Consider the following 55,475-nt stretch of genomic DNA (forward strand, 5'->3'; position numbering starts at 1 on the left):
TAAAGCATTTTCACTCTTCATAGTTTTAGTATAAGATAAATTATGCTTAAACTAAAGCTGGGCCTCCAACTCCTGAGCCAAGTAGAGCAGTAGTAATTCCTGAATTAGTTTAATATTTCAAACATCTAATTATCCGAGTATATATGCAGTATAATTATGTGCTATATAATTAACTATAGAATAGGAGGAGGACAAGTAATACAAGTAAAATAATAGTTTGTAGTGATTCATTATCTGCATTTGTTACGACCCGGCTCGCTGAGCCGCAACAAAACCCAGGGAGACACAGACTCCATAATGATTACTCTTCATTGAGCACAAAACAGAAAAAGAAAACATGGATAAGCAGACTCTGTGGCCACGCCCATCACCCAGTAAAGGATGGTCCACACCAGTGGTGGAGAAAGTACTCAGAAAATGTACTTAAGTAAAAATACAAATACACAGACAAAAATGTACTCAAGTAAAAGTAAAACTACCACATTAACATTTTTTCTTAAGTAAAAGTAAAAAAGTACCGACTTTAAAAAATACTTAAGTATTAAAAGTAAAAGTACTTGCTGAATGGATTACCTAATCGCTAATATCATTAAGTTTACCGATTATATTTAATTTTAATACATTAGAAATGTCCCATTTTAATGAACAATGCCACAGATTAAACATGTTTTTATTGTTTACTCTAACATATTTTAGACTTAGATATGTGATTCTATGCATCATAATTTCAGGGATGGAAACATCTTGTCTCATGTCCTAACATAACATGAACTTCACTTTTTTTGCCACTAGTGGCTTTTATTTTGAAAGAAATCCAACAGAAAGGGGATGGAAAGAAGATGGGTGGGAGAGGACAGGCAACCAAGGAGCCAGTAGCCAGAGGGGGGGCCAATGCCCCCCCCGTCATCCAATTGCCCCCCCCCCGCCCCCTCCCCGATGATTGACATGTAACAGCACCAGGTTATTCCTGTACATTATTTGGAATCATTCTAAGTCAATCTAATATCTAAAAAAGAAAAACAATAATAAATATATGAAAAAAAAATGTATAAAACTTTATATAAGTCCATGTGATAACATAAATAAATAGATTTATATCAGGCGCGATACCAGCCTCCTTTATACTCATAAAAACAAGCTGAAATTGTTCTCCTGGATGTTTCAGTTGTGCTGCTGTGGTGCAACTCAAAGGCTAAAGCACTTCATACCTGGTGATGGTAAAACACCAATAAGTTATTTATTGATCCTCCGCAAAAAAGAGAAAAAACCGAAGAGGGGCCGACAATGTTCGTAGTTTGGAGCAGAGGTGGCGCTGGAGTTTTTTCGTTGTCCGTCAAAGAAAAAAATCATTTTATTTCCAATTTGTAGACATCAAACGAAACATTTAGTATTTCTCTGCTAGAACGTTTTTGAAATCAGGTAACATTTCGCGAAATGACGTGATTAGCAGACGGCAGAACTCTGATCGGTTCCTGATCCCGCATCACTTCCCTCAGCGGGAGAAAAACCAGCAGAAGCAGATCAGCTGCTGGACGCTCCAAAGCCTCTGGTCCGTTAAAGCGTCCAGATCAGAGATGATTCTCTGACAGATATTGTTCTTAGTCTGATTAATAATGAACTCCACGATGTTCTCTGTGCGTAAAGTTGAAACTGTCTGCGCACCAAGTGGTCAGCTGATCACAGTCTGGACAGAAACCAGCGAACTGCTCTCAGTATCAAGATGAGGGTGAGGAGGGAATCTGGCATATTAACTAGGTTAAGTTTTTACTGGTTTGGTTTTTAAAACACCATTAACATAAGCAGTGTAACTATATATTGTATATTTGGCGTTTGTCGTCTCATGTGTGATTAATTGGAGCATTTATTGCCCAGCGCTCTGCGCTTGTTTCTGCCTAACGGATCTGCACTTTAATTTCTTTCCTCTCTCAACATTCAGCTGTTATTCCTCTATTTAAACTACAATAAGTAGATCACATTCTCTTTAGGTTTTCTCTGTGTGCTCCAAGCTCATTAAATGTAAACTCATTAGAAGCCCGAACCTCGATCAGGCTAATAGTTCTGGTCCGACCCGAAATATTGTTACCTGTCAAATTACCTGTCACAACAGAGCTTCCTAACCAAGGTGTCCATAACTCTTCAACACGCTGTCAGCTCCCAGTCAGAAAGACGCATTTAGTTCAGTGTCCATGAGATGATATTCAGAAAGGATCTTTTATTTGATTGATTTTAGTTTCCTCTGCGATGAACTCTGCGTAAAGTCTATCATGTCTCCATGTGCACCAGTCAAAGCTGTTAATTATAACATGTCAAATGACAGAGGGGCTTAAACAATAACCAAATATTCAGTTTGGTTATTTTTTAAAATTATATATATATATATATATATATATATATATATATATATATATATATATATATATATATATATATATATATATATGCCTGTTTGTCTTCATGTGAAACAGTTAACTGTGTGTTTCCCAGGCCTTAAATTACGTTTCCACAGGTGCCTTCTTATCAACCGGAATACTCCTTACCTTAGAAACTGCCTGTGTGCAGTAATATATTATCTCTGCTATCTTTCTTACCTATCCTCCCTATTTTTGCTTGATGATAAAAGACGAGCTGTAACCAAAGGTCTTTAGAACGCTCTGTAGACGACTCGGAGGAGCAGTTTGGTGAGTTTTCTCCTTTTGAAAAGCTTGGTCATGAAATTCATGCGCGTTGTCTGTGGTTCTTTTAATGAAGGTTCGAGAAAAATACCCATCATTACCTATCAAAATTGCTTCTCAAATTGATCTGAAAGATCCACATTCCCAAAAACTAGTTATTAAATACTTGGAGCTGAAATAAATTTAATAAGTAAAGATCCATCCAGAAGAATCGGATCGTTCCTGAATGTCATATCACCATATTGCACTTTGGTCACAGCGTTGTCCCATATATGCGACACCGCAGTCAACACAACCACACAATGATTCAGCGCATGAGTGTCTTTTGTTCATCGCAGATCTTACCTTTCTTTAAGCTTTCCTTCCAAGTGACGCTAAAAGTTGGACGAAGTTCCCACCGTCACATTTTGACGGAAAAAAAGAGCAACGCGACTTGGATGTAACGAGTAACGCGACACCTTTCTAGAAATGTAGTGAAGTAGAAAGTACAGATACTTACTGTAAAATGTAGTGGAGTAAAAGTAGAAAGTATCCATTATTAAATCTACTTAAGTAAAGCACAGGTACACGAAAATTGTACTTAAGTACAGTAACGACTGGTCCACACAAGGGAATCCTGTATCAGAAAAGCAGAAAACGTCAGTCAGGGTGAGAAACGAGACAGACAAGAGACCATCTAACAAATGGAGGCGGGTGGATAAGGCAGCTCACCGCTCCACCAGCTTTCCTCGGAAAGCGAAACCCAGCTCTTATATAGCTCTTATACAGGTGTTAGTCAGTAAAAATAACTTGTTTCTTTGCTCAACTTTATTCCGCCATGTACATCAGCTGAACAGACAAGAACAGAAGAGAACCCCCTCCAATCACATATGCTCTTGGCATAACAGTGCCCCTAGCGGACGGACATGTAATACAAACAAAACAAAGAGTAACACCATAGACATAATATAAGAATAGACGCCTCATGGCCGCTCTCGCCTATAGTCGCTGACGAGATTTAGGGCGGCCATCTTGGAGCGGTCCACCACTCCACTCAGCGTTATGTGTTTAGCAGCACAATGACGTGGTATCAGGGCATTTAATCGATCATAACACACTTTTTTGTTACTGGAAACCGTATTTAAACATCTATCAAAGCTACATTTATAAACAATTGTATTATTTAAGTATGTTTTTAATACATAGTTCAGCATATTTAAATATCCATAACCCAGAAATTAGAATTTATTTACTTTGGATTCATCTTTAGATTACTATAATTAATTGTGGAGTACTCACTTTTAACCCAGAAAAGGAATTAGATTAGTCACTTTTTAGTTTATTTTTTCAGAAACTGTAGAGTACTCACTGTTTAGATGCAGAGACCAGAAACCCAGAGAGACTTTTGGATCAACATTATTAGATGACTTTTCAGACTCTTGTTCTCCCAACCCAGAAATGGAATTAGACCAGAGGATACTTAGCAACCCACACCAGGAGTACCTAGTTTACATACTTTAGATCAACATTAGGTTGATCATTCCTTTGGTTTGTTATTTTGTTTGTATTAACTTTTAATTCCTGTAAAGCACTTTGTATTGCCTTGTTGCTGAACATGTGCTGTATAAATAGTATAATAAAGAAAAGACAAAACAATATCTACTTTTCTTGACAAAAACGCATGTTTAAGGGAAATGAAAAAAAAAATATACATTTCTTGACGGAAACTCATAAGGACAAAGGAAAACGAAATATATATTTATGCTTTTATGTCAGTTTTGGTCCTCCATACACTATAGCATCATGCGATGCACATTTGAAAAAACAAGAAAAACTAAACAAGGCGAATCGGCACATGTGTTTGCAACAAGACGCAACATCAAAGTCAACAGATGTGTTGTACAACACCTGGGAGGAGACTCGTGGTAAGATGGTCTGTTCACACTTCGTCACGAACTCTCTTTTCCACTGTGGTGCACAACGATAACGACAAAACAAATGACCGGCAACATGATAAATCGGCACTTGGTTTCTTGACGCAGCTTCAGGAACATAGGGATGAAATCACAAAACAAAAATAAAATAAATGTTGGCTAAAGACATAACATGTAGGTTGAAGCAAGTTTGTTGACGGATGTCATAGACCTGTTGTGAGCCAACCATGTTGGGAATCCACCAGAGACTACTATGGGACTTTGTGAATAGAGCATGAATTACATTTTACTGTGGCAGTATGCCCTGTAGGCTCTGAACGCACCACACAAGTGCCTGAATCTAATTGGTTGTGGCACTGGCTGCCTGTGTATAAAGGGCCCTCCCTCACCTGGTTGACATCACGCTGTCTTCCTTCCCGTTCAGACCTCGGCGTATGTTGGCGCTGCACTCTATAGGTAAGGTGGGCTTAATCTCTATCAAGCTTATTACTAGTGGTTTATTTTAATTTTCTGTATGACAGCCGCATATTAATGCGCTCTCGAATGGTGTGCTTAACGATGCTCTGTAGTGATGGGTAGATGAGGCGTTGTGAAGCGATGGACTCATAGCGAAACTGTATTGATACTGTGTTGATACTGTGTCACTGAATACTGACACCTCCTGGACATTAAAAATCCCTACAGGCAATGTAGTGATTTGATGACCTAGTCCAGTGTTTTTCAACCACTGTGCCGTGGTTGAAATTATCTAATTTCACCTAATTGGTCTAAAAAAATTTTTTTTGAAAACGAATGAATTATCTTCAAATAATATGCCATTTTCAAGTGTCTGTGCTGTATTAGTGCAGGGGTGCTCAATACGTCGATCGTGATCTCGGCAGGTGACAAACTGAACGCCGTCTGAAGCTGCAGAACAATAGAGACATACATTAATTTACCTGAGACAAATGGAAAAGAAGAAGAAAGAAAGAAGACCAAAGACGTCTTTGGAGAAGAGCAAATCTGATTTGTTACTCCTGTGTACAAAGTTTTATAGTAAAAGCATATTCTTGTCTTTAATTTATTCAAATAAGACATATCTTTGCTCATCCAACCAGCAGCTGTCTCTGACCCTCTTTAAAGTTAGAAACTCCCTGCAATTTGTTTTCAAGATCTAACACCAATTGTCACCTTATCCACACACAGTGGAAGCAGAGTTTCTCCTCCATTGGCCTGAACTCCTGCTGTTTTATGGGTTTTCACAGATCAGTGTGAAGCTGGTACTTCTCCTGATTGTTTCCCACACAGACTAAGGGCAGTTCAAAAAGATCTTAGCAAACGATCTGCTGTAGCTACAGGTAACATAAAGGTCAATAAGGCAGAATAAGTTATTAATCTGAAAACTTGTGTTTAATTAGGCTATTTCAATCAAGACATGTTAAGTTTTAAAACTATATGAATATGAATATGTAGCAGGCTCCGACTCAGGATTGAGGACATCTGGCACTTAATTACCTCATAATGGGTGGAGAGTATAAAGGGAGACTCTCACCTATTTTTGTTATGCCTGCATTTGGTTGCGCTTCAGTAGGAAGGTCACTTGGTTAGCTCGCAGTGGCCATTACTCCAACATCAGTAAGTAATGTTTCTCCTCCTCTATAAGATCTGCAATCTGTTAACTCCAGTTAGAAACTGCCTGAAGTCTCCTGCTTGGTACTGGGGTGGGGTTGTAATTGACCTTCCCCAGTTCAGCTTAGCAACATAAAACGGGTATGTATTTTTTATTGCACCCATGCAATTCAATGCCACGGAAATGACAACTATTTATTTATAGAAAGTAGTGGCAAGCTGATTCTCCTGCTGTTGGGCCAGAAGAGGCCCTCAGGTCGGGGTGGAGTCATCCAGCTCTGACATAACGCTGCTGCAGCTCGCTGGAGATCCTGCTACTTTGTTTCTTTTATTTTCTGTTTTGTTTTCTCAATTTGTTGTTTGGTTTCTTAGTTTTGTGCTTTTTGTTTGTTTTTGGCTTATTCTATTGTTCTCTGTGACCCCCAGCCTTGCTGCGGGTAGCAGCCTATTTTTTTTATTTTTAATGACAGGTTGGGGGTAACCTCATTTTAGCACTTGTTCATGTCTACATTGTAGTGTCTTTCTTTGTTTTGATTTTGCTTCGTTTAATCCCACCCTTTTGTCTCCAGGCTGAAGGCAGTGGGGTTGTTCAGGGGTAAGGGACCTGTGTGCTGTGCAAGTGACTGGTGTTGGGATTTCGTCTCGAGCGAGTGTCTGTTCACAAGTGTCTGTTCACAAGTGCTTGGAGTGATTTATTTTGGTTTAGGAACCAGTTCCCCACATTTGGACTGCCCTTCCCCTGCTGGTAGGCCTCAGTACTGTTCACTTCCCTTCCCATTTGTGGTTCTTCAAATTTTCTCTTAAAACATGGAACTAAGTGTAACTATTTTGTTTGGTGGAATGTCTTGTTTTCATTGATCACGAACCTTAAGTGCCTAACTGGTGATCTATTTCCTTGGGTGCAATTCCCAACGTGGCGTTGTTGACACCTTCTGGTCACCCTGCTTTGGAGGGAAGAGTATTGGATTCATACCCTTGTGCTGCCACAATCAGACCTGTGAGGTTGTTGTTGGTGCACTAGTTGAGGTGCAATGACTGTCTGACAAGTGATCTTGTGGAGGTGCAATGCATTTTAATATTTCTGTTCTTCTCTTACCTGGATTTGATTATTTTGTGTATACTGTTAATCTTATACTAAAACTATGAAGAGTGAAAATGCTTTATTTGTAACAAACATGTGAAGGGAGGCAGGTATAATCTGAGGAGCTTCAGCCTGCACTTTCTTGATTTAAACATTATTTTTACTTGACCTTGTTTTGAATTTCTTTAATATCTAGAGTGTTAATTTTGACAACTAGTGGATGTGTCTGAGTATTTTAGATTGAATAAACTATAGTACTACTATTAATAAATGTATAGAATATTTCTCCTGGGCTACGTTCACACTGCAGCGTAAAGTGACCCAAATCAGATTTGTTGCCTCAATGCGACCTGCACCTGATCGTTTTGACAGTTTGAACAACACAGATCTGATGTTTACAAAGGCAATCCCGGCAACTTGGATATTTGGTTCCAAATCCAATTCGTATCTGATCTTTTCAAATGTGACCTGTGTCTGTTCGGGCAGGTCACATTCATACGACCTGAACGTCATTGATACTCAACAAACGTCACCATTCTGTGATCTGATACGTGGAAAACGTTACAAAAACATCCACCATGGCAGATGATAATGAGCATTAAGTTGTTAATGCGATGGCTCCGGTTGGACAGCAACTTTAAAATAACCACCATGAGCATCCATCTTTACTTCCACAAACACTGAGACGCTGTGACGTTACTGCTTCCTCTACTGCGCATGCAGGTCACTTTTATGACGTGTGTTTTTCACATGGAGGATCACAAACAAGTCGCATATATTTGTAATGTAAACAAACAAAATCTGATTTCATGACACTATTGGAAGTGAGCATTAAGGCCTGCAGTGAGAACGCAGCCCTAATGTGTCAAATACCTCTTAAGCACATAAAGTGCCTCAAATGATAAAAAGGATCAATAAGGCCCTAAATTTAATACAGTAAAAACTAAGTAGCTAAATGATGAGATATTAACTTTAACAGTTTGTTCAAATGAGCAAACAGGAAATGGAGGAAGTTTAAGAATCTTAAAAATTGCTTCAACAGTCCAACAGATGAAATTGTGGTTTTATTTGTGAGATTTTAAAGACAGTTGAGTATTCCTCATTGAAACCTTTGGAGAACGGTATTAGTCACGAAGAAGGTCACTTGTAAGCTCACAGACGTATCTGTGTTTTTCCAAAAGGTTTGATCCTTTCCAGCACTGTGTGAGTGGGTGCAATGGCAACTGTATCGCTGCTCCTGAACTCATGGGATGCCATTTCTTGCCGTCTTCCACAAAGTACCTTTAAGACAGAAACATGAACCATCTGAACATTAATAAAATAAAACATCTGCACACCTGTCGAGAGCTTTACTCCAGTGCCAATGCTGCACCCTAAATGTCCTTGATTCTACAGTTGGCTACAGCTCATCCCCCACTTGCAGAGTGGAAGGGGGTGAAGAAAAGGCTGACCAGCGTCGCCACACTAGGTTGTGACTGACAGCGCTAAGACCCGCCTCTGAGCTCTGATTGGTTGTTTCTAGTTAGCACTCAGAGAATTGGGAGAAGGCAGAATAGCCCAATTTTTCACATCTGTCTGATACCAGGTTAGGACCAGGAGTGAAAGTAAGGGGGTTTTCCCATTTCATATTGTTTCTGAACTGTTCGTGCTTTGCTAGAGCAAGGCTGTGACACGACGATCGTGGAAGGTTTTGAGTTGATCTCGGCATCAGGTGACAAACTGAACGCCGGCAGGTCGCTGAGAGCAGCACGTCCTCTGAGTCGCTTAAAACGTTTCTAACTCTATTAAAGAACAAAACAAACAAAACATGTTCATTTTATTATTATTAACAACAATAAAAATCTCAGTAATTATTGTTTCAACAAGGTGTTGCGCAATTCTGTGCGTTTCGGTTCCATTACCAAAATAACAAGCAGAGCAGGAGTTTAAAATGAACTAATCAACAACCGCTGTGTTCAGGCTAGCGCTTATTGATGATCGCAAAATAAATATCAAGCTTGAAAACCTGATACTGTCATAATGGTGTGGTTGGTGGTGGTGAGAGAACGCAGGAGACCCAGGATGTAGATGAAGTGATGAATTTAATGGTAATGTCGAGGTAAAGAACAATGGGGAGCACAAGGAACACACGGAAACAGACTGGTAAACACGACGAGGAACACAGACAACGGGTGAGACTAAATACACTGGGAGGGTAATCACAGGAACAAGACACAGCTGGGATCAATCATTGGGGAGGGCAGGACAGAGACTCACAGGGAAACAGGACTAAACACAGAAAATCTCAAAATAAACACACAAACACGGATCATGACAGATTTTAACGTAATCTCTGGTCGGCTTGTGGAGCGCAGGAGGTTGCCATGGCAACGGGTGTGCTTAAATGACAGAGGGAGAATAAAAAGGTGTGAGTGGTTTAGAGTTGATCACCTGTTCGGGTTGTTTTATCTTTATCTTTACTGTGGCTCTTTACAGCAGCTGTAGTTTCTGAACGTTCAATAAACGACAAACTTGGACTAATTACCTTGTTCTTTGTGAGTATACGTCAATAACAACAAACATCAAACACAGTAAATATGTTTCATTAAGTATTTAACAAACAAATGGCTTCTACCGCGATAATTATGTAAAATTAAATTGTCTAATATAAAAAATAGTTTGGTGCAGTCGAGCTCAGAGTCTGAGAGGCTTGTCCTTTATCAAACAATTTTGTTATTGGCCCCTTATTTAGTGCAAATATTGATGTTGAAATTTTCTCTAAAATGATGACCTTTTTCAACCTTTATAGCTCCACTGTTGAAAATGAGGCTTAACATTCACAGATGACATTGAAATAAAATCCAGTCCAACATCTGGTTTGAGGTGATTCCTCTGGAACCTGTTGGAGGAAAAATATCCCAACTTCAGAAGATGAGCTTTAACCTAACAGAGCTCTGTGGTTCCTCCTGTCAGTATGAGAGTCAGGGTGAGGAGGCGCCATGTTAGGAAGAGAAGTGGAAGCTGCAGGATCTTCAGAACAAACGGGTCATGATGCTAGGCTACTGATTGTAATCAGTAGCCTAGCTAAATTTTAAAAATATATATATATAGTTTATATTTTGACAACTGATTTATTACAAACATCCACTACTGAATCCAAAAATAACATCCATTTCTATCAATCAGGTCACGTTTTTATGCTAAGTTCATTTTTAAATCCGAGTTTTTTGTCTAAATGGATTATTATGGATAATTACATTTTTTTACATTATCGGTTGATTTTTAGTAATATTTCTCATCCGAATTAGATTTTTAAGATATCAATTGTTTTCTAACACAATTTATTGATGAAATGTTACAAACATCGGTTACTGTAAATGTAGCAGTCCACATTGATTAATTAATGTTATGGACATGTGAAGTGCATGTTACCGTCATCATTGTTCCAAATTTAGGGCTTGAATTCCGTTTTGTGGAAACCCGAGAATGTTCAGCGACAGAGATGTCTCTCTTCAGAGTCCAACAGTAATCAGCCATCATGACTGGATCCCAGCGTCCCTGATATCTGGTCTCCATTTCTTTTATGTACTGATGAAAGCTCTCGCCCTGCTCGTCGCTCATTGATCCCAGATTCCCCGGAAACCGATCCATATGTGAGAATAAGTAATGCATTTTGATGCTCATGTTGCATCCGAGGTTTCTGAAAGCAGTCAGCATATTGGTGACAACTTCTGCATAGTTCCTGGCCTTGGTATTGCCAAGAAAGTTCTTCACGACCAAAACAAAAGCCTTCCACGCTTCCAGTTCCATTCCATTCATTGATTTTTTGAAATCTGAGTCTCTGATAAACTGACGGATTTGAGGTACGTCAAAGATGCCAGCTTTCAACTTCTCTATGGTCAATCCTGGAAAAGCCTGGCACAAGTAAGTGAAGCAGCCACCATTCTTGTCCAGAGCTTTGGTGAACTGTTTGATCAAGCCGAGCTTGATGTGCAGTGGTGGAAAGAGTATCCTGTCTCTGTCCACCAGAGGGTTGTTGATGACGTTCTTTACTCTGCAAGGCACCAATTCCTCCCGCACAGGCCAGTTCCTCCTCGTGTAATGCTGATCTCTGTTCCTACTGTCCCACGTGCACAGAAAGCATGGGTACTTCGTGAACCCGGACTGCTGTCCTAACAAAAAATTAACCATTTTCAGGTCAACACAAATTAACCCAAAAGCCAGCTTCTGCAGCCGAGGATCAGACCGCCAAGGTCCCCTCTCTCGGCTGCCGCCCATAGCACAATGCACCTGACCCCTTTGGCCCCTCCGACAGGTGGTGAGCTCATTGGAAGGGGGATCAACGTCTCCTCTTCGGGCTGAGCCCGGCCACCAGGCGCTCGCCATCAGGCCTCCAGGCCTGGCTCCAGAGTGGGGCCCCGGTGACCCGTGTCCGGGCGAGGGATAACAAAGTCCAAAGTTTGTGTCCATCATAAGGGGTCTGGTTTTCTTCCTGGTCGTGGAACACTGGACCAGCTCTACACCCTCATCAGGGTCCTGGAGGGTGCATGGGAGTTCGCCCAACCAGTCTACATGTGTTTTGTGGACTTGGAGAAGGCGTTCGACCGTGTCCCTCGGGGGGCCTGTGGAGGGTACTCCGGGAGTATGGGGTACTGGACCCTTTGATTCGGGCTGTCAGGTCCCTGTATGACCGGTGTCAGAGTCTGGTCCACATTGCCGGCAGTAAGTCGGGCTCGTTAAGTCGGGATGAGGCTCAGTACCTCCAAATCCGAGGCCATGGTCTTGAGCCGGAAAAGGGTAGAGTGCCTTCTCCGGGTCAGGGGGGTCGTCCTGACTCAAGTGGAGGAGTTTAAGTATCTGGGGATCTTGTTCACGAATGAGGGAAGAAGTGAGCGGGAGATCGACAGGCGGATTGGGGCAGCGTCTGCCATGAAGCAGGCGCTGTACCGGTCCATCGTGGTGAAGAGAGAGCTGAGCCAAAAAGCGAAGCTCTCGATTTACCGGTCGATCTACGTTCCCACCCTCATCTATGGTCATGAGCTTTGGGTGATGACCGAAAGAACGAGATCACAGGTACAAGCGGCCGAAATGGGTTTCCTCCGCAGGGTGGCTGGATTCTCCCTTAGAGATAGGATGAGAAGCTCGGTCATCCGGGAGGGACTCAGAGTAGAACCGCTGCTCCTCCATGTCGAGAGGAGCCAGTTGAGGTGGCTCGGGCATCTGGTCAGGATGCCTCCTGGACGCCTCCCTGGTGAGGTGTTCCGGGCACATCCCACCAGGAGGAGGCCTCGGGGAAGATCCAGGACACACTGGAGGGATTATGTCTCTCGGCTGGCCTGGGAACGCCTTGGGATTCCCCCGGAGGAACTGGAGGAAGTGGCTGGGGAGAGGGAAGTCTGGGCCTCCCTTCTGAAGCTGCTGCTCCCGCGACCCGACCCCAGATAAGCGGAAGAAAATGGATGGATGGATGGACAAATGAACCACTCATGCTGATCATAACGAATTTTCTCCAGCACATACTTCACAGCTTCATACTTCTCCTTTAGTGTAGTCAAGTGAGCGAGGGGTACAGAGGCAAACAGGTTGCTGTTGTGCAGCAGAACACATTTCAGCGATCGCTTGGAGCTATCAATAAACAGTCTCCAATCTTTGGGTTCGTATTGTGTCACTCCAAGCGTATGCAGAAGCTGCGCAACATCTGTACAGTACACCAAGTCCTTCTCTTCAGAGAAAAAGCGGAGGTACTCTTAATGCCTGTTGCGATAGAAGGTGATGCGAGCACTGTCAGAGAGGAGGTTATTTTCCGTCAATCTGGATGCCAACAGTTCGGCTAAGGATTTTTGACAAGCCAAGATCGCGAACTAGATCGTTCAGCTCATTTTGGGATAAAGGATGTGGAGCATCACTGTCAGAAACCACTTTTTCTTCGTCTTCAACACTGGTGGAATCTTCATCACTATTATCAGGAAGTTCTCCAAAGACAGGTACTGGAATTTCATCACAATGAGCTACAGGACGACGTGCTGATCGAAGATCAGGATACTTTAGGCTGCTCCGGTTCTTTCTGCTGATCCCAGTAACATTAATGCCACAGAAGTAGCAGTCACTGCAGTGGTTTGTTGGCTCCCTCCAGACCATCGGAATTCCAAATTTCAGACAACTCTTGTTGCCCTTTGTCCACTGACGCAGATACTCGGTGCATGCTTTGCATACCATGTGTGGCGCCCAAGCTTTGTCCTGATCTCCAAGTTTCATACCAAAATAAGCATGGTAAGCACACTTTATGAAACTTGTGACTGGATTCCTGTTAGGCACAAGGGTGTATTCGCCGCAGATGTAACAGAATACGTCAGGTTTATTTTTGCAAGATCTTCTGGCTGAAGCCATTTTGTTTTTATGCAATATAGAGGCTTTTCATTTTACTCTTACTAAAATGTTATGACCGGAAGCGAATTAAGGAAATTACGTTTTGCAATTGATGACATCACCCATTAACTTGTAGTCTGAATAAGTAAGTCATTTCATTTCTAGAACGTGAAATAAATAAAATTGAAATTAAATAAAAAATGCATGCAAACAGAATCGTAAAAAAATCAAGATTTGCCTATTGCTCAAAAAGTTGACCTGATGGAGCAAAACAAATGTGAGTTTTGGATTCAGCTCATTGAAATACTACTAAGTCAGCTGAAAAAACTTAGACAATTTTTTTTTTGTGTTGATAATTATCAACATAACCAGTTTAAAAGCTAAACAAATGGTTATATTCCAAGCATGGAAAACTGGGATGCACTCCATTCCATGATGTTCAGGATTTAGGTTTCATGGCATCTCAAAGTGTCAACATTGTGGGCTGAGGGAGGAAATACAGCTTTATTTTGCAAGAGCTACCCAGCTTTAATTGCTTCACAAAAGAATTAATCAGCACAGAAACTCCAAAGCACACAAAGAAGCAATTATATATATATACTTATATTTAATAAATTTAATAAATATTAAATTACATACGATTAGTACCCCCAAGAATTTAAAACTACTTTCACCCCTGGTTAGGACATAACATTTTCAACAAATATATAAAAACAATATAACATTTACATACTGCAGCTTTAAATATGCATATGCTTAGATCATGGTTCTTACTCAGGAATGATCCGACTTCCATCCATCCATATCCATGTGGGTGGAATATAGTACAACCCTATCCAGTATCCTCCTTTAGGTTTGTAGTATTTGAGTCGAGCCATGATAAATTCCTGTGAACAGATTTTATTTTAGACTCTCTTACTTCTATCAATCAATCAAGTTTATTTTTAACACATTTCAGCATTTGAAGTGCCTTGTTTAAGGTCTTGAAAAACAAATCTATAAAGTCATAGAACACAGTTAACAACTGAAGCATTACATTTTGTCAAATACCATTATTACACATCAAAATGTTTGTTTCATTTATAATGTTTCAAAAGCCACTCTAAACAGGTGGGCCTGTAGTCTAGATTTAAAGGAACTCAGTGTTTCAGCTGTTTTACAATTTTCCAGCAGTTTGTTCCAGATTTGTGGTGCATAGAAGCTGAATGCTGCTTCTGCTCGTTTGGTTCTGGATGCAGAGCAGAACCAGAACCAGACGACCTGAGAGGTCTGGAAGGTTGATACAACAGCAGGTCTTTAATGTATTGTGGTGCTAAGCCGTTCAATGATTTATAAACTAACATCAGTATTTTAAAGTTTATTCTCTGAGCTACAGGGAGCCAGTGGAAGAACTGGTGTTATGTGCTCCATCATCCTGGTTCTAGTCAGAACCCGAGCAGCAGCGTTGTGGATCTGCTGCAGCTGGAGGATTGACTTTTTAGTCAAATTTGTAAAGCCACTGTTGCAGAAATCAGTGCAGATAAACGCATGGATGAGTTTCTCTAGACCCTGTTGGGACTTTAGCCCTTTAATCCTGAAATGTTCTTCAGGTGATAGAAGGCTGACTTTGTGACTGTCTTTATGTGGTTCTGAAGGTTCAGGTCAGAGTCCATCACTACTCCCAGGTTTTAGTCTGATTGCTGGTTTTCAGTTGTAATAACTGAAGCTGTGCATTGACTCTAGATCTGTAACTCTAGATCACTCCACTTTAGGTCCAAAAGTAATAACATCAGTTTTGTTTCTGTTCAGCTGGAGAAAGTTTTGGCTCATCCACACAATGATCTGATTGGATGGGTTCAGTCACCTGGTGACATTGTAACGCAGAACTGCATATCATCTGCGTAGTAATTTGAATATTTCTAGTGAATTTTCAGCAAAATAAATCCACTACCAATACATTAAAATCTAACCTATTTCTATTACATAGAAACAAAACCAAAAAACTCCCACAAATCTTAGTTGACTTAATGCTGAGTTTTTGTGAAACCTCTCAATATGGTACAAGAATGATTGTTATATTTTGTAGAATTTGTTGGCTGAACCATGCGTGACATGTCTTTGTTCGACTCTGAGGTATGAGAGCAAGTCTTCAACCCAACATTTGTTGTTAAAAAATGGCAACGTGCAAATAGTTCAATATTTGTGACTGCAAATTTTATAGTTATTTAAACTTTTGTTTAAATGAAAAAAAAACTATGATTGCTAATACACTATCTGACCATCTTCAGTCTTCATTACAAGTTTTGTGTTTTCTTGTAGATTTTTTTTTTTTTTGCTGCTACGATCTTGTTTCTTAAAGGTCTAGTGTTGACCACAGAAAGAGGCAGTGGTAGTAATTTCATTAGTGAAAAATATCTTTGTGCAACTGATGATTACAGTAAAATAGTTACATTTATTTGTATGCAAATTTAAAAATCGTAATATACACAATAAATATTACAATATTTATTGCGTATATAAATATATTTATATGATATATTATATTTTATATTGAATAAATATACCATACCATACCATACCATACCAACTTTATTTATAAAGCACTTTAAAACAACCACAGCTGATACAAAGTGCTGTACATTAAAACACAGCATAATAAAAAAAAAAATAATAAAAACTCTTACAGTTTAAAAACAAAAACATACACTCTAAAACTAGATTATATCGTATTTATCAATAATCAATAAATATTTACTCAACTACAATTTTATTTTACTTAACTGAGTTTTTTTTCATTGAATAATTGGGGAAAAAAATTTAACTTCATACTCTGCGAACCCCAGTATCCCAGTATAGTGGGATACTGAGTATCCTAGTATGAGGAAAATCCTAATACTGGGATATTAGATTTTCCTCATATTGCCAAGCCCTATCACAATGAAATCAATATCTGAAACTTTGGAATGGAAGTTATCTACCAACACATCTTTATGGTTACACCACAAAGACAAGGTGGAGAAGTATAACTGATTAAGGCAGTGGTTCTTAACCTTTTTTGAGGTACCGAACCCACCAGTTTCATATGCGCACTCAATGAACCCTTCTTTAGTGATGAATAAAATGATTTTTTTCTTCTTCTCCAAATTCTAGTTGGGTGACCCAACTAGAGCCTAGCTGGGTCACCCCAAGATCACCAAGTCTTCTTAAAAGGTAGGGTCTCTGAGAACAGTTCTAGTCAGTGTTTTCAGCAAAGTTGAGCTGACTGTCCAGGAACGACACAAGGCATTTAAAATTTGCCAGTTTCAACAGGTTGGGCATTGAGAGAAACTGGAACCACTGTAAGGTTTTGTTTAGATCATCTAATTAGCTCTACATTCTTAAGAGAATGAAAAACTAATAATAAATAATAAAGACGTTGCGATATTCTGATTTAGTAATGTAATTATATTAACTGTGTTACCACCCCCACGCCACTAGAGGCAGTAGCAGGTCCGAAAAGACACGACTAAGGAGCAGATTTAGAAGTTCACCGAAAGCTACAGGATTTGGTAAAAAACTGTGAGCTGCGGTGAAGTTAAAGACAAGTTGATATACATGCTGAAATATCAACTCAGCATGTATGTCTTGTGTAAAGACCAAACCAAACCAACTTTATTTATAAAGCACTTTAAAACAACCACAGTTGACACAAAGTGCTGTACATTAAAACACAACATAACATTAAAAAAAAAATTAAAACTCTTACAGTTTAAAAACAAACATACAATTTAAAATTAGATCCCACTGGAGTTGAAAACCAAGTAAAATAAATGGGTTTTAAGACGAGCGGTTTTAAGTGGACAGTGAAGGGGCCTCTCTGACCTGCAAAGGCAAGTCGTTCCATAACTTTGGGCCAATGACAGAGAAAGCCCTGTCCCCTCTGAACTTCCTTCTGGATCTTGGAACCTCCAAGAGCAGATTATCTGCTGACCTGAGAGACCGATGGGGTACGTAGGGGTGAAGAAGCTCAGAGAGATAAGCCGGAGCAAGATTATGTAGTGATTTAAAAACAAACATAAGAATTTTAAAATTAATCCAAAAATATACAGGCAGCCAGTGAAGTGAGGCCAGGACAGGGGTCACATGCTCCCTCTTTCGAGTTCCTGTCAAAAGTCGTGCAGCAGCATCTGAACCAGCTGCAGACGTGAGAGCAGCGACTGACTGACTCCCAGATAAAGGGAGTTACAGTAAACCAACAGAGTTGAAATAAAAGCCTGGATAACGGTTTCAAAATGCTGCCTGGAAAGAAAAGATTTCACTGACGCCAGTCGCCTTAAATGATAAAAGCTGGACTTAACCACGGCTCTGATTTGGCTGTTTAATTTAAAATCACTGTCCACCTTAAAACCAAGATCTGTAATAACAGGTTTAAAATAAACCTCCAAGGGTCCCAGGCCAACAGAGGAGGACTCACAGGAGCCACTGGGTCCAAACACCATCACCTCTGTTTTCCTTTCATTAAAATTTAAAAAGTTCAAGGCCAACCAAGCTTTAATATCACCTAGACAGGCCAGGAGATGCGCGCGCTCTGATTGAAGGTCCATTTGAGGCTTTCGATCAGGCTCTTCTGAAGTTTCTGTCTTTTAAAACTGCTCTGCTGTTGGCCCTCAAGTCTGCAAAGAGAGTGAACGATTTATCCGCTCTCTGTTGCTCCTCTTGCCTCAGAATACGAGCCGATGGCAGCTCGGCGTGATGCCTCCCAAACCTGCTTTTACTCCTCAAAGCATCACAAGCTCGTTCAGATCGAGGGAGATATCTTCAGAGGGTTTTTACCTTCCTCATAACTTTGAGAAGGAAGCTGCATCTCATGCACCATGCGCGCGCTTTCTTGTTATGAGGCACGCATGTCTGCACTGCGTTGCTCTCAGCGTCTGTTTGTGCATTACAGAGATAACTCAGTGGGGCGTCCCACTGAGCCCAGCGTCTTTCTCACTGCCTGTGTGAGGCCATCTCACAGGCTTACACTTCTTCTGGATTGGATCCTCCAGAGAATCTGAGAGCTCACTCCACCAGAGGCATTTCATCCTCCACAGCTCTGTGGAGGACATTTGCACGGCAGCTTCCTGGTCATCTCCATGCTCATTTATTCGGTTTAAATGTGTGACGTTTCCACGTTCTTTATTACCCATTCTGTTATTAGGGTTCTGACAGAATAATTATTTTTGTTACACGTTAATATTGTCTCACCCTTGCATGTAACGTAGGGTGACATGATGTTTTTCAGTCATGATTTGATATTCTGTTGTTTTTTTCCTGGGGAGTTCTTTGTTTATGAGAACAACATGGTTGTCCAAAGTGCTGTATAAGTTACCTGTTCTGTTCATCGTTACACTGTTACAGTTCATAACGTTCGTTGTTCCTGTTCACAGCACCAGGTCTGTTTGTCTCAACCTTTCTGACCAGATGTTATTCTCCTCTCTGGTCTTCTGCTGTATGGGAGGCCAGGAGTGCGTAATTACGCACTCTAGGCTGAGACTGTTTTTGTTATGTGTGAGCAGATGCTTCATGGTGGTGGTCTGGATGGACCCAGTTAGGCATAGACTACATCCTGCTTCGCCTTTAACCCACTAGCGATAGCCTTAAAGGGCGAAGCCTATATGAAATAGAAAGTTTTTTATGTATTGTAATCCCAGATTCTTTGAGTATAGGCGCAGCCCTTTAAGCTGTGGGCCTCACTGGTTCCTGAATAGCTGAAGAAAAAAGGCTGTTAGGGAGACGTTTGTCCGGTCTGACTGTTATTTATACGGTCCGGGGTGAGGCCCACCCAACAGGTGGACGTGGACTGCGAGGGATAAACCCACCAGCGCCAATACTCAGAATCTGGGGTTACAATATGAAACCAACGTTTTCTATTCTCTTTTTAAAATGTGTAATTAGGAGGTGCTGACTCAATTAGTGCGTGTGGTTAAGTATTGTTAAGCTATCAATCTTCCAGAAACTTCTGGATTAGCTATACATTTTAAGAGTAGAGGTGGCATTTTGTTTTACCTGCTCCGTCATATCATTTATCACAACGAAGTCTGAGCCATTGTTTCGACAGTCCGCTCGAGCTTTGAACCAGTTCTTCCCAATATTATCGGCATCATAAAAGTAGTAACACTTTCGGTTATAGGAAACCCAGCTTCTCCTGCAATCCCGACACTTTGGTCTCACTAGACAAGGGGAAAGAGCAGAATAAAGTGAAACTTTGGTAAAAAGGGAAAAACATATTTCTAAAAGCAATCCACGTTTACTTATTTAACATTTCAATCATTAACATTACTCAAGCAAAGCTTTTAAAGGTAGAGTGCAGATCAATATTGGAAGGTTATTAAATGATGATATCATTCTAGTCAGAAGTGGCGTACCACAGGGTTCACCAAAAGACAAAAACTTGGCTGTAAACCTGCTGCTAATGAATTACTTTTACTGGCTCACTTTGCTGTCAGGAAAGTGACCTTCAGCACTCTACCTGTGATAATAATGGTCAGCTATGTCTTCAAAAACTGTTTATAACAGAATATTTCAAAATTAAAATCAAGAGTTTCAAAGGTAATCTAGAAATATAATTACTATGTGTAGGACAGTATTCTTGAACTGGAAAGTTTTCATGGCTCAAGACGAAATAATAGGTTTTGTTTAGGACATCTCTCTCAATGCATCGTTTCTCTGCCTCCCATTTTAGATTTTTCAGCTCCTTTTCCTTTTCGACCAGCTCCTCTTTCTCTTTGACCAGCTTCCCGCTATTATTGATCAGCCCTTCTCTTTTGTTGCTCATCTCCTGTTTCTCTGTGGCCATGTCCATTTTCTTTTCGTCCAGCTCTTCGTTCTCTTTGGTCAGCTCCTCTTTTTCTTTGTTGAGCTCTTCTTTCTCTTTGGCCAGCTCCTCTGTCTCTTTGCTCAGCTTCTCTTGACTTTTCCCCAGCTCCTCTCTCTCTTTAATCAGCTCCTCTGCCTTTTTGCTCAGCTCCTCTGTCTTTTTGCTCAGCTCCTCTTCCTTTATCCTCATCTTCTCTGTCTCTTTGATCAATTCCTCTTTTGCTTTGCTCACCTCTTCTGTCTTTTTGCTCACCTCTTCTGTCTCTTTGCTCAGCTCCCCTGTCTCTTTGCTCAGCTCCTCTGTCTCTTTGCTCAGCTCCTCTGTCTCTTTGCTCAGCTCCTTTGTCACTATCCTCAGTTGTTCTTTTTCATTTAGAACCTCCTCTTCGTCTTTGTTCAACTCTTCTTTTTCTTTATTCAGCTGCTTTTTCTCTCCATTGAGCTCCTTTGTCCTATGTTTCAGATCCTTTTCTTTTTCCAAATCCTCTTGTAATTTTCCCAGCTTCTCTTGATCTTCTCTCAGCTTCTCTTGGTCACTTTTCAGCTCCTCTTGAGCTGAGCTCAGCTCCTTTTTCTCCTCATTCACTTTCTCTTTTTCTTCACTAACTTTCTGTTTCTCTTTGGCCAGCTCCTTTTTGTCTTTGTTCAGCTTCTCTGTCTTCTGAATCACCTGCTCTCTCTCTTTTCTCAGTTCCTCTTTGTCTTTGTCATACTCTATTCTCCTTTGATGCAGTTCCTTCTTTGCTTGTTCCAGCTCCTCTCTGTCTCGCTTCACCTCCTCCATGTCTTGAGTAACCTTTTCTCTGTCTTGGCTTAGCGTCTCTCTGTCTTCAGTAAGCTTTTCTCTGTCTTGTTTCAGCTCCTCTTCATCTTGTCTCAACACCTCTCTGTCTTGAATCAGCTTCTGTCTCTCTTGGGTTACGTCCATTATGTCTAGATTCAGTTGTTGTAAGTCTAGGTTCAGATCCTCAGTTTCTTGGTCAACTGCTATGTTTTGCATCAAGTCTTTCTCTTGCATCAGCTCCTTGATCTGGTTCTCTATCATCTTTTGTTTCTGAACCAGGTGACTTTTTTCAGTTGAAAGGTTGTTGATATCTTCATGCTGCTTGTTCGTCATCAAAGTCACTGTAGAAACACACAAATTAGTCAAAGTCATTCAAACTATCTTCAGTAACATTTTCCATTTCTCAGACCCTTTCAGGATTTCAGACAGTATTCTTATGCTGCGTTCACACCAAATGTGAGTTGAGCATCAGGGGCATCTAGTTTACATTCAAAGCCTATGTTGACGTGCGTTGTGGTGCATTTTGCACTCCTACTGCTCTGCGTTTGAAGCATTTCAGGCGCGAGAAGCACGTCCAATGCCAGAATTGGAAAATCAGAAATTTTGTCGCTGGACGTGGAGCGTCAACCAATCAGAAAGACTTTGCTATCTGGCATGGTGGCCTGCAGTTCATGTACTGTCAACACATGCAGACACCGATGTGGGTTGGCAGGTTGTCAAACGGCTCGGGTGAGACGAAAATAGAAGTGATAGCGACCATCGTTACTGCCCAGCTAGCCTGTGAAACATACCAAACAAACATCTCTGAATTATCTTGTGATTTAAAACACGTGGCTGACGTCAACTGTTGCTTTTAGTAAATAAAGCCAAGTCACTCTCTCAATATTTCATCTGCCATTTTTCAAAGTAACAGGGGGAAAACCGAGAGAAGGAGGAAGAAAAGCCAAGAGCCTCCTCCCAGCACGCATCCTGCTTTTATCAACTGTTGCTGCTGTTGTTAAATAAAAACTGAACACAAAATGTTCACCAAAGATATCTGAGCCTCCGCTATGAATGCAGAAGCTATCACTACGGAATATTTTGGTGCCACTCTCTCAATTTCATCAAACTGACACTGGAAAACAACGGCTCATTCCAACGCACATCTGGAACGAAGTGACTTTTCGTTAGGATAGAGCCAAAGCAAAGTTAACTGATTTAATATTTCATTAACTTGTTTATTTTGGGGGGTTGCCTAGTGATAGCACTGTTGCCTTGCAGCAATAAGGTCCATTGATTAGAACCCTTGAGTCCATAGGTGTTGAGTTTGCATGTCCTCCCCGTTCATGTGCAGGTTCTCTCTGGGTACTTCAGCTTCCTCTCAGAGCCCAAACACATGACTAATAGGCTATTTGGTCTCTCTAAGCTGCTCTTAGGAATGTGTACATGGATGCTAATATTTGTGTTGCCCTGTGATGGACTGGTGGCCTGTTACAGGTGTAGTCTGTCTCTTGCCCAGTGATCACTAAGAAAATGCACCAGCCTGCCTAGCCTTTCTGCATTTGTAACCGGTTAACTTAAACCTCATTAAATATGATCTGGTTCATAGAAATCACCATAAAAATATAGGACAAGTGATTCATAGAAAATAAAGACTATACAGGTCTTAAGACAGTCAAGAGAAACATACAGACCCTTTCCAAAAAATTAGAGTATCATAGAAAAGTTGTTTCTCATAATTACATTCAAAAAGTTACATTTCATAGGTTATAGATTCAGAGCTCACAGTTTAAATGATTTCAAGTATTTGTTTATTTTAACATAATTTGGGCTTCCAGCTCATAAAAGCCACAAAAACAGGAATTCAAAAAAATAGAATACTGGGAAGAAATAGGCCCAAACTATTTATTGGTTTCTGCAGAAGAAAATGAAAGAAATTAAAGTAATACATTTTGTCTTTAAATTACATGCTTAAAGACCATGTCAATCTTCAATACTTAGCTGGCGAATCCCTCTGCCTTAATCACTGCCTCTGTGTGATGTGGCATTGAAGCAATCAGTCTGTGGCATTGCCTGGGAGTCATGGAAGCCCAGATTTTCTTTGATGCTTGCTGTCAGCTCTTCTATGTTGTTGGGTCTGGTGCCCCTCACTTTCCTCTTAAGAATACCGCGTAGAAGCACAATGGGGTGTAGGTACGACAAGTTAGCTGGCCAGTCAAGCACTGTGATGGGCAACAAACCAGGTTTTGGTGCTTCTGGCGGCAGGTCCTGCTGGAAGATGAAATCTACATCTCCATGCAAATCCTCAACAGAAAGAATCATGAAATTCTCTAAAACTTTATGGTAGACTGTTGCGGTGACCTTGGGCTTAAGAAAGCAGTTTACCAACACCCGCAGCGGACATTACGCCCCAAATTATGACTAGGCAAGATTTTGAGAAGTTTTGTGACTAACAAGCTACAGCCATGGGTTTCATTTATTTAAAATCCTTTTATGCATGTGGGTATGACGTATGCAACATACATCAGGTGTATATTGAAAAGGTGTTGCTAGGTGCTGGAGTTTTGGCCTTGTGGGGAGTTGTTTTACTGTTTTTCCACCAGGAGGAGCCATGTGGTTGCTGTTTGATGGAGGGCGGTTCCCGCGCACCTGCACTTCATCAACGCAAGCATAAGAGTAATGGCCAGTAATGGTACTGTGAGCCTCTCTGTGCTTTGTTCTCTGAGCCTCTTTCTGTGTTCCCAGTAACCTGAACTTTCCTCTGACCTTCTCATAGGATTCCTCTCGTGGTGCCTTGGAAAATACCCATTGTGTTGCCCGAGTTCATCTGATCCTCATCCAAGAATCTCCGCTGTAAATTCATCTGGTTTCCCCATTTATGACTGCTGAAGATCCGCTCCTCTGCCTGCAGTTTGGTCGATTACCTGTCTGTCCTCTAACGTCTCCTCCATCAGCAACCTTAGAAACTCCTCCAATCATCAGAATCCGGACTGGACACCTCCCTCTCCTGCAAGCAACCTAGCCTCCAGTATCCCAACCACTCCCTGATCCCCAGCAGATTTCTTTCATCTCATCCAGTGAGCCTGTTCCAGTTTTCATTTTAATTTCTTTTCTACAGTTCACTTACCTCCCATTTCCCCCCGTCTTCAGATCTCAGATGGTCCGGAGCCAGAGAATCCAGGACAACAATCACACATTACATCCAATCATTGATCTGTTTAAAATAAACTTTATTTAATTTTCTCATCTCCTGTTTGTTAATCTGCATATGGGTGAAGCAAGTAACATCAAACATGAGAGGTGTGTTTCCACCTTTGAATGCTGCAAAGGTGTAGATTGGAATTGTGGTGCTTCAAAATGACATCCACCTCAAAGCTCATCAGGCTGCACCAAACTTTTGGTGCCTTGTGGACAGCAAAGGGTACTACAGTATCTGCAATGCAGCTATGAAAGTTGTCTGCCTTTTTAGCTGAACTTATCTCTGTGAATGTGCTTTTTCTGATATGAACTTTATTAAGAACAAACACAGAACACGTCTGATTCCCATCTACACGTCTGTCTCAGAGTTGCAGTGTCAAGTTGCACCCAAACTACAGTGCACTGGAGGACAACATGCAATGCAAAGCTTTCCACTGACAGACATTTACAAAGACAGGTGGTAGTTTTTGTTTGACTTTGTTCGATTTTTTTGTTGTGATTTTGGCCTGGTGGGGTCGGTTGTCCTGTTTTTGCTTCTTTCTTCTGCAGTAGGTTCTTCTCTCACTTTTCTTGCTTTAGTCCTGGTACCAGCAGAAGCTTCAACAGCCTTATATGAGGTTGGCCCCCTGCTGTACCTTTTTGACGTCATTCTTTGTTTCATTTATGAAGCTGAAGGCAGCAGCAGCAAAACACCAGCAGCTCCTACGGCCAACTCTATCCTCATCTGCCGTTGGGTTCTCCTCATCTTCATCACCTCTTGTGAGTCCTACATTCCTATCGACTTCAACGAGCTCCAGTTCAAAATAAAAAGCTTAAAGACGTTACTGATCACCGTTTTGGCTGGTCGGAGCAAGCGCAGTCGGACCAAGTAGATGTCATTTAACCCAGAATGCACTGCAGCGTGAACAATATGGCGTCGTCTGTGTGACAATATTTCATTAAAATTTATAAAAACTAAACTGCCTACAGTATTATTTCTGTACCATTTTTACATCTAAAATAGATATTTCTCAAATAAAGTCTATTATTACAACTAATCACGGATCCCTTTCAGTGAGTCAACTGATTGTTATTGTGTTTCTTTCTCTACCAATAATAAGCCAGCAGTTTAAACTTTTTTCTGGTATGTGGTCATTAAAACACCTACACAAAGCACTACTTGCTCTGTTCCTATTGGGTGATTTAGTTTATTCTAGTTACTATAATCACATCATAATTACAGTAATGTACTGACAACCAGGTATGTTAAATTTCATAATTTAACATCCATTCTTTATACCATCCATTAAACCCACTTGCACTTGCAAGGTTTCCAGTGGTAAATCGGAGAGCTGCAGGGTACGTCCTGCACAGGTCACCAGTTAATCACAGGGCAACACAGACACAGACGGGACAAACAATCATGCATACACCAGGGTTTCCCCCGGTGTATTTTGAGCCTGGCAGCCCGCCATGCAGCTCCTCTTTTAATACTAATTTAAAAAAAACATAAAAATAAAAAATTACTTACATTATTTTTTTTTTTAAAGCTGGATTGCAAGCGTCTCTGTTGCTCTGAGCGCTGCACTGGAGGCGCAGATTTATTCCTAAAGGATAGTGATACAGTTATGGGCTACGCAGCTAACTGCGGCTTCAAAAGCAGCATCAGAAGATGGTTCTTGAAGGGGACTGAGGTGTGAATGAAGACACAAGCAATGTTTTAGTTTTGGTGTTTATGTATTGGTGATTTGGGGGAAAAAAAACAACAACAAACAATTACAAATACACAATGAGGGACAAATTAATTCCAAATAAATCAATTCAAAGATCAGAGTTCTTGTCCCTTTTCTTAGATCGCCATCGGTTTCAAAGAGGATCTGAGGATGTGATCCATCATAAAAAAAACCCCGACCTTTGAGCAGAGAGTTGGCCGTATTAGACTGCGATCAGCTGTGATAATTCCGGTGACAACCGCCAAAAGTTCAATAGTTCAAATCAGTTGTTGCAGAGATTTGGGTAAATTTGCCAGGATGAAATTATCAGCAAGATGCCAAACAGCCAGTCACAACCACCTGTTGCGCAGTTACAACAGGTGGTGTTGTAACTGCGCTGGAGGCGGGGCTAAATAAGTTGCAGAGTTTGGGGCAAAACAGGAAGTGGGCCCGCAAAAATAAAAGTCTTGACTAATTGACTAATTGTGGGTTACAATAGGTTTATAATAGATAGGTTTATAGTTCATGCGCTTCTGCGCGTTGCCTCTCGCGCTGCCGCGGCTTGATGAAGTTTACCTCAGCACGGATCGCGCGAGCCTCCTTTCACTCAACCTGGACACAGGCTGACCTGTATGGATATTTACATCAACCCCCTGGGAGGAATTATGATTCTTTCTAGAACTCAAGGTAAGAGTCAAAAACCCACTGCGTTAGCTCTGGTTGCGCAGCTCAATGTGAACTACAGAAAAACTTGTAGTCACAAATTCAGAGGTGCATTGAGGGAGTGGTGAGAACGATTTATTATTGTGAACTAAGAATTATATGCGGCATGTATATCTCAACACGCTGCACAGCGTGTTGTTCTTTATTCCCTCTAAAGTTTATGTGCACCTAAGGGGCTTAAAAAAAAACACGTTCACATTGCGCAAAACTCTGAAACAGGAGAAGCGGGACATAAAACGGAGCGACGAACTAGATGTGAATTATGGCATAAAACCAGAGAATCCGACGCTGAACAGCGAAAAAATCAACACATGATGTGAAACATGACGATTAGGCGGCGCAGCAGGTGATGAGTGAAGATGACTGATGGTCAATAAACGATAAAATAAATGTAGCAACAGGAAAGAAACTAAAGTGGACATAGCAATAACCCACGAGAGGATAATAATGATCAAATGAAAGTAAATGGAAATTAATGAAGAATAAAATGCAAGAATAAACTAAGAAACTAAAGTAAATACAGAGGAATAAACTGGTATGGCAAGACCTTTCGAGCAATAATTAATACAGAGGACTGTATGGCAAGAATAAACACACTATTTCCAGATAAAAGGTAAAATAATATTGTTGAAATGTCAGGGGTTTGTTGAGACCACATCTAGTACTGAGAATAAATATATATTACAGACCATAACAGTAAAGAACTGATCACTTATTTATGTTTTTATTAGATTTGATATATTTATTTCTTCAATATTATTTTTCATGTCAGTGTTAATGTCATGAGGCTGATGACTCCATGACTCCATCCTAATGAGTCAACTTTCAATTTGACTCATTAGGATTTGATTGAGAACCAGATTTGTTCTTTGTAATTTCTGTCCAGTAAAACTATTAATCTATAATCAGTAGTCAGGTCTATATAAATATATAATCCATGTTTCTGTCTCATATTTGTATGGCTTTAAAATGACCTGGAACTTTTGTTTTTCCTCTAAAAGCTCTGGTTTGCACAGTCAATGACATGAGGGTGAAATTTTATGGTTGATACTCTGATGTCCCATTCTCCTGAAGGCAGCACAGAGCTGCACCACCAGAAACACTGAAGAGAAGAAGGTGGGGGGCGTTGAGGGACCTGGATAAAGGCTGGGGGGGCGCTGGCCCAAAAAAGGTTGAGAAACACTGTTTTAGAGCATACAATATTTGGTTGTATTTTTCAAAGCACTTTCTTATTTCTATGCCTTTACAGGTAAGTTTTTAATTATTGGCTCTCTAATTTTGTATATAGTTCTTTCCTCCTGTTGTTTTTCTAATCTGTATGCTAAGAATTTTGATGACTTTGGGCTTGTTTCATAGAAACTCTGTCTTAAGAATAAAAGTTTCTTCTGTATACTGGACTGTAATTCTTGATTAATTTCATCTCTGGTTTGTTTTATTTTCTGTAAAGTTTTTAGATCTACTTTGTTTTTATTTTTTCCCTCTAATTCAGCCAGTTCATGTTCCAAATTATTTAATTTTACTTGCCTAGTTTTTTTTTTTTATAAGGGTCGATTTTGCTATTATTTTTCCTCTCAAGACAGCTTTGCAGGCATCCCATAATATCACAGGGGAAACTTCTCCATTATCGTTGTCCTGCATATATGTCTGAATTCTTCTTTAATTTTGCCCTTGAGTATGTTAAGAGTTAAGTCTCCATAGAAACGGGGTTTTTGTTTTGTTAACATTTACTTTTATATGAAGAGGACATAATGAGGTCCATCAGCCCAATACGACATGTTTCTACTCGGTCTAAATTCTTGTTATACATGAAAACGTAATCTATACTTTTAATATGAGTGGTGAGCTGCTGAGTAGAATGTATAGTCTCTCTTTATGGGGTTGAATTCAAGCCAAACGTCACTTATCCCTAGCTCTTTAATCATCTTCCTGATCTTCCTACCTATGCTGCAGATAACTCTGGGTTGTTTAGAGGTCTCTTCAGAAGGATTTAGTCTTACATTAAAGTCTCCAAAAACAGACTACTATGTCACGTGATTTATTTATCATATCAAAGATATGTTTATAAATTGTCCACTCTGAACCTGGCGGGACATACAAATTGACAAAGGTAATTTCTTGTCCCTCGAGTCTACCCACTACTATATTATATCTTCCATCTTTGTCTTTATATTCATGGATCACCTCAAATGTGACCCTCTGGGATATTAAGGTTGCCACCCCACTTCTACGACCTGATTTATGTGATGCACTAAATACCTGATTAAAGCCCAATCTTTTAAGTTTACTACAGTCATGGCCAAAAGTTTTGAGAATGATTCAAATGTTAATTTTTACAAAGTCTACTGCTTCAGTTTTTATAATTGCAATTAGCATAAACTCCAGAATGTTATAAAGAGTGATCAGCTTAACAGCAATTAATTGCAAAGTCAATATTTGCCTAGAAAATGAACTTTATCCCCCAAAACACATATCAACTTCATTGCAGCCTTAAAAGGACCAGCTAACATCGTTTCAGTGATTGCTCCATTAACACAAGTGTGGGTGTTGATGAGGACAGGGCAGGAGATCAATCTGTCATGGTTAAGTAAGAATGACACCACTGGACACTTTAAAAAGAGGCTGGTGCTTGGCATCATTGTTTCTCTTCTGTGAACCATGGTTATCTCTAAAGAAACACGTGCAGTCATCATTGCACTGCACAAAAATGGCCTAACAGGGAAGAGCAGCTAGAAAGATTGCACCTCAGTCAACAATCTATGGCATCATCAAGAACTTCAAGGAGAGAGGTTCCATTGTTGTCCTAGGCACATTCGAACCCTCAAAACCAGGAATGCCCGACTTACCCAGCCTCGCAAGAACAATAGGCATCAGTGATCTTGTCCACGGCTAAATTTATGCTGAGGGTCTGAGGATCTGTTGTTTTCCTCATCGACTGGTAGCATTTAGCTGCAACTCGCACAATGTTAGAGGCATTGCGTGGCTAAAACATCTTGATGTCGTCCAAAAAAGATGACATGAACTTGTTGGTTCCCTTGTTGTGGCTGATATTTTGTGAAAATCCGGCAGAAATGCTAAACTAATCGACTCAGAAATACTCTGCAGAGTCAGTCAAAACAAAAAATCCCATAGAAGCTAAGCTCTGCGAGGAAGTTAATGTGAGACATGAAGTCACGTGGGACTTTTGAGGGGCGTTTCTGGGCAGAGCTTGGTATGGTCCATGCCATGGATCCTTAAGTTTTCCCGTCTCGATCTCCCCTCGAGCTCCACCAGCTTGGCCTCGAACTCGTCATGCACTTTACTTTGATTCATAGCCACCTCTTCGAGCTGCTGAATCCTCTTCTCCGCTTCCAAGATGCGCGTTTCTGCTTGGTCCAGTCTTCCATTTATGTTCTTTATTTTCTCTTTAACCTCTCGGAAGCCCTCACCGTTTTCTCGATGTGATTCTCTCATTTCTTGGAGAATAGTTTGTAGATTTGCTGGCTCGTTAGCTATATCGTTAGCTGCTAATGATTCTTCAAAGGCTAGCCATACCTTCTTCATTCGTCTCTTCTTCTTTTAACATCGACTCTTGAGACAGTAGAGTGCTCTTTGATTTGGACTTCGTCATTTTGACTCACTTTTCAGTTTATTTTATATAAAACCTGTGATTTTTAAATTATGTCGGGGAGCCACCGGGTTAAGCTGTCGCCATCTTGCTTGCTCACCCAGAAGTTGTTCTGTATGTTTTGATTTGATGTATTCGAGTTGTGGGTTTAAATAGTGTTTTGCAGGCAATGTTTTTCCGTAACATATAATTACACAGTAATACTTTTACATTTCCTGTCAACTTAACATCTTTTAATACAAAAACATGGTGGACCGCCTCGGCACCCCAACCACCGGGCTTAGCAGGTTTTCTGGGGGAAACCCTGCACACACATTCACCAAAGGAGAATTCAGAGAGACCAATTAACCTAAGAGTTGTGGTTTTGCGACTGTAGAAGGAAGCCGGAGAAAACACAGGGAGAACATGCAAACTCCATGCAGAAAAACCCCAGGATGAGATTCAAACTGCAAGACAACAATGCTGCCATTGTTGTCTTGGAGTTCAGAAACTCTGAGGAGTTTCTGAACTCCTCAGAGTTCAGAAACTCCTCAGACTTAACCAGTAAATAAATACAATTGATAGAAATTAGTGGAACGTTTTTAGACTTAGTGGTGCAGATGAAGATTTTTGTTTCTCCCAAAGCAATTCAAGCTTATTTTATCTTTTATTATGATTCTAAATTAAAAATATCTCTAAAACGTTATTAATACACACAATTTCTTTGATTATGAGTTTGACATCATTGGGAAGCTTAGAATCCACACTTTCAGACTCTGATAGTCAAAACAGGTAGACTGGTTAATTGTTTTATTGTGGCCGGTCGCATTTACAAAACAACACCACTCTTCTCATTAGAATGAACAGAGAAAATAATAAGTCTGTTATTCTTATAACAATAAAACACTAACATTTTCATTTCAGGTTGTGTTATTGTGGGTCATTTCCAAGTTTGGTGGTCCGTGAGTGTTACACTTAATGTGTAAAGTAGCCCTGAGCCTGAAAGTTTGCTCTAAATCATCTAAATCTGTAAAAACCAGACATAAAGGAAGCTACTTAAAATGTATTCTGTTGAAATGAAACTTACTGTGGACGATTTTTCCAACCAGAATGGCACAAAACACCCCCAAACACGTCAACAACAGAAAAGGGTGCCGGCTTGCTGCTGATTGAACTCCTTGATCTGAAAAAAAAAATGCAATCAACATCATTATTGATCAATCAATCAAGTTCATTTGTACAGCACATTTCAGCAACAAGGAAGTTCAAAGTGGTTTACATTGTGAAACCATCATAAACACATCATGCTGTCACCAATTGTGACACCAGTAACAGATATTACATTTTGTCAAGTTCCATCATTAAAATCATCAAAACACATCAAACATGTTGGCCAGTGATCCAGTTTGTTCCAGATTTGTGGTGCATAAAAGCTGAAAGCTGCTTCTTCGTGTTTGGTTCTGGTTCTGGGGATGCAGAGCAGAACCAGAACCAGAAGACCTGAGTGGTCTGGAAGGTTGATACAACAGGTTTTAATGTAGTGCGGTACAAAGCCGTTAAGATAGTCATAAACTAACAGCAGACTTCTGAAGTCTGAGCTACAGATGTGCTCTGTCTTCCTGTAAAATTGTATATATTTAGAAATAAACATGTTAAATGAAAAAAATTTTTTATTATAAAACAACACACACAAAAGTACCGAAAGTTGGTACCATTGAGTTGGATATTGGTACCGAATCGATTCAAGTGTCAAAAGGTATCCATCCCTAGTGTGATCAATCAGCCACTGATCGTAATCGGACGATTTCCGTGAAAAAGTATAAGATCGCCAATCACTGTCTCTTGTTGCCGATCACCTATATTTCGCAGCCTACATACACAGTGTTCAAAATTATTATGCAAGTGATATTTTCTCAGATGTTCCTACATGGTCAATGGAAAAGATGGTCAGTATAATTTTCAAGGCATGACTTTAATTAGAGTATAAATCAACTTTTGTTGAATCTCCCAATGATAACATTACTTTTTTTTTTTTCAAAAATAAACTCAAAATGCACTGTTCCAAATTATTATGCACAGATTTTCAAAACATTGTGTGGGTTATAAAGATCCACAAATGGTCAATCTTTGAAAGTGCAGCATTAAATAGTCACATTTACTAAAATTAAAAGCTATTTCAAAGAAAACATTTCAACAGACCAAGTTACATGTTAACATAAGAGCCCTGAGCACATCAGTAATTTTAGTCCACACTCCAAATTGTGTTAATTTTTCTTTTATTGTTGTCCTGGTGAACTGCCAGGTAGCCACTCCCCTTTGCAACACCTTTCTGCAGCTCCTCTCTGCCCATTAGTGATGAGGACCAGGTGGACTCAATCTCCTAGCAATCAGAGAGTGCAGGTATTTTTGATGCGACTGACCTGTCACCCCTGTTTGAGCCAACGTGGAGCAAGCAGTGCTGGTAGCACATGTAAATTCAGAACTGCGCAAAACTCTTCTACAAACTGTGAAGTAGTGATGGGCAAATGGAGCAATGAAGCTTTCCAACCCTTTGCTTTGCAAAAAGGTTCACTACTCGATGCTTCAGTCACTCACTAGTGACATCTGCTGGTGAAATTTTAACAGCCTTGTCACTCAGTTGGATCATATGTCCAAAAATTTGTAAATGCAATATTGTCACAAAGTTTTAATCACTGGAGAATCAATCAAATCATATTTAATTGTCATACGTTTTAATCATTAAAATGATTTGTAGCCAATCTAATCCTGGTTTATGTTGAACGTCAGTGGTTGTGTTGGGGTTTCTTTTATGTCAGACGGATTTGACAATTAAGACATTTGATGTTTTAGTGTCTTGGGAGTGCAGTGCTTGTTAGGGCATTTGCTTTTTGCTTTTTCTTGGATTTCTAATTGGCTCTGATCCCTTATATTTAGCTACATGCAGAATTTTATTTCTGCAACAGCATTAAATCTATTTCTGCTGTGCAAGACTGGTATATCTTTACTGATTATACTACAAATAATAGTGAAAATTTCCAGAAGGTGAGAAATTGGGAGGTGGAGGGGTTAATTAGTTTTATTTAAGAATAATTTTATTGTGTGCTGGCTCCATTTCAGACAATCAATCGAGTTTATTTGTGTAACACGTTTCAGCAACAACACAGTTCAAAGAGATTTACATCATAAAATCATGAAAATATAAAGTCATAAAAAAACAACATAATCGACAATAAACCAGTAACAAACATTACATTTTGATTAGTGCCATCATCAATACACATCAAATATATTGGTCAATGTTCCTTTTATTTTGGCCACTGATGACAAATATTCTCCTCTGATGCGCGACCAAATGAACAACAACCCATGAAGCAGCATGGCTCATCGCGCTTTTATTTTGAAAACTGACACGCAAAATGAAGCAGTCATGTGTCCGAGGTGATGCGAGGCCTCGTTTGTTGCCAGCCAGCAAGACGACACGAGCATCGAAGCGAGGCTTCATCTGACAAGCCCCCTTTTCGCTCGGTACACGCCTCGAAGCCTGGATTCAGATGGGCCATCTCTACTGCGAAGGACAGCCAGTAAGCCTCATAATGCTGTCGCTCATTTCCTGAAACTCATTGGAGCAGTACATTAACTCTGATTGATTGTTGTGCCAAGTAAGTAAAAAAAATAAAAAATAAAAATACACTTGATGTTTATTGGTTAAAGTAGAAAGTGAAAAAAATAAGACTAAAAAAGAAAAATAAATAAATGATGGTCAGAATGTTTGACTATTAAAATATATTTAACAAAATGTTGAAAAATATGCTAATTTATTTATTGGTGTTAAATTTTACTACAAATTGTTGGCTATTTATATTTCGGAGTATAACTGGTTTAAAGGCATGGAAGTTTGTTTGATTATTTCACAATGCATTTATCTTCATTTGAGAATGTAATAAGTGTGTTTCTGTTTCTTTTGAGGTTTTTCACCTATGTGGCTGAAAGGCTAAATCACTATGGAGACCATCATACAAAAATAAAGATGGATCAGCTAAATTGAAGGCTCTTTGAGTGAAATCCAGTTAAACGTTTCATTGTAGCGACTATCCCTTTCAAGTGGGGAATCGCACAGTAAAGCAAACCTGACAAGACTTGACAATTGTACCACTAAAATCTAGCCATTATCCGTTTTATGTTTTCATCATGTAAAGAACTTTGAATTGTTGCTGAATTGTGCTATACAACCAAACTTGGCTTGCAGAAAAATTTCTCAGATGATGCAAGAAAGATTAAGGCTCAAGGTTTACATGTGACATAAAAACAATTGTTGTTTTTATGTCACATGTAACAGCCCATGTTAAGAAACTATAACTTCCTACAGAGGGAATAAAAGTTTTAAATACGTATAGAGTCACTTACATATATTGGCCTTAGTGTCATTGACTGTAGAAGATCTGCCTTCATCCCTGCTGTTCTCCATCCTCTATGGGAAAAATAAAGATTTAGATGTTCACTCTATTCACTCCATAAGGGTTTACACCAGTGGTCCTGTGGGCCTGCCTCCACATTTGGTCCGGCACCCTAAACAATACCAGAGCATTCCGATTTTTTTTCATATATTGTACCACCAGGGGGCTTTTTAGCAGGAAGTGTGTCCTGTAAACTGTGGGTGTTTTGTTTTGCATGGCGCATTGCTGCCATCTGTTGGACGTTTAGGGAACTTCTTGACTTTTATGTTATTTAATCAGTACGGTTGTTTGCTAGCGGTAGAGCAGATGAACACGTGTTTGTTATGAACGCCGCATTCCAGGTCGAATTCTTCGAAGCAATGCCTGTAAGTAACAGCTTATACTTCAAAACGAGCCTTTATGTTAACATATGAGGAATTCATATGTTAAAGTTACTTTCCCTCAATGGAATATATACTAGTCAGTCCCAGTGACCGCTTCACTAACGGTTTTTGCCCATGTGCTTTCTGGGTAAAAATCAATCGAGAAACGCGCAAACCCCGTCAGCAATTTCCGCCAGCGCAGGTGATAGACGTGCAACACTTTTTCTGTTACAAACTGACTCCGGCCCCCCACCAGAGAAGGGAAAAGTTATGTGGCCCTCACAGGAAAAAGTTTGGGGACCACTGGTTTACACTCTGATGCATATGTTTCACAATCTTTGCTCTTGTAGAAGATACTTTAACAAATCGACCACAGTTACTCATTTGGTGATCAGACCAGCTGTAAAACATGAACTTTGTCCTGCCAGCATAGACACGGAAAACTATGGTCCTGTTTACATGACAACAAAATGGAAGCGTTTTGTTGTGTTTGTACTGTATATTTACACAAAAATACAGAATATTTTCTTTGACAATGTCAGTTTGAGAACGGGTTCCGGAGTGCAATGGTTCTAAAACATACAGGTGTCCATTATCTTGTAAACAGAATAAGTTGATCTTTTCTGAAAGCAGCTCATGAATACTATGACGCAAAACATATTATCTTTCTACAATCCACAGAAGAAACTACCGATAATGCCAGATACCAGAGTAATGTTTGTGCTTCTGACTTTTATGAGGCCTCATTGGGTGTTTGGCACATTTCCCAAACTGTGTCGACACTGTGTTGAAACTGTGTTGCTGTGTCACTTGCAGTGGCATCTTCTGGATTTAAAAAGTAATTGTAGGAAAATTCAATAAATACTGGAAACAGTCTGAACAAGATTCGTTCACATGTTTTTATTTAGAAACATCAGCTGCTGTAACAGCTTTGGGCTGAGACGAATGCCCCATTTACAAACCATTACGTAGAGTGATTTGCAAGAATATTAAAATACAAATAAACACAATTAGCAATCATGATAAACCTGAACTGGGTGCAGATGGTTGAGTTGAAGGTCCAGTTAAATCGCCTGCTTTCTGGAAACACCAATGTTTACCACAGGACTGTTTACCAGTTCATCCCCCTTATACTGGTGTTACGATAAGGCTTCAGCATTGTGGAATTGCTCAGGTTACAGTAAGACAAAACTTGGGAGCAAGTTTCACCGGCACATGTGCCGAGATTTCTGTGTCGTCTGGCCCATCCCTACAACTGGACGTGACCTGGGAGGACAACCCAGTGGTGGGATAACTTTGGAAACAATGTCGATGCATAGTCGATGTGAACAATACAGGCATAGTCGATGAGAAAGAATAGAGGGAGAACTTTCGTTTGTCGAAGTCGTCCCTTGTCGCTTTGAGTGAGGAACTTCGCCTCTACATCGAGGGGGAACGGACAACCATGAGATCGCTGGTTGATGTCTTAAAAACGGTGGCCTGTTGATTATTTAAGTAACAAGTGAAGAATCGAAAAACGGTGAACACTTTCGGCTTGTCACGAGCTGCTGTGTCCATTACCATCAGAAACCTGTTGAGCCATCTCTGTTAACCTAGGTCCAAAATACATCTTATTACCTTCCAGAGAGCCTGAAGTCCAAGCACTGGTTACTGGATTTGAAAATGCCCATAGTATGCAGCCCATGGAGAGACTCCTGTTCGCCCACCTGAATATGCCAATAAGAATAAGTCAAGCTCATATCAAGACACCCTGCAGTTTGCTTATCGCCATGGAGATGGACACGCCATCATACACCTGCTTCAACAAACCCACTGTTATCTGGACAAAGCAGCAACACTGTGAGGATCGTGTTCTTTGATTTCTCCAGTGCATTTAACACAATCCAGCCTGATTTGCTCTGTGAGAAACTCCAGGAGACACAGGTGGAAGCCTCAACAATCTCCTGGATTTATGACTACCTCACTAACAGACCACAGTTTCTGAGTTTGAAGGACTGTGTGACTTCTTGAAGAAGCTAAGATCCTTCAAGGTTTGCAGCAAGAAGCTGTAGACGTCAATAAGTCTGTTGTTGAGAGTGTCATCTCTTCTGCCGCCATCTGCTTGGGGAACAGCATCAGATTCAGAGACCTAAAAAGGCTCCACAGGCTGATAAAAAAAGGCTGGTTCCTTTCTGGGGACGACTGCGGAACCTCTGGAGATGATTATATAAAGAAGGATCTTCATTGGATAAAGGAAATTATGAACAATCCAGACCAGTCATGAGACTGTCTTGGGAAGGCAGAGCATCTTCAGTCAGAGGTTTCTTCAGAATCAGCATGGTACAGACTGCTGCAGAAGACCTTTCCTGCCAACAGCAATTACTATCTCTAATAATTCTTTGAAGAATCTAAATTAATGAGCTACAACATTAAATTTCCCTCTGGGATTAATAAAGTATTTTTGAATTTGAACTGAATTTGAAAATGCATCATGTCGTGCTTGAACATTTTATTATGATGTAATGCATGTCTATATTATTGAGTATGGGAGGGAGCAGTGAAAGGGAACCTCCATTTAGTGTCAAAGTGGCCCGTGGATCTCCTGCAACTTGTCCAAGAGGTGCATGTGATGGTTTCTGAGGCTGGGCCATCATTCTGGTAAGGAGACTGAAGCCCTTTTCAATTCAATTTATCATACTTTCCATTGTGTCTGTAAGCTTTCCAGTTTTTCTGTGTTGTGCCACTCTGACTCTTCCAGGGGGTCTACCATTCTTCTTTTTATTTGGAGGTCTTCCTGTAATACAGCTTCTGAGCATAGTCATTTCTTCAGTCTCTGTTGTCTGTAGGTTTGCAGCCAGGTCAGAAGAAAGAAGAAACAAATAACGAGAAAATCTGTTAGAATGGGAAAGCATAAGGAACAATTAGACACCACCACCCCCAGCAGCAACAATTCAGTGGTTTGTGGCACCTGATGAGAAAATGACTTATTTCCCTAAAGTCCATAAGTAATAATGTAGAATAGTGTTTTTTTGTTCTTTCAATGAAGTTAAAACAAATTTCACTGGTCAACTTGTATTCCGACAGGCGTAACGGTGTTAATCATTACTATTTTCAGGTTTCTTACTATAAATTATTACACCACGATTAATCCTTTTGAAATGCTTTCCACATATAGTTTAACATGTATCCTGCACAATAACAAATTCGATACAGAAGAAAACCTCCGAATGTAGCTGAGCAATTCAACCTCAATTTACAACACTGAGCATCTTCAATCTGCTGTAGTTAAAAAACTACAAGACATTTGCAAACTTGGACTGGACTATTCTGCACGGCTTTTTGACTTGCAACTTGAACCAGATGCAACCACCTAATGTCAGCCTTCATTGAACCTTCAATAATCAAATAAAGGTTTCACAGATCGCAAACAAAAATCCTTGTTGCTCATAAGTGTTGCATTGCTACTCCGAAATGTTACATTGCTGTCTGGACCAACATAGACTACTATAGGAATATAATAGACACCAAGATATTATTAATCTAGAATTTGTACTCACTTGAAGCATTCCCTTTGGGACTTCACAACTTCCTCGTTTGATTCACACACTGAATGTGGTGTTGAACTGTCCGAAAGGATGGTTTCCTCGGTGACCGGGTCACAATCAGCTGTTTCAGCAATGAATTCCGGTGCGCTGGTAGCCGGTTACCCACCCCATATTTCCACAGCGCCCCTGTATTTTCCCCAGGATGCTTTCAGTTTGGGCAGTACCTGGGCTTGTTATAGCGGTTTATATCTTTATATATGTCCACGTACTTCAGGGTTTCCCCCAATGTATTATAAGCCAGGGGGCCGCCGTGCTTTACTAGTAGCGCCGCCAGGCTAAGCATTGCTTGTTTACGTTTATAGGAAGAAAATAATAATAATAATAATAATAATAAAAATTTAAAAATCTTTTTTTTTTTAGCTGGGCTGCAAGCGTCTCTGTTGCTCTTAGCATTTCAATAGCAGAGCGTATTTATTCCTAAAGTATAGGTTTATAATAGATAGGTTTATAGTTTATGCATTTAAAGCCGACAGCGCGCGGACTAATCACACAGCTGGCGCCTCTGCGCTTTGCCTCGCGTGCTGCCACTGCTTTACCTCAGCGCGGATCACGTCTCCTTTCACTCACACAGGCTGACCTGTATGGATATTTACTAGAGATGTGCCGATCAGGTTTTTTCCTGCCGATATCGATACCGATCACCTATGAGGGCCGATCACCGATACCGATCACATAATTATTTATTTTATTTTTTTATCATAAACACTACCGGTTACATTATGTGGAAAAAGGAACCAAGAATTCACTTTAATTTAGACAAAAACTTGTTTTTAATAACTTTTTCAAAGAAGAAAACTAAACTAAACAGGCATTGTGCAAATTGTACCGCTATCGGTAATACCATCTTTAACAGACTGAAAACATATGAAGGCTCTGAAGAGACTAAATAATGCAAAAAGTCAAAATAAAAACTCTCAACATTGCCAAAAGATTCAAGTATAAAACTTAACATTCAAAGGCAAATACAGGATCCATTACAATAAACAATCCTGAGTTACTGAATGAAAACTTCCTGATAGCATGGCGGCTAGCTGATTACTGCTAGTTCCGATTGGCTGTTTCTGACTGAGCGGAGTAATTATGCAGAACAGGGAGGAGATCAATTATTTTTTTTAGAGATTATCTGTCTCATGTTAGGACGGCAGAAGTTTTAATGCATATGTAAAATGTATTTTTTTAAGTTAGATGCTGCAGCTTTAAGCTGAGGTTCGGTGTGAGGGTCACTACCAGGTGGAGCAGAAACGGCGCTCCGTCTGTGAAAGTAGCGTAGTAGCGGTTCAACAGCAACAACAGAACCAGCGTCTTACATCGCAGCTCGAAGACTTAAATAATTTTGCGGGTTATTTGTTTAGCTTTCCGACTGTCATGCTAATCCGGGTGAGTGTTTGTAGCTGTGCGCTGCTTTACCTGCTATCTGATCCTCCATATGTCTTTTTTACTGCAGTGAGCCTCGATGTAGCCAAACTCCGTCAAGTATGCCATTGTTTTCATGCCATATTAGATTCGTTGTGTTGATGCATTTTGACCTGCTTCACCCCACATGCTTCAATTTTCTGCCGCAACAGCAAACTTCCCCGTTCACTTAGTGCGTTATAGTTCCACATCACTTAGGATTTGTTGCTGCGCGTTTGCGCAGTATGAAGGAAAGAGGAGACCAGCTGCACAGGCAGGCTGAGAAATGAGATGCAGGTGATCGGTATCGGCAACAAGAGACAATGATCGGCGATCACCGATCACCTCGTCGTCTGTCCAAAGAAATACTTTATTCTTGCCATTTTTATGGTTATAACGGCTTTCAGGTAGAAGTGAGTTGTTTTACACATGCGCATGTAAGTTTCAAAGAACCGGTCCGTGGACCAATTGGTACCGGGCCGCGCAATAAATAATTAAATATTTCCGTTTTATGTATTATTTAAGGAGCTGCACAGTGCCGCAGTTGGTAGAGCTGTTGCCTTTCAGCAAGAAGGTTCTGGGTTCGATTCCCGGCCCCGGTCTTTCTGCATGGAGCTTGCATGTTCTCCCTGTGCATGCGTGGGTTTTCTCCGGGTACTCCGGTTTCCTCCCACAGTCCAAAAACATGACTGTCTGTTTAATTGGTCTCTCCAAATTGCCCCTAGGTGTGAGTGTGTGTGTGCATAGTTGTGTGTCCTGTGTGTCTCTGTGTTGCCCTGCGACAGACTGGCGACCTGTCCAGGGTGACCCCGCCTCTCGCCCGGTACGCCAGCTGGAGATGGGCACCAGCAACCCTCCCGACCCCACTGAGGGACAAGGGTGCAAGAAAATGGATGGATGGATGGATTATTTAAGTCTGGAGGATCTTTTATTTTGAAAATCCTTTAACCGGATTCTCTCGGTTACTTGCGCGCCAACATTGAGCCCACAAGCAGCAAAATGAGTAGGAAACAGATCAGATGTCTTTGGAAAGTTTCTTTGCAAAGGGGAAAAGGCCCAGAGAAGAGACAGGAGAATGGATTTATCCCGGACCGGTGGGTGAGTCCCACATTACAAGCCGCTCTGCGTAACATGCGGCGACCGGCTGCTAATGAGGCAATGAAGCTTCAAGCTGCTTCGCCACGTAGAGACCAAGCAGGCTGTGGATATAAGCAACACTTTGGGTGTTATTGTCTCTCATCACTCCCAGATGGGACCATCTTGTTGCAGAGAAACAAGCTCAGGGTTCCCGTTAGTCATTATCGTGAGTTAGTTTTCACAAAAGTAAAATGTTCATTTTTGCGGCGCATCTGTATCTTATTTTGAAGGGATATGTAAACGCTACCATAGCAACCAGAGTCAGAGCGTTTGGGTGGTGGTCGAGAGGAGATGAGTAGAGCTTGTGAGTCTTAAGTCTGGTTTAGAAGCAAAATGTAAGAATTGTCGGTCAATTCTCCAAACCTCTGTGACCACAGAGCTGATAAAACTCCAACAGGTTTGATCAGTTTGTGTCTCCAGCTACACGGCAGGAGCAACACGAACCGATTCCAGTCACGAACATTGCGATTCCAGAAGAAAATTCACAAAACCCCTAACATGGCATATGGGAATTTAGAATGAGAATGAGATGTAGAAGCAATAGTGATAGTTTGTGGACTCATTTTAAGAAAATAAAGACGTAACAAAAAGAAAAGGCGGTGGATAAAAGACGACGGGAGCAGCCCTCTATTTGCTGCACTACGATTTGGAGGCGAGTATGTTTTTTCATAGTTAATATTTTTAACTGAATAAACATAATAAACATATATAATAATAACCTTTACATATAATAATAAACATTTCCACACATCATCTCCGATATCCACCGGACTCTCAGTTGCGCGATATGTCAGCTGTTTGGGATTCCCCTCCGTTCTGACGTCACCGCGCTTTCTGATTGGCTACCTGTCACATTCAACTGGTTGTATTCTAGTTCCCAGTCAGGAAAAACCCCACAGGCTGCGATAAAAAGGCCAAGACAACCCAAATTGGGTATATTCAGAATTTAGCGGGAACACCAACATGACTACACACTACACACTAGACTAGATGTGCCCATCTAGTCGGATGTGCCCATCTTCTTATCTTGATCTTATTTAAATCTACTGATTACTGAAGGGCAATATAGTATACAGACTTCATAATCTGCACTCTTTTGGTTGAATGCAATATTTATTTCCACTTAGGCTTTATGTTGTTTAGTTTTTATTCAAGTACGTTTTTTTGTTAATGGAGACTGAGAATCCATTTTATTTTTGTTTTTGGTTGTTTTGTTTATTTAGTTTATCAATTCCAGTGTTATGTGCTCTTTTGAAAATAGAGCACATAACTATAGAGTATGTATAGCAGGAAATCGCATGCATTATTAGTCATTTCCATTAAATTAGTGTCAAAAGGTCTTGAAACAATATTATTGTTTATTGCAATAATTTTTTTAGACAATTAATCGTCCAGCAAAAATTGTTATTGTGACATGCCTACTAGCAACTGTAAATATCTCTTATCAATGTCAATATTTTACATTGGATTTGCCAGAAAGCCTAAACCAGTGGTCCAAACAATACCAGAGAGCATTTAGATTTTTTTTTCATATGTTGTATATGTTATGTACGGTTGTTTGCAGATGAACACCATTGAACACACATGAGCGCATTCGAAGCAATGCCTGCAAGTAGCAGCTTGTACTTCAAAACGAGCCTTTATGTTAACATATGAGGAATTCATATGTTAAAGTTAGTTTCTCTCAATGGAATATATACTAGTCAGTCCCAGTGACCGTTTCACTAACGGTTTTTGCCCATGTGCTTTCTGGGTAAAAATCAATCGAGAAACGCGTCCCCACCCCTCAACAATTTACAATTTCCGGCAGCGCAGGTGATAGACGTGTAACACTTTTTCTGTTACAAACTGACCTGACTCCGGCCCCCCACCAGAGAAGGGAAAAGTTTTGTGGCCCTCACAGGAAAAGGTTTGGGGATCACTGGCCTAAACTCTCATCTTTTCAGGAAGTCTATTTTGTGTCCTGCTTTCAGCTAGCTTTCACCCTTTTATATCAGCAATTAAAAATAATTACTGATATGAAAATCAATCATTTCTATGGCAACGGGTCTGCGTAGCAAAGCAAGCATAAGCAGCGAGAAAAATGAACGAGTGGTTTGGAGCTGTTCTTCAACGGTTTTTCTGCGTTATTTTCCCTTTGCTGTGGCGAACTGCACTACATTAATGATACCTACATCTTTAAGTTTAATTTCGTTAACGGAATTGTTTTGAAGCCGAAGCGGAAGGTAAACGGTTGTCTTTTTGCCCTCCAGGGTTGTGCGCATGCCCGAAATTAAACAATAACATGCAACGTGTTTACAGTAACGATAGTTAGCATTTTTGGCTAACGGCAGTAAACAATTACTTATAATGCACATACATACCTCAAAATAGAATCGATGTCAATGAAACACTTATAAACATGATACCTATCTATTACTTGTGCACTTAACCCACCTATGAAAACAGAAATCAGAATCTTCAGTAATAGCTTGCGACGCGGACTTCTTCTTCTTCTTCTTCTTCTTCTTCTTCTGTGGTGGTTATTGGCGGTTGGCCAAAAACGGAATTGGCGCATTACCGCCACCGGCTGGTATGAAATGTGGAACGTCACGAAAGGATTATATATCTTATATAATTAATAACAATATGTCTAAATATATATAATTACTATAATTATATATATTTAATTTAACGAAATATTACCCGATGAATTTTCCTTTGGTGCACCTCTCTCTGAATACACATTATTCAGGTGGATGCGAAAACATAGATCGCCGCCCCCTCCAGACGGGGTTTTGGCGCCCCCTCTGGTGCTGCGCCCCTCTGCGTTGCTGTTTGATAGAACGCTGTCTGGAGGCGGAGTGATCCGCTGGTCAGTACAGCGGTCCGCTGTTTGATAGAACGCTGTCTGGAGGCGGAATGATCCGCTGGTCAGTACAGCGGTCCGCTGTTTGATAGAACGCTGTCTGGAGGCGGAGTGATCCGCTGGTCAGTACAGCGGTCCGCTGTTTGATAGAACGCTGTCTGGAGGCGGAGTGATCCGCTGGTCAGTACAGCGGTCCGCTGATTTCTGTTTTCAAAGGTGGGTCAAGATCACAAGTCATAGATAGGCATCATTATTAGAAGTGTTTATAAATTTGGAGCAGTTTGTTTTTCTTTTGTTGACATCAATAATTATTTTGAGATTTTTCTGTGCTTTAGAAGTGACTGCTTACCGCCGCTAGCCTGAATGCTAACTACCGTTAGTGTAGGCTTGCCAACTCAGCATCTCCCCAAAATACAGGACAACTCAACTGTGACATCATACAAATTTTATTATTTCATCAACATTTTAGTTAGATCCACCTAAACAAATCTTGTTTCTGTGTTTTCCATGTCAATTGATGGATTAAAATGAAGGATTTACCGGTCACACTGTGTAGGGTTGCCAACTGTCCTGTATTAACCGTCATGTTAAGAAAGGTGAAGTCCCCCGTACGGGACGCGCTGTGTTTCGTATTTGACTGTAGCCTGAAATTTTTATTTACGAACGCTAGATGGCACTCCGCTCCTTACTTACCGAGACATAGAAAAAGTAATATCGAAGTAGAAAGCTTGGCGTTCATTTAATCTACAAAGGATTTTTCCAGTCAGAAGTTACAGCTAATTCGAAAACTTTATTTTAAACACTTATTTGGAAAAATCTGCAAAAAACAAACAAAACAAAAAAAAACCGACTCTACCTGAAAAAAGAATGGGAATAAAACAATTCGTGGGTTAAGCCTGTCAGTGGCGACATGATTAAAGGTTTATGCCATCTGGAGTTTTCAATTAGATATGGAGATGAGAACAATTTAGCTCAACTAATAAATAAGTAAATAATCTTGCTTAAAAGATGTAAGGAAGAAAATGAAAGCATTTTGTTAATATTAACTACCGCTAGCTTAAATGCTAACAGAAAATATTCTTTAGGTGATAGAAGGCCGACTTTGTTACCGTCTTTATATTCTCATGCTGCATCAAACCCTGATGTTGTCTTTTGAAAGTGGAAGAGGAACCCGCCTGCTTTCCAGAGAACTACTTACAGGTGAGATCATTCAAGGAGACGTTACACATTTTCTAAAATCAAAATCTTCTCCTGAATTTTCTCCTTAAAGGATGGAGAACATCGAGGACAATGACGTGTATTCCACAGACAGTGTCAACAATAACAAATATTCTCCTCAAAGTAAGTGACTTTATATATGTAAAAATACTACCAAAATGTACTTAATGCATTTTAATTTCCTCTGTAAGAAGTTTTGATTAACATAACATATAAACATTGAGTGTTTGTCTCATCTGTAAAATCTCTCTGCAAGGCAAGTTTATTTTTAGCGCACATTTCAACAACAAGACAACTTTGCATGATGAAAACATAAATATGGGAGTAGCTACGTTACAGTGGCGTATAATAAAGGAAAGTAAATACAATTTGGAGTACGGGCTCCAAATTGTATGTAGTGATCTTTATTATTAATAGAGAATTCAAAGACAACTCTAAACAATGTTGGGGGCAAAGGTTGTGAGAGCAGTAAGAGTTCTCTCTGCAACTGATGGATTGCCAGTTTGATTCCCGGTCCATTCGTCTTCGTTGACTATGTTCTTAAGTGAGACACTTTGCCCAAGGGCCGATGGCGCAAAATTGCACCCTCCCTTCATCAGACCACCCCAGGGCAGCTGTGGCTACAGTCCAGGGGTCTCATGCATAAAGCGTGCGCACAAAAAATGTGCGGCGTCATATTTTACGCACAAGTCAGCACGTATAAAAATTAACTTTTGGTCAAATTTTGCTTAAATATACGCACACTTTTTCGCTGGCGTGAGAATGTGCGGCAGCCTCGGAAACTTTTTTTGTGGACAATATCAAAGTACAAAACGTCAAAACTCAACTAAACATCCTGAAGTCTGACTACATTCAGTGTTATTTAGACCAAGAAGCATCAAACCCGATGTTTGTCATGATTTTAATAGTTTGATGTTTTAACGTAAATGATGAAACTGAACCGCATTTATCCTCACACAGTAGCAAAATACGCACACAATAAAGAAAATAAAAATAGAAGGATGTGAAAACCTCGCTCAAATTTAAATAGTACTTTTCCTCAGTTTTTGTCTCATAAAATGTAATGCATTGTGTGCCAAAGTGCATATAATGCATCTTTAGGGTAATTTCATTCTGACTGAAAAAGAAAACAGGGATGGGTCAGCAGATTAACTCCAGACAGGTTTGATTATTTTTAAGGTGATTAACCCCTGTGTCCAACCGACCCCACACCTGTATACTTGTATCATTTGCCTCAGTCCTCGTACGCACAAAGGTTAAGGTGTACATACAATCACACGTATTCAAGTAGCTGCATAAAGGTGAGCCGTGTAATTGTGTAGCGCTTTGGCTCTGATGGAGAACATCCCCAATGCAAGGATTCAGAAGGAGCATTTGATCAGAGACCATATTGATCTGCTGGGAAATGTTGATGATGGTTTATGAGCGTTTAGATTGCTCAGACTGATCATCCAGACTGAGCAAAACTTAAAGAGCCGTGCAGTACCGGTACCGGTCCAGCTGCAGTCATCCTTCAGTAGAGCCACCGCGCCTTATGGACAGAAAGCATCTTCATTCTGTAAATGTACAACTTATACACATGATTTCACTATTTAGAATAAACGTCCACATTCCCACTCAATGGACCCTCTGACACGCTGTCTGCCTTTAAGTCCCGGCTGAAAGCGCTGCTGTTCTTACAGGCGTTTGCATGATCTCTTTATTTATTTTTTTACTTAGGTTTTTTATTTTCTTTAAAATGTATTATTTTTATTTTAGTGAGGTCACCTCACCTCAAAAGGTGCTTTTAAATGTTTAATTTAAAAGCACCTTTTAAATAAAATATATAATTATTATTATTATAAATACTTACACTGCTACAAACAAGGACGTTGCCATGGTTATTGCCCCACGTGGTGGCAGACTTCCGGGTATTAATACTAATTTACGCATGTATTTATGGGTGGCGACAGGACGGACCAGCAGCTGCGCTCAATTTCCCGCAAATTAGGATGTACAAAGGAAAGGTGCACGGCTGCATGCGTGCGCTCGGCTTTATACATCCGAATTCTTTTTGCGCCACACTTTTCTAAATTTTTCCGTACGCCAAGTTTTAGTGTGAAAACTGTGCACTCTTTTATGCGTGAGGCCCCTGGGCTGCACACAAGTTGCCTAACAGGCTGCAGGTGTGAGGAGAGAGAGAAAAAGAGGAAGTGACACAGGGGGCAAGGGAGAGCACACTGAGGGCTAGGAAATAAATGTAACAAAATAACTAGACAAAAGAAATATAATGAAACTAGAGTAACTAAGAAAAGTACTAGACACGAGAAATAAACAAAACTAGAAGCACTGAAGTAAAAATAGAAACAATGCAGAACTAATTGATAGAACAAAGGAACACAAATAATAACAAAACCCAAAACAAACTCAAACTAACCAAGATCCCGACAAACGCAGGCATCCAGGACCCCTGCTGAAGTAAAATTGTTCTACCTTACCAGTTTCATTGTTTCTTCCAGGTGAAGCAGATGCAGAAGAGGAAGCAGCAACAGTTCTTACTAGGTTTCGTCTGTATTTGGTGGGTTTAGGGATTTTTGGTGCCCTGATAGTTGGAACAGTCATCTACAGTGAGTTTCATTTCAACACAATATTTTTTAATTAGCTCCCTTTAGGACAAGTTTTTAGAGGTTTAATACATTGGGGTGCAGTAGGATGAGTGGCTGGATAGACAGTAAACTCCTCCAAGTCTGAGGTCATGACTGCACTGAAGCCTCTGAGTTGGCAGATAGTCTCTGCCTGAAGGAGGAGCTTAAGGATCTTGTTCATGACGGATGGAAAATTAACCCAATTAATGTCAAGACTTCCAACATAAAAGCTCCACACAATTGACCCATCATGTGACTGAGTTTAAAAAGATAGATAAAATACTATCACCTCTTGGCTCCTATATATGTAATTTCATTATTTGTTCTTTTTTAATTTCATTTGTAATTTTTATTTTTTATTTTTTTTGTCTTTTTTGTTATGCCAGTATGGTGATTTATGTTCATTAAGGGGAAAAAAATGGAGAAGTTATGTAAGTTTTGAAAAGTAGTGTCATTATATGTGTAATCTCCTCATAAACAAAAACAAAAAAAATAAGAGAATAAGTTGGGTTTGCTCCAGAATTAAAGCCAATCAGTCGGGTTGGATCAGGCTCAGACATAATGTGGAAGGACTCATTCGGGTTGGGTTGGATTTAGGTCTGATATGAATATTAGCGCAGGTTTTCCAGATGCTGACAAGGAGGAAGTTGTGAAGCTACATGTTCAGACCCCAGCCGGTGAAGCGCTGCTGGGCCCTCATAATATAGTAGTAGTGTTTATTTTCACTTGTCATACACCCTTACAGGTGCCCAGCCCACGTGGGCTTACAAGACACGATAAAACATATACAAACAAGCAGACAGACAAATATTCTTTAAGCAAAAAGAATCCTCTTTCTAAGCTGCCGTGCTTTCAAAGTAAACTGTGCTAACTGAAACAAAAAGTACTTAAATAAATAACACATTTTATCCTCATCCGTTAAATAAAAGAAATCTGGATAAACATCAAGTATTTTAGTAAATAAACCATTTCTCAACCTCAAATACAAAGAACAATAAAACAAAAAGTGCACTTCACTCTCAATTTCCCTCAAATCACATAAACATCTTCAGTCTTCCTCTGGTACTGATCAGACACATCCGGTCTCCAAAGGCAAAGTGACAGATCTGAACTGGGCGCACATGGACCTTTGTGTTTTTGACAAGTTCCATGATACAGATGACTCAAGGCCATAGGCATCCTTTAGTAAAATATAAGTGCGTAATTTTGGTTTGTGTAAGACATCGACAGCCCACTTAAAAATAAAACAGTTTAAGCCGTTGAATATATAAGTGGAGTTGACTAATGGGGTTGTTCTATCAGTGTTTTTAATCGCTGTGGAGAAAAAGTTGATTAATGTGTGATGGGATCCGGATCGTCTGTTCAACTTGTTGAATATTGATTAAACAGGATAAAAATTAAAGGCTTCATCATAGACTAAGTCAAAAACATTTCAAAATTGACGGATAAAAGTAGTATGGGACGGAATATTTTTGACACCGTCCATCAAAATGACAGACAACAAAAGAGTCTAGTGCAACGTCTGTCTTTCATAAGCCACCAGTCCATCACAGGGCAACAAGGATACCAGCAGATCAAGCTACCATGCACACACTCATACTGAGAGCAGTTTAGAGAGACCAATTAGCCTGATAGTCATGAGTTTGGTCTCCGAGAGGAAGCCGGAGTACCCTGAGAAAATCTGAGGACATGCAAACTTTATGCATACAGACTCCAAGGATTCAAACCCTGGACCTTATTGCTGCAGGGCAACAGTTCTACTGTTGAAATATTAAATCAGTTTTCTGTTCTTTGGTTCTAAACTGAAAATACTGTCTGACATCCTGAAAAGATTGGAGAGAGAAACTGAAAATGTTGATGCTTTTCTGATACAGATGGATTCACTGACTAAGTTGTGTGTTTTTATAGTGAGTGTGAAGATGGCTGTCCAAAGCGAAAATATCAGTGACCTTACAGCAGAAAGAAAGTTACTGATTAAGGAAAGAAACATGATGGAGGGGCAAAGCCAAGACAATGGCAAAGGTGATTAGGTTTCTAATTACCTTTGAAACTTTGTTTTATTCATGTTTTTTTATTTTATTTTGTTATAACCTTCAATTGTAGACAGTTTTCTGACTATACATTGTCACAATTATCACAAGTAACAGTCCTCAAGGTCACCTGTCTGACAACAAAGTGTGCAAGTTAAACTTATTCATTAGCAACAGGTTTACAGTAAAGTCTTGATTGCAGAGAATACTGTTGTTTTTGAGTGAACCAAACACCTAGCCCTGTGGTACGCCACTTCTAACTAGAATGGTAGCTTAACTTAATCACTTTCCATTTTTGATCTGCACTTTACCTTTGAAATATTTGCTTGAGCAATTTTGACTAATAAAACATTAAATCAGTGATTTTTGAGAATAGGGACAAAACAGGTCCTATGGATAACGCACAAAATTTGAATAAAATATACACAAAATATAATTTTTTCAAATATCTGACTAAACTAACCTGGGTCATGTGAGGACAACAATGTATATTTTCCAGGTGTTTGCTGAATATTTTTTTTATTTTAAACATTGTAGTCGGTGGATGATGCCTGTAAAATCCCTTGTCCAGGAGCAGAACTCAATACATTATAATAGTTTAAAAAAATTAAAGATTAAAGACAATTAAGCATAAGTAGTCATATAAATTATTATAAAAGTATCAATAAATTGAATTAAAAATAATTTTTATATATTTTCCAACTCCATTGAAATTTGTCCCTAGTTTTTGTCGACACCGTCAGAAATGAAAAGAATGTAAAAAAATCAGGCATTATTGGGGGGCACCAGAACTTCTGAGGACCCCATGACCACTTCCTGTTTCTTCCTTTGCTAAGAAGGCTAGTTAGCTCTGGTTACCTCATGTTATTCTTCAGTTTATTCCTAAGTTGTTTGTCACAACCATGATGTGTCAACACCATAACTGACTATTTACAAAACTTTGATAAAATTTTGTGAAATAAAAGCTTAATTTTGGTAAAATGTAAAGATTTCATGGAGCTACAATATGGCTCATCAGCCATATTGTAGCTCATATATGAGTATGAGCTACAATATGGCTTCATCATATTCTGGAGGAATATGATGTTATTCCTTCAGAATAACATCATATAAATACAGTATAGGTAGTTTGGCATTTTCTCAACTCTGTCAGATGTCAACTCCATCAGTTTTTCTGACTCTTTCAGTAAAATTGTCAAATCTCTCTTAAATGTGCAGTTAATTCATTTTAATGTATTTTACATAAATTGCATTACTTCACATGTATCAGGTTTTTCATTTTACTCGCTAGTTTGTCACCTTCAGTTCAGTGTCCACACCGTCAGATGGACTTTTTTTTTGTTTGTTTGTTTTAAATACATTTTTTTTTTGTTTTTTGAGAAGCATTTGTCTGTAAAATGAGTAAAAATATCACTAATAGGGTATTTTAAAAATCATTTTATTTTTATCAGATGGTGATGACCAAGTTCTGGGTCAGGTTGATTAAAAATGTAAGTTTTTAAAAAATGTTGCAACTGGGAGCCTGTACCTTAGCATCTTTACATTTCCAAAACATTATTTGTCATATTTGCATACATAAGGTTGATAAATATATTTTTTTTTAATTGGGGAAAATTAAAAGCCATTTTGTCCCTATTCTCAAGAATCACTGAAATATGTATGCAAGTTTTTTTTATGCAACTATTTTTTCTATTTGACATTATTTTTTTACCAAAATTTCACTTATTTCTGCTCTTATCTCTTATTTAATGGAACCAGGGTGTTACACATGCCCGGATGACCGGATTCTCTTCAGACAAAAATGCTACCTGTTTTACGACGAACCAGCTCCTTGGAAGACCTGGGAAGAAAGTCGAAAGTTCTGTCAGAAGAATAGTTCAGATTTGGTTATAATCGATGATCTGCAGGAGCAGGTAAAATCTAACGCCAAGTTAGAAATCTAGAGCTAATCTCGAAATGACTTCAAGTATGAAGATTTATGACAAGCTAAAAAATAAACTGTTCACAGAAATTTGTCAGCAAACACATCAAGTACTACTCTAGTGAACACCACGGATACTGGATAGGACTACAACATGTTAACAACACCTGGACCTGGATTAGTGGACGTGCAGATACTCTTGGGTAAGAACTACGATCTAAAAATATACATATTTAGGTAAAAATGTAAATATATTTTGTCAAGATTGTAGAAAAGTTAAATGAACTGAGTGACAACGACTCCAGGATTTCCAGGACTTCTTCCAAAACCAAACCTTAGTGGACTGTGAGACATGATTGGGTTCATTGTTCTGTTTGGACGTCCAATGATGTCAAAGCTTACTGGTGCCACCAATCCTTGCTGCTGGTCTTTAGCAGTTAGTCAATTTTTTGTTTGGCATTAAACCAAACAAAAAATAAATATATAAACTCTAAAAATATGGCTCTCATTGTTGGGTTTTATTCGTCTATGAACATTCAAGTCATTTGCCATCTTTGTGCTTCTCTTAATGGTAATGGGTTTCTCTGAACCTTCTGGAAGTTTCCTTGGACTAGGCCATTATTGTAGCATCCAGTGAAGCATTGAGGTCAATAATCAGGGCATTTGAAGTGTTCTTCCTCAAACAGGATGGGTGAGGGTCGTCATTGTTACATCAGGGGAGATCGAGACAAAACACCTGGTTTACTAACGCAGAAATCTGAAGAAATCTGTTCAGAGGGAGGAATAATTTTAATACTGCATCATTTGAAGGATTTCATGTTGAATTTGGATAAAATATATTTGTTAGATTAGTTCTGATTAAGAATTTGACTTTTTTTTTAGATAATTTGTTAAAAATATAAGAAAATTTCTCAATAATTTTAGATGCAATTGTAAAAACAAAGACATTTAGATCTAAAATCTTGTAAGTACATTCAACTCCTTTAATTTAATACTCGTCTGGCTTCTTTTTTAAATACTTATTTATATAATGACAAATGTAGATGGTGACAGTTATCAGTTTGACGTCAATGAGCTGCTGTGTGATTTTATTTTATGTTCTGAGGTTCATGTTCCTGTTTTAAAGGTTCTGGGTGAAGGACTTGCCATCTACTCCGGGATCAAAAGTTCGCGTGCTCCCAGAAAGAAATCCCACCAACAGCTGGAAACAAGGACTGGCTGGGCTTCTGAACAAATTCATCTGTGAGAGTGACGCTCACTAAATTCCACCTTACTAACTGTTCTCTTAAAATTTCATCCAGGAATACTTAACTGTGTCATGAATTTCTATATACAAGGTACTACATAATAACTAATCTATTGGTCATGTTATGTGATCTGTTTATTCTTTGTAATTTTTACATGCAGGCTGCACAGTGTCTCAATTGGTAACACTTTTGCCTTGCAGCAAGAAGGTCCTGGGTTTCAGTCCCAGTGTGGGGTCTTTCTTTTCTCTCTGTGCATCTGTGGGTTTTCTCCAGGCACTCCAGCTTCCTCCCACAGTCCAGAAACATTTCAGTTAGGTTAACTGGTGTCTACATTCGCCTGAGGTGTGCGTGGTTGTTTGTTTGTCCCGTCTGTCTCTGTGTTGCCCGGTGATGACTCTTGCCTGATGACCGCTGGAGACAGACATGTTGGAAAATGGATAAAACTTTATGGATATTTTTGTTTCTTATTTCAGTCTCTTGATTGTGTTCACTTTGCTGCAGCATCTTACTCCCATTTCTTTAGGAGCAGGAATTTCTTAGGGACATCTGTTCGCAGCCTGAATCTTGGATCCTTCTGTTCAGTGAGGAAAACTCTGGTCTCACACGCCACAAACACAAACTAGTGACTTTAAACAGCTTTATACATTTTACTTTGATATAAATATATAAACAAACATTTATGTAACCTTTAAAAAATAACCAACCATGTTTATTAATACAAAATAAAACAAATGTAAAGAGTGGCATTTACGAAGTGCTCAGATTTGCATAAAAAGCACATAAATCTTATGATTCCAATCGCTTAAGTCTTTTTCTTTAAATGCAAAATCAATGGACTCAAGTAAGAGCAGCAATAGTTAAAAACAAAAGAGTAGTTTTTAGAGTAAAACTACTCTTAAAAGTACCTTTTCCTCACACAGTTACTCAAATGTAACCAGTACTACGACTTTTCAACATAGACCAGCTGACTAGCATATTCTTATTAAATAGCTAATAATAATACATTTTATTTAAAAGGTGCTTTCAGGGCACCTAAGGTCACCTCACAAAAAATAAAAATATTTTTTTTAAAGAAAAATTCCAAATAAAAAAAAGAATAAAATAAAATGCCTGTTTGGGCCGCACAGTGGCGCAGTTGGTAGAGCTGTTTCCTTGCAGCAAGAAGGTTCTGGGTTCGATTCCCGGTCCGGGTCTTTCTGCATGGAGTTTGCATGTTCTCCCTGTGCATGCGTGTCCTCCCGGAGAAAACCCACCGGTACCGCACAGCTCTTAAGTTTTGCTCAGAGCTCCAGGATGATGAGTCTGGATTAATCTAAACACTAATAAACCATCATCAACATTTCCCATCAGATCAATGATCAATCGTTCCCTCTGAGTCCTTCCATTGGTCATGTTCTCCATCAGATCCAGAACGCTCCACAATTTCGCGGCTCACCTTTGCACAGTTACTTTCATACAGGTGATCGTCTACACACTTTAATCACCTTAAAAAATAATCTAACCTGACCTGTTTGGAGTTAATCTGCTGAGCCAACCCTGTTTTCTTTCTCAATGAGAATGAGACTATCCCGCAATTATAGGTTTTTTGATGCATTGTTTACTCCGACTTGTGCATAAAATATGGCACCGCACATTTTTATGCGTACGCAGGCTTTATTCATGAGGCCCCTGATCCGGAGGACGTGGAGCCAAGTAATTAGCTGCGGTGGATCGTGAACAGCTGGGAGGTACGGAGTCGTCCAGTTCTGGTGTCGAGGGCGGATGACTGAACGTTGGGAATCGCTTGAGGGCGAGAGGACCACAGCCCTTCTAGCTCAGATCTGCTTCTTCCTTGTCCTGAAGACTTTTATTGATGCCGCTTGTTTAATCTTATTTTGCGGACTGTTCTAAGATTTAGAGCTGATTGTATTTTTAAAAAATAAATTCATTGTAATAAATTATTGAAAACTTTGACAGGGTGGTTTTTGAAACTGCTTACTCAATCTTCCAATTCGTTACCTCTTTTTAACTTGTAGCTGGCTCATATCACCTTCTACTGAAATTAATGACACCGCTCGACTTCCCCAAACTCACGTTGTGACGTGTTAATGTATTAAAGGGTTGTAAAGGCTGAAAAATGTGCGCAGGACAAATGGCATAAATGCAGCAAATGCGGGAGCCCCAACATCAAATACAGATAGAAATGATCAAAAGTTGGTCCCTCCTCAGCATGCGTTCTGTGTCCTACGTTTTGTATTTTATTTATTTGTCGATAAAATAAATATA

The 55,475-nt window shown here is 39.7% G+C and overlaps 2 protein-coding genes across 8 annotated transcripts; one reads left to right on the forward strand and one right to left on the reverse strand.

Moving 5' to 3' along the window:
- Positions 1-8,325: 8,325 nt before the first annotated feature.
- On the reverse strand, positions 8,326-43,871 carry LOC103477757 (uncharacterized). Its single transcript, XM_008431056.2, has 7 exons — positions 43,759-43,871; positions 34,798-34,861; positions 31,481-31,576; positions 20,190-21,560; positions 19,626-19,789; positions 14,394-14,506; positions 8,326-8,555 (listed from the first exon to the last, which is right to left on the reverse strand). Exons 2-7 carry the CDS (start codon positions 34,856-34,858, stop codon positions 8,399-8,401), a joined length of 1,962 nt encoding a protein of 653 aa, XP_008429278.2. The 5' UTR covers positions 34,859-34,861; positions 43,759-43,871; the 3' UTR covers positions 8,326-8,398.
- Positions 43,872-44,240: 369 nt separating this feature from the next.
- On the forward strand, positions 44,241-55,160 carry LOC103477758 (rheacalcin-1-like). 7 transcript variants are annotated; one of them, XM_081616936.1, is made up of 9 exons: positions 44,271-44,386; positions 45,330-45,370; positions 45,441-45,511; positions 47,887-47,994; positions 49,921-50,034; positions 51,801-51,955; positions 52,051-52,166; positions 53,090-53,205; positions 54,861-55,160. In XM_081616936.1, the coding sequence occupies exons 3-9, from the start codon at positions 45,442-45,444 to the stop codon at positions 54,908-54,910; spliced, it is 729 nt and encodes a 242-aa protein (XP_081473062.1). In that variant the 5' UTR covers positions 44,271-44,386; positions 45,330-45,370; position 45,441; the 3' UTR covers positions 54,911-55,160. The 7 variants fall into 7 exon arrangements, with proteins under 7 accessions (XP_017165180.1, XP_081473064.1, XP_081473063.1 ...); XM_081616935.1 differs by having other exon boundaries at positions 44,283-44,386; positions 45,256-45,370; XM_017309691.2 differs by lacking the exon at positions 45,330-45,370 and having other exon boundaries at positions 44,241-44,386.
- The last annotated feature ends 315 nt before the right edge of the window (positions 55,161-55,475 follow it).

The sequence above is a fragment of the Poecilia reticulata genome, chromosome 16, assembly GCF_904066995.2.
Source record: "Poecilia reticulata chromosome 16, P_reticulata-male-v2, whole genome shotgun sequence".
Lineage (NCBI taxonomy): Eukaryota > Metazoa > Chordata > Actinopteri > Cyprinodontiformes > Poeciliidae > Poecilia > Poecilia reticulata.

Excerpts from the sequence above, each read along its gene's own strand:
- LOC103477757 (XM_008431056.2), bottom strand. The coding sequence starts at position 34,858 with ATGGAGAACAGCAGGGATGAAGGCAGATCTTCTACAGTCAATGACACT. Across the intron at positions 19,790-20,189 it reads AGAATACTGTCCTACACATA|TGAGACCAAAGTGTCGGGAT; the intron begins GTAATTATATTT and ends CCCCTTGTCTAG. Across the intron at positions 14,507-19,625 it reads TAAATGATATGACGGAGCAG|GAATTTATCATGGCTCGACT; the intron begins GTAAAACAAAAT and ends ATCTGTTCACAG.
- LOC103477758 (XM_017309691.2), top strand. The coding sequence starts at position 45,442 with ATGGAGAACATCGAGGACAATGACGTGTATTCCACAGACAGTGTCAAC. Across the intron at positions 45,512-47,886 it reads TAACAAATATTCTCCTCAAA|GTGAAGCAGATGCAGAAGAG; the intron begins GTAAGTGACTTT and ends TGTTTCTTCCAG. Across the intron at positions 51,956-52,050 it reads TCGATGATCTGCAGGAGCAG|AAATTTGTCAGCAAACACAT; the intron begins GTAAAATCTAAC and ends AACTGTTCACAG.